Genomic DNA, 72089 nt, shown 5'->3' with positions numbered 1-72089 from the left:
ATTTACAGCTCTATTGTCCACTTGGGCACTACGTGAGCGATAACAATTGACAGCTGCACTTAGACTTTGTACAGCGCCTAGATGTACTCTATTCTATTCTTCTATATTGAACTGGTTGCTTGCGTGCTTCTTCCACTGTTCTACTCTATTAATGGTAGAATGAAGAGCACGAGGATGTTGATGGGTGGCTGTTGTTCCTTTTCCAGTCCGTTTGGGGGTCCATTATGAGTTGCAGTTCGCCGATGTCCAGGTATCCGGGTCCGTTTGAGCCGTAGGCTCAGAAGAGGGTCAATGTCAGCCACTCTCGGGGGAAGAGCAACTGACGAAAAATTGCAAGTGCCGGGGCTGGGAATCAAACCCATGACCATCCGCATATGAAGCGAACGTGTGACCAACTACGCCACGGGCCCCGGCATTTTTCATTATTATGACTCGAAAACGGACATCAAATTTGTTTAAAAACGTATTTTAATGAAAAAAAAAAACGATTTTAGGTAGGTATTTCATAAATCAGTCAATATCTCAAAAATAGTAGGCTTTGGAAATTTGACGTCTTCAGCAAACTTTTTCAGCATAAATAGCCGAACAACTTTGCCGAAGACACCATATCGCTAAAATGCAATTGTGGCCAAAATGGCTTATAGGATTTTTATGCGAATAACGTAAGAAAAATTACCTACCGCTCAGAATATCGACCATGTCCTCTGAATACACCAAATGAGTATCTCGACATCTCGACGAGCTAGAGGTTTTTTCCATGTAGTTTCAGTTCTGCCCCAGTGTGGGTCGTGCTCGCAATTCTACCATATGGATTCGTAGTTGCTAATCCGTGATTGACCTGTACAATTCAAATTGCACAAGGAACCAGTGTTCCACGGCACAAGAGGCATACACAGGACTGTCAGGATGGCCTCTATGGTCAAATGGCAGCGCGCGTGGGACAGTTCCACCAAAGGAAGGTGGACCTATAGGTTGATACCGAGGGTAGATAGTTGGATTAATAGGCGCCATGGGGAAGTCACATTCCACCTGACACAGGTCCTTACAGGTCATGGTTGCTTCCGACAGTATCTACACCGTTTCGGGCATGCGGATTCTCCCGAATGCCCAGTGTGCAATGGTTTAGAGGAAACGGCGGAACACGTTTTGTTCGTGTGCCCGCGTTTTCGCACAATGCGTGACCGCATGCTTGTCACATGCGGGGAGGACACAACTCCGGACAACTTGGTCCAGAGGATGTGTAGGGATGAGTTTGGCTGGAACGCCGTTTCAACGGCTATTACCCACATCGTCTGGGAGCTACAGAGGAGGTGGCGCGTGGACTCGGAGAATGGCTAGTCCAGATGCAGTACAAGAGGTGGTCCAGGGGTTCGAAGTCGGCTTCGTAGGTCATACCGGTGCCCTGCGGTCGAGATCGACCCTTACAGCGATTAAGTGGCCGCGGAGAGGAAGTCCCGGTAGCGGTGCTGTCGTGGCGTCAGTCTACTGGGTTGGATCTGAGCCCGCGGTTGGAAAGGGGTCCCCGGCAAGGGTCGGGGTAGGTGAGATCCTGCTGTCTGCAACCTACGGGTGCATCTGATAGGGCCTGAAGGGTAGTGATACCCTTCCTTACGGGCAGATCAGATCGGGTTGCACGTGGGCATCAGTTCTTGATGTCCGCTCAGCAGTAGGGCGCGGGCGGGGTTGACCCTGCCCGCCTTCCGAGGACAAAGGGAGTGGCGAGGACCACTCGGGAAACTGGCTAAGCGCCAGCATGCTACCGTGATGGACTCTCCAAAGCGAGTCATCGATGTTCGTTGCTGCAGGCTACGCAGCTAACCTTGTGGGTGCGATGTGCACTAGCCCCTCTCTGAAGCAATACCTTCTTGGTGGTTCCGGAGAGACGTAGGGTTTGGCGACCATAGGAATGGTTTAGTGGGTACGAGGAGAGAGTAGTCCTGGATTCTACTTTTGTTGTAGAAGACGGCCTGTCAGACCTACACTACCCTAACCTTCTGTTAGGGTGTCTGTTGAGCAGATTATCTCCCTATGGTTTAGAAGGAAAAAAAAAAAAGGAACCAGTGTGTATTTTACCGACCTCAATGTGCATCCTCAAGCATTCCAAGCTTTATCAAGTTAACAAAGGCGCCGGCCACGTCCTCCAGGTCATCGAAGAAAGGAAGGAACGTTAGGGTGACGGGCGTTGCTACTAAAGACCGGGATCGGCTTTGCGTCACCACGTCTGTCACGGGATGCAGTTTTTGTTAGTGGAAAAGGGGCAGATATTTCGTTACCAGGACTCACTTTGATAATTGATACGATTCATGCAAACTGCTTCCGCTACTTCAATGATGACGACCTAACAATGACGAAATTTTCAGGTTTAAATTATATCGCATATTTTCGTGAACGTGTCGACACCCAAGGTGAATTTCAATATGAGGTAATTCAATTGGCTTCTTTAACGGTGTTGAGATTATTAAATATTCTGAATCTGCATGTCAAACTGAGCCGAAATCCAAATTTTCATGAATTTTGGTGCCGGGGAACCTATTTAAAAATCAATTTGAAGTTTGTATGGGAGCGATTTGTCGAATCACCCCTCGTCGCAGTTTGTACTAGGCGGAGCTGTCAAACAGTTGCCCAGCTGTCAAAAATTGTTTGTAATTGTTTTTAGATACTAAAATAAAGTTCTAAATATCTGAAAAAAATTATAGGGGCTCAGAAAAAGGTGCTCTTTCGTATGAAATCAAAAAATCAATACATTTTTTAAAACTTAAAAACCCAATTGAGCCTTCCCGGGTAGAAGACAAGTACTGACGATCAAAACGTGATATTGCTCTGAATGAGATAAGAGATAAAAGTGCTGAAAATTATATCAAAAGTTTATTCTTGATCCATCTGACCAACAGCAAAATCTGACATTTGAAGATCAATCAAATAGCTCACTGCTATTGGTTAGATCTTACCAAGAGCTAAATGTGCTATGATGAGGATGTTCCAGGAGTAAATTTGAGACCTTGTTTTCAGTACTTTCACCTTTTATCTTAAACAAACCAATGTCACTATTTGATCTTCCTCCGTATCAAAACATGCTATTATTGAGCTTTTTTTCACCTGGGGATAGCCTAGTTTAAATTTAAATGTTTGCTTCTTCTTAGCACGCCAGTAGCAACAAATTCCAGCTACGCCTTTCCATCTATATATGTTAATCAGTCACAAAAGTAGCTAAACTCTGTCTTAAAACTTCTCTGATTAGGCACCGTTGGGAATACCTCTGAAGAAAAATTATCAACACGCTGTGCGCATCATATGCTCTTATCAGGGAACCGACTACGGAGCGGTATTTCAAGTTTAGTTCTGTACTGGTGCTGTAGAATAGCTGAAACGATCATGGATTTCTCGATGTTTGGTAGATATTAAATTGTCTAATAGGTTTAACGTTTTAACCCATTTTAATTTTTTGACAGTCAAGATTTGTTTGTTTACGTTGCTGCTTGAAGTTGTACACAGTGCGCCAGCAAGGGATTCGGACTGTCCCGATCAGCGCATCACGAAGAAAACTCATTTCCTACCTCACGAGAGTGATTGTAGTAAATACTATGTTTGCAACTGGAAAAAACCAATAGTAATGCAATGCTCGCCTTATACGTATTGGAGTCAAAAAGATTCAACTTGTGTCAGCAGCTGTCCAAGCGAAAGCTATCTGAATCCTGTATCACGGCCTCCAACTATTCAGCCGACAGTAGTCACCATAACTCCATACACAACACCTGAGTCGTCATTTGTACTACCTACTACGCATCGCATCATCCCTGTTCCTGTAACGGACGATCAAACCATTTGGGACGCAGATGATTTTTTCGCGACAGAAAGCACCATTTATGAGCATGACATCGATGTCCGTGTTACCACGTGAATAAATTGTGTTCAGTTTGGAATGCTTTGTTACAAAAGCAAATGCAGAATCAAAGTTAAATTCAAGGATGTTAGGATAATTTTAAGATATTAACCTATCGAAAGATACAGGAATATGTGCAGAAACGAATGGGGATTATGAAACGAATTCATATGCTGTTTACTTGAATGAAAACAATAAAATCACTTTTATGTTTTTGTTGTGTGTGGGTGTGTTTTTTTATAAAAGGTCCTGCATTCTTGTTTCTATGGGTTCTTGCTATCCTAATTTCGACTGTGATTTTTCATAAGGGCCTAACTGACTTGATCGATTTCTCTTCGTCGACTCTCTCTTTCGCTAATAACTTGATCAAAACCAACAAAATCATTTTTCTTTTTGTTTCTATAGCAAGTAGTAGCCATCTGCTTCGCATTTCAATAAAAAAATTGGGAAAACTCAATACACATTCTGTAATAACACAAAGAGAGGATCGATGAAGAGAAATTAAAAATGTTAGTTAGGCCCTAATGAAGAATCAGTGTCAATTTGTTTACTTATCTTTTCTTTATTCAGCATTTTTTTTAGTGTAGAATTAGCTCCTAAGTTAAAATACACATTAATACAAACAAAAAAAAGCATCTTTTTATATGTAAAATATATTAATGCAATATATAGACTGTATCAGAAATTACACTAGTTTACAGCATTTTTGAACTCGGTAAGCTGATGATCATTTTTGGTGTAGAATCATGCCCTGAGATTGAAAACGCGAAGGAAAAAAATTACAGTAGAGCGGAAATTTTTTCGACTTTTCAAACAAGGTTGATGATTTGAAATCAATTTTTGTTCTATTTTTAAGCAACGTCGCTCACTTCACACATCTCATTCTTCGTAATCAATGCTCCGATTAAGCTGAATTTTTTACTGTAACTTGGCTACATATGATATGTCAAATTAACGTTGATAAAGAATTTTACGATTGTTTTTTTCTTATTGAAAAAAAAAAAAAATACATTTCTTCATATACCTATTTTTGGAAATTTGGCTAAAATTTAAGGAGATCGTCCCTAAAACTCGCCAATATTTTGAATTTCATCAATCTGACGCAAAACCTGCATTCAGATGATCAAATGGTATTGTATTCAGCTTTTAATTTATGGAAAAAGATTTGAAATTGGTTGAACAAAACGCATAATATTTGAATTTTAGTAAATTCCTTATTTTTAAAAGTTGTAAAACTCGATATTGAGCTAAAACTCAAAAACTGCTCTACTTAAAAATTTTTAAAGCACGGTTTCGAAACCAGTGCTAAATTGTGCTTCAAAAATTTTGATCGTTGACAGAAGTTCACGACTTTCATTTTATTTTGTAAACTAGTGTTATAAAATACACTAACGATTGACTGCCATTTAATTTTGAGCACAATATCTAAAAACATTCTTCTAGCTATTAGAGTAAACATTCTAACGAAGCAAATAATACCAACTTTGATGATGTTTACTGTAAAAGTTAAGAAAAAGGGCTCTGTAAACTAGATGATTAAAATTTGAAGTTGCACAAAATGGTCAAAAAATGTAGCATAGTGGAGAAGAGAAAAGTCTCACAAATAAAATATTAAATTTCCAAACACAATTTATGTTACTGTTTTGATAAGAAATATCTCGCAGTGGCGTAGCTAGGGATTTGGGAGCCCGGTGCGCAACCAAATTTGTGGGTCCCATGAATATTACAGATATACATATTTTACAATGACAAATCTATTCTTCTAACTCTTAAATAAACGCGCCGTTGTATTTTGTACAAAACGTTGAAAACTGACTGACGGACGGTTAATTTTTTTTCTGTATTCCTTTATGAATTTCTTCGGGAATTTCTGCAAGGATACATCCCGGAGTTCCATCAATGAGCGTAAGATTTCTTCTAAGAATTATGTCGATTTTTTTTAACAATTTAGTTAGGAAATGCTTCAAGTAATTCTTTAGTAATTCTTTACCGTTTTCTTTGAAGAAATCCTCCTTGAATGAAGAGATGAACCAGCCAAGGGCTGAAAGTCTCTTAAATAAAGGCAAATCAAACAATCAATCCTTGAACAATAATTTGTCTTCATGAATCTCTCTAGTGATTATTGCAAGGGTGTCATTCAACATTTCTCTAAACACTCTTTCAGGTATTCTTACAGTGTTGTCTCCGAAGATGTTTTCAAAAGTACTTCAGAGTAGTTCAAAAGACTCTTGCAAAGGCTTCATCGAGTATTTCTCGAAATATTTGTTCAACTTATCAAAGAATTCAAAAATTCTAGAAAAAAATCACTACAAAAAATTCTCCAATGATTTTTTTTTTGTACCAGATATTTTTTCAAGAAATAACATCGGAATTCCGTCAGAGGAAGAGAAGTCCTTCTAGAATTTCTTCAAACATTCCTCCATAGTTTCTTTCAGGAGATCCTCCAAATATCCCTTAAATGATTTTTCCTCGGAAGTAAAGCATTTCTCCATTGATTTATCCAAGAATTTGTCTTGACATTTCCTCAAGCATTCACTACTCATCTTGATGATCCTTTGAAGTTTTTTTTTAAGAATTTATTCCAAGGACTCCTTTAGAAATTCCCCCAAGGTTTCTTTCGAGAAGTACTGCAACGTTCTTTTTTTGAAATTTTTTGCAAGGATTCTTCAAAGAGATTCTCTAAAATTGTATTAAGAGATTCATCCTAGAAATCCTCCAAGAAATTTTAAAATAATCCATGGATAATTCTTCTTCTGAAAATTTTCATAGCGACTTTTGATAAGACTCCTTAGAAATTCTTTCGAAAAGCCTTTTGAATAATCATTCTAAGTTGCCATCAAGCATCTCAGTCAAGCATTTCCTCAGGATTTATTATTGATTCCTCCAGAAATTCCTCCGAAAATTCGTTCAAAAAAATCTCTGGGAATTCCTGGTAGGGTCAACGTGCCTTAGCAATCTTATAATCCCAAATTCATCCTATTCGAAAACAAAGCGATTACCGCATCGATTGATTACGTAATTTTTGTTATCATTCGTGCCCACTTCTAACAAAAATACAAAAAAGCGCTTCATTCCTTTGTGATCAGAAGGATGATAAAAGGAGCGTATATGCTTAAATAGTAAGGGAACAGCTGCCTGATTAGATAAGATAAAATCAAATAATTTCTTCAGAAATTTCTCCAAGGATTCCTGTTTGCCAATTTCTTCGAGAATTCTTTAAGAATGCATAGAAGCATCATTTAAGTAATTAATGCAAGTTTAAGATTTCATATAGGATGCCCATCGAGAATTCTTCAGGAGTCGCTTCAAAAATTCATACGGGATTTTTTTATAAAGATTTCCTAAATATTTCTTCAGAAAAAAAATCTCGGATTTTTTTCAAAGATCTTGTTAGGAACCTCTGTGAAGGTTTCCTCAACCGGATAAAGCATTTTTTGCTTAATTTGTTCAATAATTTCTCCAAGAGCTTCACAGAGGATTACTTTTGGGCTTATTCCAGGGATTGATTTAGGAATTATACCAAGGATTTATTCAAAGTTCTAATGTAATTAATTCCACGAGGCCTTCAAAAATTCCTCTCAAACTTCCTTCAGGAATAAAATAATGTAAGAATTCTTTCGAGAATTCTCACAGAAATTCCCCCAAGAACAATGGCAAATAAAGAAACAAAAATTCTACTGGTATTCCATCCAACATTTTTTGTGATTTTTTTTAAGAAATGGTTTGTGAATTTCTTTATATTTTTGAGAATTCCTTAGGTAATTCTTTGAGATTTTTTCCGGCCGTTCCATTTTAAATGCTTGTTTCTTTTTTTAATTCACAAGAGTGAATGTCGAAAGGAACAATAGACGGGATTCCGTAAAAAATTAGCAAATGAAATTTTCAGAGGAATTATCAAAGGAATTTTCTGAGGAATTAACTGAGAAATTTTCTAAAATTGCCGCCTCAATTAACAAATTAACTAAGGAATTTTTAAAGTACCAACCGAATGAATTTCGAAAGGAACTATTAAAAGAATTGCAAAAGTAATTGTCAGGTATATTAGCAAAAAAGTAAATTGACTGAAAAATTTCTAAAGCTGTTGCCCAAAGAATTTCGAAAAGTAATGCCGTAGGTATTTAAAAAAATAAAAACTCAAATCAATTTCAAATATTATTGCCCAGAAATTTCCGAATGAGCTACCAAACCAAATTTCAAAGGAATTGCCAAAATAGTTTTCAAAAAAAAAAATGTCCAAGAACACCCCAAAAATAATCAAATCCAACAAAAACGGGTTTCCAAAGAATTTGCCAAAAAATCTTCACCAAAGGTAATATGAAAGATTTCCACGGGTTAGTTCACAGGAAATTCCCAAAATGCATTGTCAAATTAAGTTATTCCCAAAGTAATTACCAAAGGATTTTTCAAACGAATTTTCCGTAGAAAAAATATTCTGAAGAAGTTCGCAAAGCCATTGCTGAAGCATTGCCGAGAACTGATCAAAGAAGTTTCCAAAGGAATTGCCCAACAATTTCTCAAAAGAACTGCCGTAGAAATTTTCAATGAAAATTTTAACAGAGTTCCTAAAAAACATCTTGATAGTTTTTACCAAAGAAATTGCGAACTCAATAGATGAGACAATTTTCAAAAGAATTGCTAAAGATTTTTTTTAAATAATGAAGGATGAATTCAGAAAAAAATACTTAAGGAATTCGCAAACCAATTTCCGAAGGAAATTTTCAGAGTAACTGCCGAAGGAGTTTCCAAATAAATGTTCAAAGATATTCCCTAACGAATTGCTGCACGGATTTCCAAAGTAATTACTGAAAAAGATTCAAAAGAAATTTCCAAAGGAAAATTATAATGAAAAAATATAATAATTCATTCAAGATTTTTCACAGAAATTCCTACAAGAAATTTTGTTGGAATTTTTCCAATGAATTCTTTAGGCATTCTTCCAAGGTTTCCATCAATTGATACCATTAAAGATTTACTTAGTGGTAACACCAATTTCGTCCGGATTTTCTTCATCAAGCTTCTAAGAAATTTTTCTAAGGATTTCATCAAGCAACTGCTCCAAATGAGGAACTCCAAGAATTATTTCTTAGATTCTTTACGATTCATCTATGAAATACTACAAGGAGTTCTTTACAAACTCCTCCAATATTTGCTTCGAAAGTTGTTACAGCGATTGCTTCGGGAACTCCTCCAAGTGCTTCTGAAGAAATTTCTTCAGTAATATGTATTCCCAAGAATGCCATAAAAAGTTTCTTAAATATTTCAACAAAAGATTCCTTTGGGGCCACCCAACATGATCCCTTGAGCAAATTTCCCAGAGGAATCCTTTAGAAATTCTTTCAAGATTTGTTTTCAGAAATTTCAGCAAGATTTTTTTTTGTAATGCCTCAAATGGTTTTTCTTGATGTCCATTCAAGCATATCAAAGATTTCTTCAGAAATTCTTCCAATAACTGCTATCGTCCAAAGATTCCTTAGGCATTTTTGGCAATAACTCTTTCACGATTCGATCATGAATCCTTTAAGAAATTCCAGTGAAGACTTAATCTTTTTCTCCAAGGATTTTTCAAGCTACGTTACAAAGATTCATTCGGGGATTTCTCAAAGTTATCCTTCAGCGTGAACACATTCATCCCCTAAAGATTCCTGCACAAATTCCCTCAGGGGGTCTTAAAGAAATTCCCCCAAGGCTTGCAGCAGAAATTTCTCCACAGATATTCTTTTGCAAATCAACATCAACGAATTTGAGAGGAATTGTTTGAGGTTTATGCCATTGATTTCTTTGAAAAATAATCTAGGCATTTCATAATTCATTCTTTCAAAAATTCCCATAGCTTTTTATATTTCTTCAGGAATCCTTTATGTAACTCCTCATAGTACTTTTAATATTTTTACTACTACTTCATAGTACTGTAGTAATCCGTTATGTCAAGAATGTTATCAATGATACAAAATCAACCCAATGATTCTTTCCGCATACATCTTAGAATTCATCTAGAGTGTTCATCGAGGATTCCTTTAAAAATTCCTCCAAATCTTCCTGCAAGCATTTCTACAAGGATTCGTTCGGGAATTCCTCCGAAATTCCTTTAGAAAATCTCACAAGAATCCATTCAGGAGTATTTATAATTTATGAAACTGTCTATATTTTCTCTGTTTCCATGTTCTTTTATTACCGCTCTATTGTTTACTAGGACATTACGTGAATGGGGAAAACATTGACTGCTGTGTTTGTTTGTACCAAGTCTGAGAATAAGTTTCTTATATTTACGAATATGTACATTTATTTATTTGCATCACATCTAATTTAAAACAAAGTATAATCAACGATAGTACGCCACAATACTCTGGTATCAGAGGGCCGGCTCCAGAGGCACGTTATTCTCCATTTGGGACATTTGTACCATTACCATAGTAAAAGCCTATTTCACCATCTGCCTGAGGGAAAAGTGGCTTCTCTTTTGGGCTCTCTTCGCTATAACCCAGTACATTGAGAACCAATTGACTTGAAATTTTGTAAATGGGTACTATACCTATCTTACCGCTTTCCAAAATTTGTGTCAATTGGTTCAAAATTGACTGAGTTATAGTGGAAAGTGCTCAAATAGAAATCACTGCCCAAGAGGTTTGGTTCCCTACTTCGTCACCCTTGGGGATGGCTTAGTACAATACAATTTTGTTTGACGACATGACTCCAAACTATTCCAATATTGTTTGTACTGAGTGGCGAATGGGTGACAAAACGTCGAAAGACAAAACGTCGAATGCCATAACGTCGAATGCCAAAACGTCGAAAGGACAAAACGTCGAAGAGACAAAACGTCGAAAGGACAAAACGTCGAAAAGTGTGTAAGTGCGCAGTTCAGTGTGGATTTTTTTAGATTTTGTGTGAATTTAAATCGATCCTGTTGGTATCCTGAGAGGGGTGGCGATACAGTCGATCCACCAAGATGCCAGGATGATAAACTGATTAACTGGGATCCACGAACATTGTCTCGTTATCTCGGGACACTGCCCGAGCGCTGAAGGTCAGTGACTCATTTTGCACTCTATGATGTTTCAGACCAGAGTTGAAACCACCAGCTGAGTGAAGATTATTATGAGGATACTTAGCAGTGTTGTATTAGTACCATATCCTGTGAATATCGGACAAATTGCAGCGAAGGACAGCTATTTGAGGCACAAATTTGATTCTGAATGAGAAAGGCATTCCGTTTCACCCCTTACGTTGGAATGAAAAGTATCGGCAAGTCGTGCCGTAAACCAATCGCCCGATAATCCCCATCACCACCCTAAAAGTGCCAGAGATCCGGCCGACGATAGCTATAGGCCAGGTAGGTGCCACTGACAGTGTTCCACTCGCTGTGTTGCATATGAACGCGTTCAATTTGCGTTGAAGTTCTAATACGGCACACTGCGATCAAACATATTTGAACATTTTTCAGTTCAAAATTTGGAACTCACAGAATGCCAACATGGTACCCTGGTACCTGGTAAACTGAAATGGTCATGTTTCTGCCATTTTCCACCAATTCTAGCAATCTTGGGCTGATTCGATTCACTGAACCCACTCTCTACCGAGAGGGGGAACCGGTTCGATCACCGTGGATTGCGGAAAATCCGGATTTTGGTGCAGAATCTTAATGCCCGATGCCACAATGTCCCACTTCATTGTGGTGCATATTTTCGCGCAACAACGCATGTATGCAAATGCGTCACAAAGTATTAAATAGAGCAGGACCATGGTCAGGTCATGACGGACATAGGATTTGATGGCACATCCAAGCTCAGTTCATTTTTGGCTCGCGTTCAGTTCAAATACAACACTGGGTTCCAGTAGAAGAGACACCGGAAAAGTTAGCAATGGTTCTGAATGGATAAAGACAGTGCTAATATTCCCTACCCGCGAAGAACTGGTCAAGACACATGCCAACCCTAAGGTGTTGTTTCAGGGAGTCACAGGAAGGCACCCCTGTAAACTAGTTGGCTGGTACAAGTGAAAGAATGAGTATCCTTTGAAAGAATAAAGAACTCACTATTTGCTTGGATTACTCGTTTTCGACGTTTTGTCCTTTCGACGTTTTGTCCCTTTCGACGTTTTGGCATTCGACCTTTTGGCATTCGACGTTTTGGCATTCGACGTTTTGTCTTTCGACGTTTTGTCCCTAAGCCCTGAGTGGCACCCCAGGTGTGAATCTGAAGCTTTACCCAACACTTCGATATCGGAATAGCGAATGGGTGACAAAACGTCGAATGCCAAAACGTCGAATGCCAGAACGTCGAATGCCAAAACGTCGAAAGGACAAAACGTCGAAGGGACAAAACGTCGAAAAGTGTGTATGTGTTCACAGTTCAGCGCGCTTTTTTTTTTTTTAATTTTGTGTGAATTTAAATCGATCCTGTTGGTTGCCTGAGAGGGGTGGTGATACGATAGATCCACCAAGATGGCAGGATGACGAACTGATTAACGGGGACACACGAACATTGTCTCGTTATCTGGGGTCACTGCCCGAACGCTGAAGGTCAGTAATTAGTACATATCCTGACGATTAAGTAAAAAAAAATACTTTATTAAACCTTAACCTAATTGATTACACATGAATACTAATCTAACACAAGAATAATACTGACTCGATCACTGCAGAACGGTTCCTATTTAACCTAGAGATTGGAATGCATCCACCAGCTGTCTTCCTGGTACGATGTCTGGCGATTAATTATGTTATGGCTTTCTAATGAAGGCGACGAAGGTCTTCCTGGGAAAGCGTCTGGTATGCAGCTGCCAATGTTTGCAATTCCACTGATTGGGTTTATGACTCAGGCCGGTGGCTGGCACGTGTCGCAATGGTCCATAGTGTGTTGATCCTAGAGTTTGTTCAAGTGGCCGGGAAGCCTGGGCGTAACTCAGTGACTCATTTTGCACTCTATAATGCTTCAGTTGAAACCACTAGCTGAGTAAAGATTATTACGAGGATACTTAGCATTGATGTACTCGTACCATATTCTGTGAATACCGGATGAATTGCGGAGAAGGACAGCTAGTCAAAACCCCGCTATTTCAAGTAGAACTCCGGTTCTGAATGGGGAAGACATTCCCTCCCACCCCTTACGTTGGGATGGAAAGTACCGGCGAGTCGTGCCGTAACAAGGAACAATGCACCCGATTATCGCCATCGCCACCCAAAGGTGCCAGAGATCCGGCAGACGATAGCTAGAGGCTACCATCGAAGCTACCCTGAAGGAAGCTGTGACGTAATGCTGAAAATTTGTGGAAGGAAATTTGTGACAGTGTGCCACTCGCAGTGTTGCATTTGAACGCGATCAATTTGCGTTGAAGTTCAAAAACGGCGCGCTGCGATCAAACATATTTGAACATTGTTCAGTTCAAAATTTGATCAAGAATTGCACCCGCGATACATGGCACCCTGGTACCTGGGAAACTTAAATGGCCATGTGCCTGCCATTTTTTCACAAATTCTAACAATCTTGGGTTGATTCGATTCAGAAAGTCACCCTTTATTGAGAGGGGGAACCAGTTCGGTCACCGTGGATTACCGGAAAATCCGGCTTTCGGTGCAGAATCTTAATGCCCGATGCCAATATGTCTTACTTCATTGTGGCGCATTTTTCGCGCAACAACACATGTATGCAGAGCAGATGCGTCACAAAGTTCTAGGGCAGCACCTTGGTCAGGACGCACATAAGATTTGATGACACATCCAAGCTCAGTTCCTTTTTGGCTCGCGTTTAATTCAAATGCAACACTGGGTGCCAGTAGAAGGGGCCTCAAAGAAGTAAGAGAAGAAAAGCCGGGAAAGTTCGTGACGTGATGTGAGTTTTTTTTATATACGACAGTGCAAATATTCCCTACCTACGAAGAACTGGTCAAGGAACATGCCGACCCTGAGGTGTTGTTTCAGGGATCCTCAGGAAGGCTTCCCTCTGAACTAGTTTTCAGATACAAGTGAAAGAATGAGTATCCTTTAAAAGAATAAAGAACTCACTATTTGCTTCGATTACTCGTTTTCGACGTTTTCGACGTTTTGTCCTTTCGACGTTTTGTCCCTTTCGACGTTTTGGCATTCGACCTTTTGGCATTCGACGTTTTGGCATTCGACGTTTTGTCTTTCGACGTTTTGTCCCTAAGCCCGGAATAGCTGCACTAAGATTGCACTCCGTACATAAGAGCAAAGATTTCAGCCTGAAAAACAGTGCAGTGCAGTATCTACTTAGTGAGTAGGACTGATGTAGCCTTAGCTCACGAGAATAGACACCAGCACCTGCTCGACCTTCAAGAAGGGAGCCATCAGTGTAACATACGATGCCTTCTGAAATACTTCTAATCAGATGTCCACTCTTCCCGGGAAGAGAATTTCGTATAAATATCCTATATGGAAAATTACAAGCATTTGTAAGATCACTTGGAGCAAGGACAACTTTATCCCAATTCACCAAAAGTGGAAACAACGAGGGGTGTGTTAATTTGCGGTTCACAGGAGTTTCTTCTAGCAAACCGAGTACCGATAGGCGGTAAGTGCAAGAAAGTGATTGTTGTTTGAAATGAATGTGTAGTGGGGCAACGTCAAAGAGAACTACGAGCGCTGCTGTGGGAGTTGAAGAGAACGCTCCAGACATTTAATGGCACATCCTTTGGAGATGGTCTAATTTTGATTGAATCGTTCTCACTTCACATGAATATCTCGCCAAGAATTGGGAATATACCAAACTGCAAACTAGTATTTTTGCAAAACAAGTTTGAAAATTTAAGTATTTAATAATCAAATCCCTTCTGAAGCAAAATAGGATAATTCCCATCTACCTCAGGAGATTTGAAAGGAGCAAAGCTATTTAGTGCCCACTTGAATAAGCATTCCAAAACTTCCTCATCAGAGGAAGTGAAATCACCATTTGGCAAACGATGTTCGTTCACTCGCAATGGATTCACATGGATTCACATTTTGCATGAAATTGGAAACATTTGTACAAAGGTTTTTCAGCCGGGGCTCGTGACGTAGTGGCTACACGTTTGCTTCATAAGCAGATGGCCATGGGTTCGATCCCAACCCCGGCACTTTCGTCAGTTGCTTTTTCCTCCTGAGAGCAGCTGGCAATGACCCTCTTCTGAGCCCATGGCTCAAATGGACCCGGATATTTGGGCATCGGCGAATGGCAACTCATAATGGACCCCCAATCGAACTGGAAAAAGGAACAACCAACAGCCAACACAGTAACATACTCCTGCTCACCATTCTACCATGATAGGGTACAAAGTGAAAGCAGCGCAACGGCAACCAGTTCGATGAAGCATAATTGAAATAGAATACATTTAGGCGCTGTACAAATTGTAAGTGCAGTTTCCAATTGGAATCGCTCACGCAGTGCCCTAGAGGACAAAAGAGCTGTAAATTAGGTTAAGTGATTAAAGAAAAAAAAAGATATGTTTCTAGCCGGCGGCGAATTTTCTTGCAGGCCTTGCGACCCGACCTGAAAGCCTCCGAGGGAGCCGAACGTCGTTTGTTCCAACTCTTTCTACATTGGTTCCTGTGCTTCGCCAGATGAGAGTTCCACCAAGGGGTTCCTCTTGTAGTCTTCACAGACCGCAGGGGACAAGTTTCTTCAAAACTACTATGATAAAAGTCGTTGTATGTAGTATCAACGGCATCATATAACTAACTTGGAGTGTAAATAGGTGACGAGTATCCATGGAATTTGCCCGCAACCAACCGGGAATTCCTGAAACGCAATGTTTGCGAAGCAACATGCACATGTTCAAGAAAGATGTAGCTATATTCAGATTGTTATAGTTCATTCGGATTCAAAGAAAAGACACTATTTTAGGTTACAAATCGGAGGACATCCATTTTACTTCCTGATCTGGTAACAACTCACTCTCACTTTTACTCTACACACTCAGAAGGTATTCTGATATGTTGAGTATATTACACTCTGAAAGTACTTTACTCTAGTGACTAAATCTACTACACGGAAAAATATTATAACCCAAAGAATAAGTTTTAAAAACTCAAATTTGGCTAAACTGCTTAAAGATTTAACTCAAAGTTGGGTTGTTTTCTCCCTCGCCCCACCGCAATGTTGTCGAAAACAAAGAGAGAAGCACCGACGCATCCGCTGCTCTTCCGTGGAAGAAGCCAAATTTGGGTTTTCTTGTGTTAACCCAAATTTGCGTCATTTGAGGCCTCCGTTGGGTGAAAATAACTTACCACTGGGTTAATTTTTTTGCCGCTCTCAAACGAGAACTACTCACTCACCACTTTCGCTGTTTAACGCAAATTTGAGTAATTCCACGGAAGACCGGGATTGCGTCAAAACAACTTAAATTTGGGTTGATTTGTAGTTCCGTGTAGAGCAAAACGTTATATCTGACACTTCCTCTCTAGCAGATACCAGGAAGGTTGGGCGGTTGCCTATGTTAAGTTATGCAAGATCTGTACTACTTAAGTATTCCATCAAACTGGAGCCTCTCAAATTGATGTCTGAGCTGCCCCAGATTATATGGTGAGCGTTAGCATCACTGTCAACAATTAGCGGAAGGCCTTTCAAAGTGCAGTATGCGATGAATTGTTTGAATGCATCCGTAGAGGATGGTTCACCATGCGGTAAATAAACCGAACAATAAACGTATTTCCTGTTGAGGTTTCCAACGGATACATCGATTGCAATAGCACATACACTCTCGTTCAAAAGTTTGGGGTCACCCCCTCAAAAACATGTTATTTTTTTAGGCCCATATCTCCGCCAATTTGCGTCCGATTTCAAAACCCTAGGTTTCATTCAAAAGATAATAAGTCAAAGAAACTTTGAACATGATTTAAAAAAAACTTTTTTAAAAAGTTTTGTATGTAAACTTAACCCAAAGTTGCCAAATTTTCTAAAAAATGAATATAAACTTACGGCAGTGTCGCTGGAAGTTGGGTCGACCAAATTTTAAGAAGAGAGCAGTAATATGACCCATTTTCTATTAGCTTTCAACTGCTTTTTACAGAACTTAGCTAAAAAATCTCGAAAAAAAGTTATTAAGTAAATTAATCCTTGATGTCATCGACCTAAAGTTTGGGGTCACCCCGCAAAATGCTGTATCGGCCAAAATTTTGGGGTCACTATCGTAAAACATGGAAAAGTGATTTGTTGATATCTTTGTCATCTTTTATTCAATTTTAATTCTTCTTAGCTTATTTGAAACAAAATGAATGATACTTACTGCATAGACATAACCACACATATTTGTTGAAATTTACATACTAAAACTTAACGTAAAGTTGCCTCATTTTTTGAAGCGTGGTAAAATGTGCTAACTTTACATAACATTTTTATATACAAAAATCGTTAAATACGTTAAGTTGAAGACATCAAACGTAAATTTAGTTAATTATCTTTGAAATGAGCCAAAAATAATTAAAATTGAACTATAGATGACAAAGATATCACCAAATCACTTTTCCATGTTTTACGTAAGTGACCCCAAACTTTTGGCCGATATATCATATTGAAGGGTGATCCCAAACTTTTGGTCGATGACATCAAGGATTAATTTACTTAATAACTTTTTTTCTACATTTTTTAGCTAAGTTCTGTAAAAAGCAGTTGAATGCTAATAGAAAATGGGTCATATTACTGCTCTCATCTTAAAATTTGGTCGACCCAACTTCCAGCGACACTGCCGTAAGTTTATATTCATTTTTTAGGAAATTTGGCAACTTTGGGTTAAGTTTACATACAATTTTTTTTGAAAAAGTTTCTTTTAAATCATGTTCAAAGTTTCTTTGACTTATTATCTTTTGAATGAAACCTAGGGTTTTGGAATCGGACGCAAATTGGCGGAGATATGGGCCTAAAAAAATGACATGGTTTTGAGGGGGTGACCCCAAACTTTTGAACGGGAGTGTACGTCTCTGGTGGTTATAACGATTTTACATAAAAGAATTTTTTGCAGACAAAGTTGTACTACTGACAATAAAGTGGAATGGCGTACACGCTAACGCCGCTTAGTACTAAAGTGCATAATTTTCAGACTACACCAAAAATGTGTACCCCTTGCACATTCACAAAATCAGCTCCTGTGTCCGCAAAATCGTTAAATTCGCAATTTTTTTTGTACAGCAATCTAGCTAGGTTTACTAGTGACCTTGGAAAACAAAAAAAAATCGACATTTCGCATCTAGACGAGTATACGAGCTGTTTTTGAGAATGTGTAACTGTAACACATTTTTGTGTGGTCTGGAAATTATGCACTTATGAGTAGGGCTTACACATTTTAGTGCTGAACGGTTTTACTGTGTATATGAGGCAACAACCCCTCAAGCCAAAAAAAAAACCCAAACCCCAACAACAACAACAACAACGACAAAGTTGTAGGTAAGCGTCATATTGCAGACAACTTGTGATTTTAAAATGACTGAGAAATGTGTTGAAAGCGATGGAGGTCATTTTGTTACAGCGACCTCGATGTATCAATTTCAAACTGTATGATTCAGAGACGAATGTAGCAACGAATGCGTTGTTGACAAGCACACAAACTCGAGACTTGACACGTGAGTTTGCCATTTTATTTTTACTGAAAGTAGCAAACACCGAGCTCACAAGGTTTCCTAGAAAGAAATTCCCCTTACGGAAGTTAGGTTCTTGAACTCAGCTCTCGGCGATTTTCTCGAGATCCGCCCAATTTGTTGGTTTTGCGGATGACATGGATATTATTGAAACAACATTTGGAACGGTGGCAGAACTATATACCCACCTTAAACGTGAACGCGTAGAAAACGAAGTATTTGCTGGCAGGCGGAACCACAAACGCCAGGGCAAGCCGAGGCAGCACTGTTACAAAGACGGCGACACCTTCGAGGTTGTGGAGGACTTTGCCTATCTCGGGTCCTTGCTAACGGCAGACAACAACGTTTGCCGCTAAACACGAATAAGCCGCATCATCAGTGGAAGTTGGGCCTACTATGGGCTTCATAAGCACCTGCGATCAAATAAGACTCACCCTCGCATTAGATGTACCATGCACAACACGCTGATAAGACCGGTGATTCTCTACGGGCATGAGACTAAGACTATGCTCGACGAGAGCAAGCAAGCACTCAAAGTGTTGGAGCGGCGAGTGCTTAGGACCATCTTTACGATGCGAGACTTATGCAGAAAAACACCCTAACGAGGATGGACGTCCACTTCAGTAATCGGAAGAGACTTCATATAACGGATAGAATGGAACCCCTTGAATATTTATTTGTTCAATAGTTCATCATTTGGAATTTTTGAGTTCTCTTTGAAGTACACCTTGATTGACATGATTTGGATATAATTACAGACATACAGACGTAACTACTAGAGTGGGTCATCGTTTATATGGAAAAACGAAAAATTCAATGGTATACCATCAGATCAAAGCTTTTTTGATCCTATTTCAGGACACAAATAAGTGTGCAAAATTTGGTTATGTCTACGTTTTGCGCATCGCGTTTGAAGTTTGTATGGGATTTTACATGGAAAAACACACTTTTTTGCATTTCTCTCATGACAAGCTCGAATTTTTCTAAAACCATGTAACCGATAAAATGAAAACATAGCCTATGGTGTCCTGAACAACTTTGTCGAAGACCGCGAAGTGATCTGATGCTTATGAAAAAAGTTATAGCGTTGATATTGCTTGCCGAAACAGCATGATTTTGTTGCTATTGTTATTCCTTTACATGTTAAAACATAAAGACATGCATGAGGTTCGTTGGTTATAACTATTTTTACAAGCATCGGATCGCTTTGAGGTCTTTAACAAAGTTTTTCAGAACATCTAAGGCTATCATTTTACAGTATCGGTTAAAAAGTTTCATACAAACTTTTTCAACTTATGACCAAAATACAAATAAGTGTGTTTTCCCATACAATATCCCATACAAATTTCAATTGCAATGCACAAAATGTAGACGCAACCAATCGTGCTCAAATTTTGCACAGATACTCAGGACCCTAAATGGAACCAAAAAAGCTTTGATCTGAGAAAACGGTTCCGATGACCCACGCTAGTAACTACTCTATATAATGACAAAGCGTACTTCATACCATACGTTGATGCTTGTCACTGTTTTATTTTTCCTTATTGAATTAAGTTTAAGTTCGTGTCATACAAAACCTTAATCTTATGGTTTAAACATATGTTAAATAAATTTTCGAATTTCATTGCACACTATGTTTCATTCCTAATAAATCAAAAATAAATTGGGTAAACCTCAGCAACATTATAAAAATAATTTTTATTTTTATTGGAAGAAGTTTCGAATCCAGGGCTAATTCAACCCTTTTTTACATGGTATACTGGACAGATCAATTTCCTCAACACGGATTCCGGAGGAAATCAGTAAATTTCCGCTGAGTTGAAGTTCGGCGTATCACTTTCATTGTCATCGGACCACATCGCAGTACATTTGCGCGTCATTCGGCTAAAAATTGTATTCCTCTCACAAGTTTGTTCCGTAGCGACTCCTATCGTACACCTGTAGTATTTGGCGATGTCCGTTTCGTGCGGATGAAAATCATTGGCCAAGTGGAGTTGGGGACAGACGAAAGCGGAAGACGATGCAACTCGCAGCAGTAGTACAGTAGAAACGATAAGTATGACTGGAATTGAAGACATTGAGAGTGTTCCTCGTTTATCTAACCTTATGAATTTATATCTACCGTGCATTGTAAAACTATAGTTGAATACTGGTGCAAACGTAGGTACGAATAAAACAATCCAAGTGACTGACGAGTGAAAAGTCTTTACACTGAGCTTCATCGTTGCGATAAGAGATACGCTGTGTTAATCATTGTTGTTTTAAATTACTGGGGATTCCTACTGAGCATCAAGGGATGGCACGCATTTAATGAAGAAAATTTAGATCGCGGGAATTGACAATCATTTACGTAAAATCCAATCATTATAAACAGGCATATAAACGTCACACCACAGACAAACAGACGTAATATGTGCAAAATTCCCGTCGACCACACTTTAAACGATCATTTCAACTTTGCTAAAAATGTGTGGCCTTGACAACCAGAGGCGCGCGTGTTGTTTTTCGTCGCATTTGACATTAAATGCTAGCGCCTTCAGCTGGAGTTGTTGCACAACGCATTGCTTCGTAAAGCATCTTTACCAGGATTCCCACTAAAATGCCTTCCACGGTTCCTTCAGGTATCAGGTATCAGTAGGTCGGCTCCAGAGGCACGTTCTCCTCCATTTGGGAAATTTGTGCCATCGCCATGAACACGAGCCTATTCATCATTGACCTGACGGAGAAGGGAAGGAGAAAGGATAGGACAAAGGATAGGACAGGTAAGGGAATAGGATCGTCATACACGCAAAAGCGTACCGCAATGGGTTCACATAGCGTCCTCAAAAGGACACTGTAAAAACGCAAAGCGTACCACTATAGGTTCAAACAGCGAAACCATTTTTTTGTAAAATTTCATTCAAAAATGGTTTCCGAAAAAACGAAAAACATTTTCCACCACAAAAATATTCAGGAGATACCTTGATCCATACTCTACATGTGTACGAAAACCGATTTTGAAAATATTGTTTCGTTATTTAATGATAAATCAAAAACCAAAAAATGAGGAAATGCTTTCAGTTTCGCCTTAATAAGTGTTTTCCGAGTACTCGGAAACGCAGTTGTGCAAAAACTGGACAGTCACATATTAAATGATACGAAGTTCCATAATCGGGTTCACAGCTATCACAGGCAAATGAATCAGCTTGCTGAATATTCACCATGTGATAACTAAGACGGCAGAGGCCAGTCAATGCTTTGACCAGCATGCTGTAATTCTGCTTTGACAGATTTGTTAGATACTTTTTGCAACTTCTCATCGTAATAGGCCATTTTACCTCACGCAAATCTGCCAGGAAAAGGCCTACTTTCCCACACCAAATTAACAGTGCTGTAATGGTTCATTACAGCACTGATTTGCGTTGCGTAATGAACCATTACAGCACTGTTTTCAGTTTTGATCAACTTATTGATGCTTTCTGGACGAAGGTTTGAAAAATTGTGACAACTGTTCTGTATAACCTGCTACGGTCAGATTTCCTTAATTATGGCTATGAACATCAGTGTGAAACAGTTTTGTTAAAAACTATCCTCAAGTGGTATTTTATGAAGCTGCAAAAAACGTTGTACGCAACTCGGTGCAGAACTCGATTTTTACAGCACTCATCGTAATTATCCAACTCGGCAAGCCTCGTTGGATAAATGTACGACTCGTGCTGTAAAAATCATCATTCTGCACTTTGTTGCGTAAACTACTATTGCCACCCCTAGAGATGGCTCAGTACAATACAATTTTGTTTGACGACATGACTCCAAACTATTCCAGTATTGTTTGTGCTGAGTGGCAGCCCAGGTGTCCATCTGAAGCTTTACCCAACACTTGGATACCGGAATAGCTGGATCAGGGCCAATGAAGTTATGTGATGCTCCAGTGCGAGCTAATTCATCAGCCAATTCATTTCCAGCGATAGAAGAATGGCCAGGTACCCATACAAGGTGAACGGCGTTTGCTGAATTCATCTCCTCGATTTGAGTTTGTCAAGCGATAACTATCTTCGACCTGGAGTTGGTCGAAGCAAGTGCTTTAATAGCAGCCTGGCTATCTGAACAGAAGTATATTACTTTGCCTATTACGTGCTGTTGAAGTGCTGATTGCACTCCGCACATAAGAGCAAAGATTTCGGCCTGAAAGACGGTGCAGTGCATACCAAGAGAATAATACTGATACAGCCGTGGCTCACGAGAATGAACACCTGCTCCTGCTCGACCTTCGAGAAGGGAGCCATCAGTGTAACATACGATGCCGTCTGAAATATTTCTTTCCAGATATCCAGATGTCCACTCTTCCCATGAAGGGAATTTCGTTGAAAATGTCGTATATGGGAAATTACAAGCAATTGTAAGATCACTTGGAGCAAGGACAGTTTTGTCCCAATTCACCAAAAGTGGAAACAACGAGGTGTATGTTGACGTGCGGTTCACAGGAGTTTCCTGTAGTAGACCGTGCACCCGTAGTCGGTAAGTGCAAGAAAGTGCTTCTTGTTTGAGAGAACTTCGAGCGCTGCCGTGGGAGTTGAAGAGAACGCTCCAGACATCGCCATTAAGCACATCCTTTGGAGATGGCCTAACTTCGATTAAATCAAATTGCGCTTTGCATCAGGTCGAATACACATACCAACTAACAATGTTAGGCAAAACCATAAGTAGGAAAACCGCTATTATTGAGTTGCCTCATTGTATCTGTTACGAGATTCCACAAAAGCGATGGCAAGACTCCCCCTTGGGGGCATCCGCAAACACTCAATTTCCTAACCCCTGCTAGACGCAATGTCTAGAAGAGATATCGGTTTTTGAGCATTTGATGAATCCAATTGGAAATCATTGGAGATATACGATGACTCCGTGCGGCTTCCAATAATGCATCGAAAGGCACATTTTCAAAGGCACCCTCGATATCTAAGAAAACACCCAAACAAGATTGCTTTTGAGCGAATGCTTTCTCGATATCGTAAACAACGTTGTGTAAAAGAGTCACAGTGGACTTACCAGATTGGTAGGCATGTTGGTTCACATGAAGAGGCACGTGGGCCAGATGAACATCACGGATGTGATGATCCGCATTGTGGATTTTTCTAGGCATTCTAAGCATTTCCGAAGAAAATAGGTCAAACTGATACTGCCGCCACTCGCATAACAGTCCCATCTTTGCTAGGTTTCCTATTCATATCGGACTGTTTTGCAAATGGGGGCAGGATAGGTCTGAAGCTCTTTGCTTCTTCATACGAAGCACGAATAAACTTTACCGTAATATCTCCCCAGGATTTGGGAATATACCCTATAGCAAAATTGCAAACAAGTAGTTTTCTTCAAAACATGTTTGAAATAATCAAAACCCTTCTGAAGCAAAATAGGATAAATCCTATCTGCTCCAGGAGATTTGAAAGGAGCAAAGCTATTAAGTACCCATTCAATCGATTCTAAAGTTATGATGCTTCGAGCCGAAGCCAGAGAGCCATAACTAAAAGAAAAGGCATCAGGTTCATCCTAAGATGTAATGACCACACATCCGAGGTAGTGTGTACTGAATAAACATTCCTCATCAGAGTAGGTGAAATCACCATTTGGCAAATGAAGTTCGTTCACTTGAAAATCCTTAGGTTTTGCAAGCATTTTGTTCAACCGACTGACTTTATTCAAACTGGAAACATTTGTACAAAGGATTTTCCAGCCGGATCGTTCAGCAGACCGGAGAGCTTTCTTGTAAGCCTTACGAGCCGACCTGAAAGCCTCCGAGCCAGCCGAACGTCGTCTGTTCCAACTCTTTCTACATTGTATCCTGAGTTTCGCCAGATCAGAGTTAAACCAAGGAATTCCTCCTGTAGTCTTCACATACCGCAGGGGACAAGCTTCTTCAAAAGCTTCCATGATGAAAGTTGTTGTAGTATCAACGGCATCATCTAACTAACCTGAAATGTCAATAGATGGCGAGTATCCATGGAAATTAACCGCAATCAATCGGGGATTCCTGAAACGCAATGGTTGCGAAGCAACATGCACAATGTTCAAAAAGATGCAGCGATGATCAGATAAATATTTTTCATCTGGCACATGCCAATTGGTCAGCTCTTGACTAATTCTGCTAGAGCGAAGCGTTATGTCTAGGGACAATGGAAATTCGCGGCAAAATTTCTGAAATTTCACGGGTGACCTTTCTGAAAAGCTAAAAGATTCGCGAAATTTCGCGCTCCTACGTTTTTGACCGTTTAAATGTAAAAAAACGCAATGTTATTAGTGATAAGCCGGAAAATAATAAAAGTAGTAAAATTTCGCAAAAAAAACAGCCTAACTGTAAATCTGAATATCCATAATGCTCATGTGGACAGAGTTCTGAACGGTAAAAATCATGGAAAGATCCGAAAATTTGATTGAAAAACTTAAGATTTCACGAACATTTATAAGGTTTTTCGTCAATTTATGCAAATTTCGCGGTATTTCGCGGAATTTTCCAAATTTCGCGGCCGACACTAAATTTCGCGGATTTCGTGGCTTCCGCGAAATCGCGAATTTCCATTGTCCCTAGTTATGTCCAACACTTCCTCTCTAGCAGATACCACGAAGGTTGGGCGGTTGCCTATGCTAAGTAATCCAAGATCTGTAGGGGAGACTGGGGAGACTTGATCCCTTTTTCTTAATTTGCCTGTAACTATAAAGAAAAACACAAAACTAGATCCATTTTTCGTACAGAATGGCAGGTAAACATCAATTGCAAGTTTATACACAACAGGAGGACTTTAAATTATTGTTAAAGTTTTCAAAACTGTGTATTTATGGAGGCATGTCTTATGATGTATTTTTCAAAAATGGGTCAAAATTGATCCCCTTTTGAGCACATGGTTAATTTAAAGAGAAAATAATTCCAGAAGCTTCCTATTCATTTTCTTTCCAAGTTTTCTTGCATTTTTGATGCATACGCCCAAGTAACCAAAAGTTCAGATAAAAGGGTACTTTATAAGCTAAGCAGCTTGTTCGAGGTCGCTCATTAGCCTTCTAAGCAGCTTCATTTTTAAGTAATTTTGGAACTTTAAAGTTCACATAAGCATGCTGGATAGCCTTCTAAGCAGCTTCTGACAGAACTTTGTCAAAATTCATGCAGAAACAAAAATGTGTTTTTCGGAATCACACCCTGTTGGTGGGGGTTTGTGATTCACGTCTGGAAATTGCTTCTGATAATTATATTTTCACATATGTTGCTGCTATGTAGATTTGAACTGGATCCTCCTGCGTGATAGCCTGCCGACTTACCGCTGCGCTGCTGAAGACACTTGACAAAGTCAAGCTAACTTCACTACTGTACAAATGTGCAAAACTAGCTGCCGACAGAAAATCGATTCAAGTAAGACTTTACCTGCTGTCCACTCAATCGCAGCTGTAGTACTGTGGTAGAGCATAGGGCTCCAACGCAGCGACTATCGGTTCGAATCCGATGGGCGGCATTTTTTTTTTGCTCAAGCCTAGTATTCAATGATTTGATAAATTCATATTTGGCTTTTATTCGTGTACGCTTAAACAGTTGTTTTCTGTAAAAGAAATACATTTAATCTTCATTGAAACACAATGCTACTGAACTGAACTTCTATGAACTTGAAAGTTCCGACATAGCATCTTAAGCAGCTTTAAAGTTCCGCGAAGTTCAGATAAAGTTCCGAATGGAACTTTCAGGCTGCTTAAGAGGCTAACAATTAGCCTTGTCGGAACTTGTGATCGAAGTTCCAGCAAGGCTCATCGTTAGCCTCTTAAGCAGCCAGAAAGTTCCGTTTGGAACTTTATCTGAACTTCGCGGAACTTGAAAGTGCATTTTGTCATGGGAAGCGGAACTTTTGGTTACATGGGCGGTGTATTTGAAATAATAAGATTTCCTTAAATTGTTAAGGATATACCGTATCTTGAAAATGGGGAGACTTGATCCCCCTTTTTATGGTTTGTACTAAAATGATAATTATCTGACACGTTTTATCATTGAATATAATAGAATTCCGAGTAAATAGAGGCTTCCAAATAGAATTTTATTTTTCACATGCATAATGTGTGTGTCATCCTCGAGGGATCAAGTCTCCCCATGTCACTGTTGTATACACTAAGCTACAAAAATTGAAATATTTATATATTAGCCTTATTTGGATAAATACGTTTGATAGTACTTTATTTATACTATGTGCTGTAAAATTTTGACACGATTTGGTTCAATTTTCACAAAGTTATTGAGATTTTTCATAATCGCCTAAAAGATTTCTGGAAGACTGAAAACAAACCATCAGCCTTTAAAAAATAATGCAATACACAATTAAAATCAATTGTAGTCAAAACATTGTCGTCTGTCCAGATGTCGTTTTGGAAAAAATATGCTAGAAGAAAACTGTTTTTGATTCCGAGAAAATATGGGGGGAACAAGTCTCCCCAGGGATCAAGTCTCCTCAGTCTCCCCTACTACTTAAGTACTCCATCAAACTGGAGGCTCTCAAGTTAATGTCTGAGCTGCCTCAGATGATATGGTGAGCATTACCATCACTGCAAACAATTAGTGGATGGCCTTCTTTAGTGCAATATGCGATGACTTGTTTGAAAGCATCCGTAGGGGATGGCTCATCATGCGGTAAATACACAGAACAATAGACGTATAACCCGTTGAGGTTTCCAACAGATACATCAATTGTGATAGCACATACATCTGTGGTGGTTAGTTCAGAGACGAGTGTAGCAACTATTGCGTTGTTGACAAACACACAGTCCGTCATGTGCAAAACGAAAGCTACATCTGCACCACTGGAACGCGCTCCCGTGATGCTGCAGAGGATAGTGGGAACGTTGTTCCCGCACCACGAGGTAAGACCATCTCGGCCCGAGCGAGGTTCCACTAGCGACAAATGACGAGCTAGCCGCAATTCTTTATTACACCAACAAAGCTAGCCATGAAAATGTTTGACACTTCGCAGGTCATTTTGACAGACCACACACATGCACGAAAAAGACGGATGAAATATTCTACTTTATCGATCTTGTTGCCGTCCTTTTCATGCTCATGTTACATCTGTCAAAATGACCTGTGAATTGTCAGTCGTTTTGAGGTTAGGTTCGTTGGTGTAATAAAGAATTGCGAAATCACTTAAGCTGAACAAGGCCCCGGGCCCGGATGGCATTCCGACGGTGGATATCAAAGCGGCCATCGAGACTAGCTCTGACTACGCAGAGATGTCTAGTGTGGCTTCGTGGTCGTGCGGCTAAGGTCACCAAGCCTTTAGTCGCATCGTGCTAAGGAGCGCGGGTTCGATTCCCGCCGCAGCTGTCAGGAAAAGTTTTCGGCTGTGCCACTGGGCGTTGCATGCTAGTCCGTTGTCTAGTGTCGTGCTTACTTCAAAGAGCAAATAGCTCACTGGAAGCATTGAACGTGTCTGTCTTTTTTTTAAGATGTCTGGATAGAGGCGAGTTTCCGGATAGGTGGAAAAAGCAAAAATTGGTTCTATTGCCCAAGCACGGGAAGCCATCAGGCGACCCGTCGGCATATAGACCAATCTGCCTATTAGACACGGCCGGGAAACTCCTAGAGCGAATCATTCCGTCAAGGTTATTAGTCTACACCGAGAGGACGGACAACGCGGAGCTATCAGAAGCTAGTTTGGCTTTCGAAAGGGCAGATCAACAGTGGATGCCATTAGGTCAGTGACTGGAATGGCCGAAGTTGCGGTGCAGAAAAAGTGGAGAGGCATACGGTACTGCGCGATCGTCACGCTAGACGTAAGAAACGCCTTTAATAGTGTTAGCTGGGCTGCCATAGAGAGCGCCATATCTCGCTTAGGAGCCCCGGATAGCCTAAGGCGAATTCTGGAAAGCTACTGCCAGAACAGGGTGCTGATTTACGACACCGAGGAGGACCAAAAACAGTACAATGTCACCGCGGGGGTACCACAAGGTTCAATCTTGGGCCCGGTACTGTGGAACGTGGCATACGACGGCGTATTGAGGCTAGCACTACCACCGGGAGTAAAGTTGGTTGACTTTGTTGACGACATTACCCTAGTAAGTCGGTTGAAGAGGTCGAGTTGACGGCAGCGCATGTGATAGATATAATGGAAAGCTGGATGAAGTCGAGGCAACTGACACTCACACACCACTAGACGGAGGTGGTGGTGGTGAACAACCGAAAGTCTGCACAACAGGCAGTGGTCGGTCAGTGACCACTGGTCACCACGGCGGGTTCTCGATCGAGCCGAGTCGCTCACTGAAGCTTTTTGCGACAAGTTGAACTTCAGTAATCATGTCGAGTATGCCTGTAAGAGGGCGAGCGTGACAATTACCGCATTATCTAGGATGATGTCAAACAGTTCGGCAATTGTCTCGAGTAAGCGAAAGCTGCTCGTGTTAGTATTGGTGTCGTCCATACTACGGTATGGCGCCGCTGCATGGTCGAATGTGCTCAAAGTGAAGCGGAATGTAGAGAGACTAGAAAGCACACACAGGCTAATGCGCCTTAGGGTGCCCAGTGCATACCGGACCGTCCGAAAGACGCGGTATGCGTGCTAGCGGGCATGATGCCGATAGCACTAGTGCTGGCCGAGGATGTCGAGTGCTACGAAGAAAAAGGTACAAGAGGTACGCGACGAAACGGCAGAATTTCGTCCATGATGAAATGGCAGAGTCTGGGACTCTTCTACAAAGGGTGGGTGGACACACAGGCTCATACCGAACGTGTCCCGGTGGACGTGTAGTCATCATGGCGAAGTGAACTTTCAGCTGACACAATTCCTGTCAGGCCATGGGTGCTTTAGGTGGTACTTGCACAGGTTCGGGCATGCAGATTCGCCCTCATGTCCGAAGTGTGCAAATAGGGTGGAGACGGCGGAACACGTGCTCTTCGAATGCCCGCGCTTCGCGGAGCAGAGGTTGAGCATGTGGGAGGTATGTGGTAGGGATACTATGCCCGATAACATAGTAGAGAGGATGTGTACGGGGGTGGACGGGTGGAACGCCATGTCGGCCACGTTATCCACAATCGTGCTTCACCTTCAAGGAAATGGTGGGCCGAGCAACAGTCAGTCGAGTTGCCCCCCTAGAGAATAGCTATATGTGATAGCTGACGTTTGACAGTGAGAGTGCGCAAGTACGGCCCCCCTCTACGAAGTCATCACTAACGGGCGTACCGCGGAGGCAAGGTAAGGTAGTGGCAGAATGAGGTTTTTCTAAGGTGTTGCCATCCAACAGATATAATAAAATAAACAAATAAAAAGGCGGCGTACGACAGTATCGAACGCAGAGAGCTATAGAAAATCATGCACGAGAACAGTTTGTTCTACATCGCCCTGGAAGGTGTTATGCGAGGAGCCGAGCTTAACAGCCGAGACGCGATTTTCACGAGATCCGGCCAATTTGTTGGTTTTGCGGATGACATGGATATTATTGCTACAACATTTGTAACGGTGGCAGAACTGTACGTACACTCACCTTACCAGACGTCTCCACTAGACAGAAATGTCTTGCCATTTTGCTGGACAGATGTGTCATGACAGAAATGGTTTCTCGCTGTTTGCATGGAAAGCAGCGGTGTTTATCATTTCTGTTACGTTTTCTCTTTCTGGCAGCAAAATGGCAACACATTTCTGTCTAGTGGAGACGTGGGGATAAACGTGAACGCGTAGAAAACGAAGTACTTGCTGGCAGGCAGAACCACAAACGCCAGGGCGAGCCCAGGCAGCACTGTTACAATAGACGGCGATACCTTCGAGGCGGTGGAGGGCTTCGCCTATCTCGGGTACTTGCTAACGGCAGAAAACAACGTTAGCCGCTAAACACGAAAAAGGCGCATCAGCAGTGGAAGTTGGGCCTACTATGGGCTTCACAAGCACCTGCGATCGAAAAAGATTCACCCTCGCACTAGATGCAGCAGGTACAACACGATGATAAGACCGGTGATTCCCTACGGGCATGAGACTAGGACTATGCTCGAGGAGAACAAGCAAGCACTCAAAGTGTTCGTGCACATGAACATCTTTGGCGGCGTGCAGTAGAACGGTGTGTGAGCATCCGGAAGATGGCAAAATCTGGATGGATACGATGGACAGGCCATGTTGTGAGAATGCCGGACAACAACCCTATAAAGCTGGTGTTTGCATCCGGATGGTACAAGCAGCATGTAAGGTGGCCGGACTAGGTGCAGATCAATCTGGTCAATGTGGGACTTGGTCGAGGTTGGAGGAGTGCCGCTACGAACCAAGTGTTGTGGCGAAGAATGGTTGATTCAGGTCTATCAAAATAAAAATATTACTTAGCATTAAACGAATGAAGTACCAGAAAAAAACATCACGAATCAGTATTAGTAGAGCATCCAGAAACTGAGACTTGTGCAGAAAAACACCCCAACGAGCATAGACGTCCACTTCAGTAATCGGAAGAGACTTCATATAACGGATAGAATGGAACCCCTTGAATATTTATTTGTTCAATAGTTCATCATTTTGAATTTTTAAGTTCTCTTTAAAGTGCACCTTGATTGACATGATTTGAATATAATTACAGACAAACAGACGTATCACATTACAAACGGTTTGGCACATGCATTTAACGATCAACTAAAATTTCTATTGATTTCCGCGGTCCTTCCGCCGGAGGCGCTAGTGTTCGATCACTTCGACGTTTGCCAATGTACATCTTCCTGAATGATTCAAACGAAAAATATAGGCGATTTTTGTAGTAGTGCGCGTGTTAAACATACGTCAAATCGAAATCCATTATGGCCGACAGTGTCTCGCACGGTTCTACCAACAGGTAGCAGTGTGCTCCAGAAAAAGACACCGGACAAAAGTTTTTGATGGATTTTTTCTTAGAGTTACGTCTGTTTGTCTGTGATATCATACTTATAAAACAAGTCCCCGCATCCAAGGCCTCTCATATATTCCTTCACCCAAATATGGGCACATCCGTCCCGAAGGCTTCATCGGGCTCTGTAGATTCTTTTGTAGCATTTACCGTACGACCACTGGCAGTTGTAGTCCTTCGATTTACCACCATCGGTGTGGTGCTTCTCAGCGGTGGGCTGGTGGTGGTACTTGTGCCCTCCATCGGAATGCAGATACCCTTTTCATTCCACCGTAGACCTTTGGGGCAACTCAATTCCATGCGGCCTACTCCGGATATGCAAATGTAGATTTTGGTCTGATCGGGATGCGGTAGAAAGACTGGACTGTTGGGAGCAAGTTGGCCCGGACAGGACTCATTCGGTGGTGCTTGAGTTGGCGTTTGATGAGTTGGTGCTGCTGCTGTAGTTGTTGAAGATGAAGGACTTGCGTTGATATCAATGCAACCAGCGTCCCAAGGAAATTCACAGCTATTTGTCGATACACTCCAGTGATATCCGGAGATACAATGTAATTCCTTGGGACCTTTTGACGTACACATGTAGAACATGGAACAGTCTGGGTGTGGTAGATATACAGGTTTGTTCGGTGCAATTGTTGTTGGACAACCACTTCGTGGCATTTCTGGAGTTGTTGTCGAAGGTTTAGTTGTTGTCAACACTGGTGCAGGTGGAGGTGGAGGCGTGCGAATGAAAGAAGTTGGAATAACGCCCGTTGATCCAGGCCATTCGCAACGTTTCGTATTTTTATTCCAGTTATAACCTGAATCGCACACCATCTCTCGGGGTCCCGCAGCCGTACATAAATAAAACTTAGTGCAATCGTGGTGAGGTACATAAACTGGCCTGTGCAAATCTATCACTCTGGGACAGTTTGGGTTCCGATGATTTCCTACAACGACAGCAGTGTTGTGCACTAGTGGACGCCTACATTTCACATTTCTAGCATGATCACAGGTTTTTACAAAATCGTTCCATAAAGTTCCGGCCGGACAGTCATGCACCGTTGGTTGACCCCAATTGCAAACCACGAATTTTGCACAATTCGTTGGATGGGGGAAATGCGTAGTCCCACCGGAGGTACTGGCATCCTGGCAAATGGCATCAGTTGAACGACTGGTATAGATCAAAACGAGGAGCATAAATAGTTTCACTGGAATTGAATTAGATAAGTCTTTTTCACTATAGGACTGTTTAGTTAGTACTTACCTTCCATTTCCTAATGGAAAAGCAATTCATTACGCAGTAAAGAACATATCATAGTGTAATCTGATTACCGTTCATTGAATGTTTTGCATTTCGTGCTGATAAGAGTGATTAACACACTCGTAGGGAAGATCGGGGTATAATGCCCCCCCCAAGGATTGACTCGATTTTAGCCATGAAACGCACCATAATGTCCATTCTAGTTGCTGGCATCCTAAAGTTCAATATGTTTTGTTCCAATTATTGAAAACGTTAAAACAATAACATTGTAACGCAAAGCAAAGATAGCCGTACACCCTAGTACTTGGTACTCCGTGATTGACCAGAACAATCGAAGTTGTACAAAGAACCAATGAATCATTCTTGGGACCTCTTGGGACTAGCTACATACTCTCAATGTGCACAATTCGAGAGTTCAATATTTTGAAGTCAATAACGGCGCCGGCCACGTCCTTACGGTCATCGGGAAAGGGGAAAGAATGTTAGTTCGACGACCGTTGCTACTAGAAACCGTGGAATCTACAGCATCCCCACAGTTGTCTCGGGAAGGAGTATTTGTTAGTAGGGTACGGTAAGGTGTGGATCTTAGAGCCACCTTTGGTGTGTGATATGATCCACAAGTTATATGAAAATACACGATACGGTCTTCATCCCGATTATGATTTATTTGGTCGCGATAGTCAGGGTGATGCACACGATCGTTCAATATTAAGGACAGACTTGTTAGAATCCCAAAATGGCCGCCAATGGCTGACTTTGGTACCTACTCACGATTTCGAGGGCACAAATCTCTTTGTAAACAAAACCAGCGCACATGATCTTCTTATTTTAAGGTGAAACGGGACGCCGTGTTATTTTCCCTATCTTGCCTCTCTTTCTAACAATTTGCCTCGCGATTTCGAAGATGGTAATCTCGAGTTTTATCGCACTGAAGATGTTGAAAACCAATCAGCATATGCACTGCAAGTGAGCATACACAATGATAGGTTTTTGTTGCAAAATATGAAGTAGAATCTGAGATTACCATCTTAGTAGCCACAGAGCAATGGCGGATATTTCCTCGACCGTCCCGTCCGCCCTTAAGCAAATCACAAGTGAGCAAGAACAGAATAATAAAATGCACTGTTGTTCGAAGCTTGCTTCTTGAGATTTGTGCGTCTGAAGTTCTGATGCACTGTTGAAGCGGGATTTCATGACGTTTGTCCTTAAACGCGTCATCGCATTGATCGTTCACATAACCGTGAAAACCGACTTTCCCACGAAAGTTATCTCGCGCTCCTGATTCCAAGCGATTCCAAGCGATTCAATCTCAAAATTGAATCAGTTTTCCCATCTCTACTCACAATCAACGCATCAGTGTCCAAGTCTATGCCAATATATTACGTCCATATATAACGTACCATTTTTGTGGGGAGGGTGGAGTCTAGAATCATACTCATCTGGGATAAAACGGCACTTTTTTGAGCAAATATTCAATTTTGCGTGTAAACAAAGAGATTGCCATACCAAGATATGCAATTTTGTTCTTTTTTGACCACCAAAATTGTGAAATTTTTGCATTGTTACAACAAAATTGGCTAAAATCGTTTTTTAACTTAATTATTTTTTGATCTCGATTGGTGCGAAATATCCCATAAAAACTCTGCTTATCGGAGAGATATTGCGGTGGGTCGTTTTACCACAGTAAATTGTATAAGTGCAGTGTACGCTTGTTAAATAAATGAAAAAATAAAGATGCGTGACTTATTGTCCCCTGAAGATGCGAATGAATTTGTTTTCAAAAACAAAAGGTTGACATTCTGTACAAATTGCACAACAGCGATGTAGCCAAACAGCTGTAATACTTGATTTATTTGAGTAAAAACGAGTTGACTGTGTTCAAATCAAAACTCCTGACAAATTTTGTGTTGAACGCTGGTGGAATTATTAGAATCAATAGTCACGGGTACGGATATTCTGAACCGAGGGCAACGAGGGCCGCTCTCCAACGAGAGCCAACGGGAGCTGGCGGAAATTGTTGCAGAATATCATAACACCAGCCTCGCGGTGAAAAAAAGTTTTCCGAGAATATGGTGAAGCAATTTTTGCACAGTTTCTATGTGGTAAGTACGGTATTGAAATCAAGAGGTATTTCAGAGGGAGCTCTGCTGATGTTTACCTTTTCTTTGATGTTTTCAGTTATTTCCGAGCACGTAAAATGCTTAAGCCTTCAGTACACGCTTTGCCGATATGCGCAAATATTTGGCTATTTGTCGAATCAGACGATAGCAGACGTTGCCGTTTGGCTATTATTTGTCAATGGTCAGTACACGTGTGACAAACAACTGGCAAACTCTTATTTGCACATGTTTGCCACTCGAATATTTATCGGAGTTGCAAACATGACCAAATATTTGCTTTATTGACTTATTGTATGTTGCTTTCATAAAAAAAAACGCGCTGCCAACTTCCAGTCGGTATTTCTGAATCATCGCAACGAATCAAGCACCACCTCTGCTGCTGTTTATGTTAGCACAGAGAACAGACATCCAAGTCCGGTTCAGAAACTGTGTAAGGAGTTTAACGGTCATTTGAAATCAGCAACACAAGTGGCAATAGCGTGGCGCTGCAATCGGTTAATTTCCTATACTAATTGAATTCACCACTTGAAATGTTTCAATTCACCACTGACTGTGGCAATATGGTGTTTGGCGGCGTTAGTGATGTCATCGTGTATTGGTTTGCAACCTTACTCAAGTGAAGATGCAAATCCTTACACAACTTTCTGAATGAAATTTGTTCTAGCCTGGATGTCTGTTCTCTGTGATGTTAGTGAAGTCGGAGAAACGTCAGACTCCCGCCTGCTGATTGGCTGCGACGAATCTGGCGACGGTTTCATCCGCGACGGATTCAAATCGTCGCGTTCGATAAGGGGGGAAACTGTCAATACTTAGAAAGTGTTCAATTTGTAATATACCGTCTACCCCCGTTGGTTTGACCTCATCTAATCTGAACACTTTTTAATTTGACCCCCTCTAATCTGCACATCGTTCAAACTAAAAATGGTTCAAACGTCATTCTGCTCATGAAACGGAGTGAAACGGAACGCAGAATCAAAACAAAACAGCAAAAAGGGTTACCAGCAGTGTGTTTTTCGATGCTCACAGGGTTACTAGAAGTTCAAATCAAAAATGAACCCCATTGGTTTGCATGAGGTGTCGTTCATGCATGAGGTAGACGGTATGCAAATATTCGCCATGACAAAGTTAGGCAAGTTTTTTCACAACAATGTTATTGCACATTTATTTGGTCAGTACACACATGACAAATAAATTTGTCAAATTTCGCTAAATATTTGCACATATGGCAAAGCGTGTATTGAAGGCTTTACGCCCACAAAAACACGCCGAACAGACGAAACCACATAAATCCCAAGTAACACACTTGTCACAAAAAAGTCACGGCGGCGCAGCTTTTTGTTGCGCAGAAGTCACAGAGACTTATCTAACAAATAAATCTTACTTGCTAGAAATAAGTCACAGTGACTTCTGCGCAACAAAAAGCTGTGCCTCCTTGACTTTTCTGTGACAAGTGTGTTATTTGGGATAATATTAAGACTTTCAGACACATTGTATTCTTCTACATACACACCTATTTTGTACCACGAAGAGGAATATGGAAGAACCACGAAGGGAACATTTTTCTACAAAATCACAACTTTGAAACAAAAACTTCTGAAACGAGCTTTGAAGGACGAAGACTTTACTCATGGCAAGAAACTACAGATCGATCCTGTAGCAGAAGACGCTCTTCAATGGTTGGATCAGAACTCTCGTTCGTGGACAGTGGAGTGCATCTATCCGTCATCAGATGCCACAATTGTTGAATCCTGAAAACGTCGAAGATATACTCGCAAGACATCATTATTATTCGCATGAGACTGGATCACAACACACAGATGTAAGGGCTGCACAGAAGTCACAGTGACTTACAGCGCAACCCTTACCTGCGCTGCCGTGACTGTTTTGTGACCATGTGTGCTGCTTGGGCTACAACCAGTGAAGAGAATTGTCAGACAAAAGAGGCAATAAACAAGCAACAGAGAAGGCGTAACGATTACTCTTTATCCCTACTAGTAACAGATAAAAACACACGCAGAAAAATAATTTGTAAACACAATTAAATTCTAGTTCAAATCAACCAATTTATCAGTTTGTTATAGCGACAAACTGATTTCTAGTTTAAACTGAACTGTTCCATTGTTCGATAATACAAATATTTTCATTTGCCGAAATTTTTCACAGTTTGTTACAACAAACAGAGATTTGGTAGTTTCAACATAAAATAACAGATTGAGTTAAACGACTGCACTTTTGTCACTAACAAAACCGGGAAGTGATTGTGTTGGTGACGGCAGCTCCTGCGGCAGCTCGGAAATCTATTTTTAGACACTCGCTTGTCGATGGAAGCGAGAACGAATAAAAAAGGCAAAAAATCGAAACCGACCAACTTTTTTTGGATGCAGTCTTGAGTACCTGCGCGTTATCCATCACGGCCAAAACTGCACTTGGAAGTTGGAGTGATGGATTTGCTACACCTTCTTCGGTGTGGCGATGTTGGGGTAAGAATTTTGAAGATGTGTGAGTGCTTCCGGGCCATGTTTATGGTCCCCATTTTGTTGAAACAAATGCAGTTTTTAACGTTATATGGAATGATGGGAATTGGTTGTTTTGATCGATAAACTCTAAATAAGAACAAAGAAATCAAGGGGTTGGTCATTCAGCACACTTCATTTATGCCGTTATTTTTAAGCGTGTGCCAATGTGTGCCGAAACTGAGCCGGTTATTTTTCAGTGTGTGCCGAAGTGTGCCGGACGTGCCGAAGATGTGCCGGAGGTGTGCCCAGTGGAATTTTTCTTTGATTGTGATTTCGCTATTTAGAACCCTGTCTAATTTTGGTGAATATTGTTAATCTGATCAGTGTTTACCAACAAAATCCCGCCCAGAACATTTGTTTTCAATTCATATAAAAGGGTTTTTGCAATCGTAAGTATGTTGGCAGGTTGATTTCATACCGCAAAGTTGGATTTCATTGTTGTGCCCATGTGTGCCAGAAGTGTGCCGGGATGTGCCGACATGTGTGCCGGGCACAATGTGCCGAGTGACCGACCCCTTGGTAAATGCTCAGTTTGAAAATCAATCATGCGTTTTATTGTTTTAAACAAGCCTCATTTTGCTGCGTGCATGATCTCGATTTTTTTTTGTTGCAGTCAAAACGGAAGCTGAATTTGTTGCGTCCTTTTCAACTCGTGAATAATCAATAATAAGGTACTAACCTAAAGTCGAAAATGTTTGATGATAGAGCTTCACCAGAGCTGCAGTGTTTACCGACTCGAAGTTACCGTTCGAAAATCGCAATGCAAGGATTAAACATCTGTAAACTCGTGGTGTACAATGTTTATCCTATTATTTTTAAGTTGGGACAAACTTATGTCGCATTGGGTGGATTGTCGCAACAAATACAGGTTGCGACATTGTCATTATTGTTGCGCGATGGTTGAATTTTGATTCACTGGATACAACCATCTGATAAAGCAGCTAGCGCAACAACCGTTTCTTGTCGTCTGTTGAAAATTTCATCTCTTTTCTGTTGGTTATAGGGTTGGTTGTAGGGTTTCCAACCTTTTTCAGATGGTGACCCCCTTTGAGAGTTGTCAAAACATCTGAGGTCCAATAAAAAAATTTAGAAAAAATATGAATTAAACGAACGAAACCGATTTTTTTGGATACAGTGACGTAGCCAGAAATCTACTGTGGGAGGGATTTTCGGCGATCAATGATACGTTTTTTATTTATTCGACACTCACATTTCGTAAACAGTGATATCATGAATATTAAATTTGAGTCGCAGCTGAAAAATAGCGGCGCAGCCGAATTTTTTTTCTTCTGAAGGCGTTTTATACTGAAAATCAGGCTAAACATTTCTAAAGGTCCTAAGTGCAGATGAGAGGCTCTCTTTAAGTTTCCTCTCTTTCGATTATAACGTGCTTGTGTTTATAAATTTTGATTTACTTCTTGCGTCGGAAGGTAGATTCAGTAATCCTTTCCCGAGCTACATAACACAAATTGTCAAAACGTCTACAGTGACATCGTAATAATTTGAAGAGAATCGGAACAAAGAGAGCCTTTCTTTTGCAGATTGGACCTTTAGATATGTTGTACGCTTTATTTGTTCCTTAAATTGTAGATGTTAAGGGTGGCGATATACAAAATTAAGTATTGGTTTAATTTGCACAAAATAGAATAAAAGTTTAATAATTTTTGTGGTATCATCGCGCCCCCCCCCCCCCCCCTGGACTGGTTTCACGGGTCCCCAGGGGGCCGCGGACTAGCGGTTGGGAACCCGTGGTTTATAGCTTCGTCACAATCATCAACTGCTTCTGAGACAGGCAACAAATTGTCAGCGATGGGGACTTACAGCAACCTTAGAACATAAGTTTCCTGCATGCTCCACAATAAACGACTTGTGGCAAACAATAATTTCATATGTACATACATAGGGGCATAATGGACACCCTAAGCAAATGAGTATGTTAGGCCTGTATAACAGACAAAAACTTAACATATTATCAGTTGGCTTACAACTTTAACTTGTTTCCTACGTATTTCAATCATTTACAGCAGGTAGAATGTCATCATTGTAAAAGAAATAATGAATTGTAAACCGTGTGTTTTTTAGGGCTGACAAGAAAGGTACGGGGCAAAATGGACACCCATCGGGGCATAATGGATACCCCTGCATATTTTACGCTAATTCTTTGGTTACATCGACCAGTTAAGTAATTTGCCTACGGAGATCAATACCACATATATAGTACTCCATCTTAGAGGAGTTTACATAACATCAAAGTTAATTAAATAAGTTTTAGGCTAAAAATATTGGATTGATTTTGTTCAAACTCTCTAAAACGCCTAACAGTATGCAACGCGCGTACATCTATTCATAATTGCCAGTGTTCATTTCGCCCCGAAACGATTAAAACATTGAAATTGCTATTTTGAGTAAGTTCTGATCAAAAATATAATACTTCATCCATTGCTAAATCTGCGTATACATGTAGATAAGCTTACAATACACTTGTTTTTATGGTGGACATACTCAAACGCTCGAAGAAATCCACTATATGAAAAACATACTTCAATTTCTATGATATTTTGGTTATTTGGAAGGATTATAAATGGTACTATTGAAAAATAGAACAGTGACTTGTTCCTTTACACTTATGCATTAAAAGTTTTACATAAAAGTCCACGGTTTCGGCAAAAACAGGGGTGTCCATTTCGCCCCGGGTGTCCATTGTGCCGCTAATCCCCCTACTGTTGCTCAACCAAGTAATTAAACTTCTGAAAGTTGCATTATGATACGATAACTTGTAGTAGAACAATCAAAGCCAAAATTTTGAAGATCTGCATCAGATAGCTATATAATGCACAGTTTAGAACTTCCTGACCATGTTAGAAGTAATGAATCACTTCAAAATTATTTTATGATGTACATATTTGCAAACTGTAAATAAAACATTTTTAAGGCAAATGCAAGGGTGGAGATTTTTTACGTTAGCTCTATGTATAGTGTACCGTATTACCCCGCTGATACGACACCGACTGTTGTCCCATAACCGGGGTAAACTTTTAATTCGACAAACTGGTCACCCTACACCACCTTGCTCATTGAAATTTGGCAACTCTATTTTTGTTTTTGTTTTGATTTCCGGAGTTGTTATGAAACATAATTTCAACAGATATTGCAGTGGTGCGAATGAAAAGCTCGTTCTTTCTACGATTGCTGTCATTCTCAGTTCCTTCCGGATGGTCTCCAGGCGGTTTGGGTGTCGAATAACACCAACTCAGAACTTCCGGAATTGGCAGTTGCAACAGGAGCTGCTGCGCGTGCGAGTATAAGCGCAATATCAAACTGTTTTGTATTCACAGTGCACATCGCTGTGACATTTGAACACTTTTTAATTCGACATATGTCGAATAAGCGGGGTACGAATTAAAAAGTGTCGTATTAAAACGTGTCGAACCAGCGGGGTAAGGGGCTGTCCATTAATTACGTAAGGGTTTATGGGGGAGGGAGGGTTTGAGAAATCTTACGCGCCATACAAAAATATTTGGGTTCTCATACAAAAAATCTTACAAGGGGGAGAGGGGGTGTCGAAAAATTGCAAAAATCCCCTTACGTAATAAATGGACAGCCCCTAAGATGGTACACCCAGGGTGTTCAGGAGCCAATATTCAGTGGGAAAACAAATAGGGGATTTGACCCCATTCCCAGCACTACATGTAAACAAAATTGTTCATTAGGTTAGGTAATCAAAAGTTGAACCAAATTGCGGCTTTCCCAAGTAGCGCAAATTTTGAGTAATTTTTTCTTCCACATGGAAATAATTGACTACGGCAAATCTTATGTACATGAAAGCCACGGGTATAAGCTTTCTGCTATGTGATAAAAAGTTTGTATTTGCACCGAATTTTATTGAAAAAATCGATTATTCGTCTGCAATGATTTTAATCTTAATTTGAACTATCGTAATCATAATTTGAACCAATTTTAATCTTAATTTGAACAACTGGCGGAAGCAGCTTGAGCATCTCACACAACAGCCAATTTCGTGCTGAACAGTAGAAAAACACATGGATCTGCTAGTTATTTTTCATTAGGTAGTGGAATATCAACTAAGAATGTTCTAAACTCTTCAGGAACTTGGAAACTAAATTTGGAATTTTTCATCCCCCAAGAGTAAACAAAACAACCACTAGCGCAGTCTGCAGGCCAACACTGGAAGCTCACCCCCGTTTACTAGTTCAAATTTAGATTACAAATGGTTCAACTTAAGATAGCATTCTCCAAGTAAGAATTACTTAAATTTAATAATTTTATGACAAATAATGCGGAATATTATTCGGTTGGTCGATTCTACGATGAATAAGCTTTCATTTGACGTGCTCACATATTGCGTGTGATACAACGCATGAGCTGTACGAGTGCACCGAAAATGTGCTTTCTCTGGGGGGAAAGGGGTGAAATCACAATGATTTTTCAATCGCCTGTTTTCCATGACAAAAACGCTTTTTTCAATGCTTTTAAAGTCCATGCTATCAGGTTATATTACAGAAAGCTGTTTAACATCTTTTTTGGGACAATATTTGCCTAAAAATACGTCGTTTTATTGAATTTCGAAATGGTTCAAATTAAGATTACAATTTGACTAGTTCAAAGTTTGATTTCTTACCCTACCAAAATTCACAATGATGAAACGACCGTTTTCATCCACTTCTTCCATCTGAATCAAATACCTTATTGCTATAACTTGTTGTTAACAGTGAGTGTTGTAAAGATTTGCTGCCGGAAAGTTGGTTTTGAACGAGTTTATTGCACCTAGTCCAGCGCCAATTCCCGGCACCAGCGCCGAACTTCCAGCAAAATCACATGGGAAATCATTTCGGCACCCATCTTTGTGCTGACGAAGTGTACAATGGATCACTAAAATAACTAAAACGGCCACTATGAAATGAACAGATAGCGCTACCGTAGCCTTGTGTGTTTGACGTAACTCGACTGCTGTCATTATGTTACCGTCCATATACGGTGGCGCTTTTTGTTTTGATGCGGTGAATAGCGGAAAAGTCGGCTTCAATGATCCATTGTAATAATTGTTTTGAACCCTTGTGCGGCTTCAGAGTGAACGTGTAGCTCATTGACTGTGGATCCCGTTGCGGGAATGTTGCAGGAGATGATTGACTACCTACGGAAGTGCGTTTGGAAAATATGCGGCAAGTGATTTGTTTGATTTGTTTCGCTGTGAGGTGTCGGGAATGAATTAACTACATCGGCTGTTTTCCTACTCTCCGCATCGACCAATGTGGCGCTAGCTTCTATGCGCGAAAAATCGCTAAAAGTAAATCACAAAAATATTGTATGGCGAATAGCATCTAAAGGCAAATTCTTCAAAGTGGAACACATTATTCGAAAAAATATTTGGTAGTGGTTGTGCACAATGGTGACCACTATTAAGCCTACCAAATATTTTTTCGGGAAAAGCTTTGTCTTTCAAATAATTTAAGTTTAGATGCATTTCGCCATACAAAATTAAATTGATTTACTCCTGCTGATCAACTGTGGCCGCGCGCAAAGCGGGTAGTCCATTGACGCAAGTGCCCAAGGGTTCGTTCAAATATTACGTAACGCTAAGAGGATAGAGAGGGGTCTAGCGTAACACAGATTTCATACAAAATTCCAGAAATCCCCATATAAAATTTGTTACGTGGGGGAGGGAGGGCGTCTAAAATTGTGAAATTTTGCGTTACGTAATATTTGAATGAACCCCCCAAGTAGTTAGAAACCCTAGTTAAAATAAATATGTATATAACGACAAAGCGTACTTCATACCATACGTTGATGCTTCCCGAGCCGAGGAGAATACCAAGTTAATAACTACGAAATCACACAATCTGTTTTTATATCTTGTTTTGTTATTATTAAATTATTAAGGCAAAGCTTTTCCATAACACATTTTGTTGGACAATCTCATTTTGTTATAATCAAGCTATTGATATGCATTAACTAAATTACACATGAATTTTTTTTTATTGTACTATTGATCAACTTATCAGCAATAATACAACAGTAACAAATTTTGAAATCACAGCAACAATTCGACGATTATGACCTATCCCTTTGTGTTGTTCCATTTTTGTATTCAGGTTAGAAGGAAATTTCTGAACGACTCCTTTCAAGAATTCCTTAAATAATTTTCGGAGGAGCACTTGGAAGTTCTGGAGGAACCTTTCGATAAATCCCTGGAGAAGTCTTCAAGAGAACTCCTGGCGCAATTTTCTTAGAAATTCCGAAGGTAATTCTTCTGAGCAATTTTTAGAATTCTTGGCAAAATCTTTTGAAAAACACCTGGAGAAACATTCGGAAAAACTCCTGATGAAATCCTCAAAGAAATTTTCAGAGAAATTTTAAGTTGAACTTCAGGAGTAATGTTCACAGGAAATTCTGAAGAAATCCTTGAAGGGCTTCTATGCAGGATTCTGGAGGAATTTCTACAGGAGTCTTTGAAAATCCATGAAAAATTCCGTCGAAGAACTCTCGGAGAAATTTCTGGAATATTTTTGAAGTTATTTATGGAAAAGTTTATGATCAAATCTGTCGACGAATTTCTGGAAGAATTGTATGACAAAGTCACTTGACAAACACAAAAGAAGTTTTGACGGAATCCTTAGTGAAGTCCTCTATTTAGACTTTTATAAAAAAAAATATTGCAAACATTTCTAGTGAAAGTCCTGTAGGATTCATCAGAGGAAGTTCATAAGAAATAATAGCAAAATTTTTGGCGGAATCCTTGTAGAATCCAGGAGGAATATTCGACGTAATTCGAGAATCCAGGGAAAATCGGAGGAATTAAAACAAAATTTTCAGAAAAGTTGTAATAACTGTATAATATTTCCAATATCCCAAAAATTTTCTGCAGAACTGTTGAGCATTCTAAAAATTCTTCAGTTTCTAGGGTGCCTGTACCAGTTATCGCACTAGCTAAGGAAAACTATTTCTACAAAAATAACAAGAAACCCGACGAATGTCCAATATGTGTAGTTTCCATACTTTACAGGAAAAATGAACAAACTGAGCCAAAACTACTTAACGTATTTATTACGGCGTGTGCCAATGATAAGAACCATGTTACAGTTATGGACACATTTTCTTATTTCGGTTCCACTTCGCACTATTTGCATGCATTCCTTATGGGATTGGCCATAACTGGTACACTATGGCGAAATAGGGTGCAAGGAAGCCGAAATTATAAGGAAAATGATTTATTTCTATAACAATTTTAGCAAGTTGTGAAGTTCGAACGATTGCAATCATCTTTTGTGAGTGTGATCTTGTATCCACCCAATATTTCATATTGTTTTTCATCTTTAAACGTTGAAAATCAACTATAGCCAATTTGAGGTACTATAGTCATAACTGGTACACTGAGCCTACGCTAAAAAAAACAAAAGTCATAAATTGCTATCGACGATCAAACTTTTTCAAATACACGTTTAATTTCAAAACCGTGCTCCGAAAACAATTAAAGTAGAACAGTTTATGAATAACAGGTGGAGATCGAAGCTCATCGTATTTGATAATATAGAATATATTGCGATCTCAAATCTCTTAGAATGAATTAAATTAAATTCTTCTATCATTTGAGAATATTTCTTACGTCAGAGTCAGCAAGCCTCGTTGGATAAATGTACGACTCGTGCTGAAAAGATCAACTTTTCGCAACTCGTTACATAAATAACTATTTCGATAGTGTTTATAATTTTTTAATTTTTAATAGTTTTTTTTTGTTTGTTTCTTATTTATTTTTGTCCCCCCCTCGTACCTGATGAGAGGTCTCGGACATAAAAGAATAATATTTGCATCGGCCTAAGTATTATAACTTATTTAGTAACGAGTTTGATATCATAGCAAATTCTGCTCTCCGATTACTATCAATAACATATTAATATCAAAATTGGTTATGGAAATATTTTCCGAATTCACTGTTATTAAGTTGTTATTGAAACAAACAAAACAAGTTATTGAAATGATTTTCCAGGAACATTTTTTTTTGTTATGGAATTTGTTATTTTGCCGCTTATGACAGACGAGTTTATAACACAATAGGGTATGTGTACCGTTCCTTGGCCTAATATGCCAGCCGCCTTGACAATTTTGACCATAACTCGTGAAATTATAGCAGTTTAAATTATGTGTTCACTCTATCACACACTCTAGGCAGTGCATACTTCTTCAATTGGAAGTAAACAAGCGTAAATATTCAAGAATTTACTTAATTACGTTGAAAAGATTCGATGCGATGGTATGCAACGTTGGTCTACGGTACGAAAATTGGCCTATTAGTGGATACAACGTTGGCCTATTGTTTTCCAAACGCTAGAACCACTTATTCTATATTTTTTTTATATTTCTGCTGAAGTATTATCACTGTTTGTTCACCAATCTTGCTTTCAAATTACATTTTCGGAGCCAAATTTTCACATAACTATAAATAAATCACTTAAACTAAAGTTCTTTCTTTATTTAGTAACAATAACAATGCAACCACATTATTGTGTTATATTTTTACAGTCACCGCACACAAAATCTTTCTTTCCGTTCGTTCTTTCTGGTTCATTCGCAAGCAATGTGGTTGACGTCACTTTTTCGATATTGTTGACGTCATTTTATTGGTGGGCCAAGATTTGGGTACATGGTGAAAAAAATGTCCTCAATATTCGGCCCACATTTAATTTGTAAAATAGTAATTTTTCGTTGAAAACAAATATAGAAGATCAAAATAGCGTCTTTGACCGTCGCATAAAATGTTAAGTTATCAAAAAGTCAATTCGAAATGTTCCAGAATCAGGCCATTTATGATCATGTGTATAGACTACCCACTAAGCCGAAGAATCATGGCGTCTACAAAAGCTAAACAAAATGACATTTTCATTCAATTTTAATGCTCCAAAATGCTAAAATTGAAACGAAATGTTACATTTGTTTGGCGCATGGCTTTTCTGATCTCCAGTTATGCGTGTTTGTTTGAGTTTTTGGTTAACGTTAAGATAGGCCGAATGAGGGGACTATGCCAACGAAGCATCCCGATACCCTATGTTATGGTAATAACTTGAAAATAATCGATTTTATTATTCAGTTATTTTGCCCAAATAACACAGCTCCTTATGCTGTTGTTATTCCCTTCTGCTCGGGTTGTCACTGTTTTTTCCTTATTGAATTAAGTTCGTGTCATACAAAGCTTTATTCTTATGGTTTTAACATATATTTAAGAAATTTTCGAATTTCATTGCACACAATGTTTAAATTCTAATTAATCAAAAATACATTGGGTAAACCTCAGCAACACTATAAAAATAATTTTTATTTTTATTGAAAGAAGTTTTGAATCCAGGGCTAATTCGACCCTTTTTACATGGTAAACTGGACAGATCAATTTCCTCAACACGGATTCCGGAGGAAATCAGTAATTTTCCGCTAAGTTGAAGTTCGGCGCCACTTCAGTATCACTTTCATTGTCAGCGGACCACACCGCAGTACATCTGCGCGTCATTCGGCTAAAAATTGTATTGCTCTCACAAGTTTGTACCGTAGCGATTCCTCTCGTACAGTTGTAGTATTTGGCGATGTCCGTTTCGTGCGGATGAAAATCATTGGCCAAGTGGAGTTGGGGACAGACGAAAGCGGAAGACGATGCAACTCCCAGCAGTAGTACAGTAGAAACGATGAGTATGACTGGAATTGAAGACATTGAGAGTGTTCCTCGTTTATCTAACCTTATGAATTTATATCTACCGTGCATTGTAAAACTATAGTTGAATACTGTTGCAAACGAAGGTACGCATAAAACAATCCAAGTGACTGACGAGTGAAAAGTCTTTACACTGAGCTTCATCGTTGCGATAAGAGATACGCTGTGTTAATCATTGTTGTTTTAAATTACTGGGGATTCCTACTGAGCATCAAGGGATGGCATGCATTTAATGAAGAAAATTTACATCGCGGGAATGGCCAATCATTTACGTAAAAGGCAATCATTATAAACAGGCATATAAACGTCACACCACAGAAAAACAGACGTAATATTTGCAGAATTCTTGTCGACCACACTTTAAACGATCATTTTAACTTTGCTAAAAATATGCGGCCTTGACAACCAGCGGCGCACATGTCGTTTTTCGTCGCATTTGACGTTACACACTAGCAGTGAACCGTGTAGTACATTTTTTTCATTATCGTCACAATTGGTGATTTGATGTTGCATGAAGAAGAAAAAGAAGAACGATGATGTTTTGAAAAATCCCTATCCCTATAACACAGGGGAAGATTTTAAAATGCCTATATAAAATCTAAAACAAAATCTAATTAAAAACGGTTTGATGCACGGTGCTAGACTACATATTGAACGTGTAAATTTAAATTTAACATTTTTTTTCTTGATAAGGTACTTAATTTGTAGTCCGTCCTAAGTCTAACATCATCGCTCTTCTTCTTCTTCTTCTTCTTCATGCAACATCAAATCACCAATGCCTTTACCGTTATGACTAATGTTGCATACTACCGTCACACACTACATTCGTGCTGCCGTCGATGCATGAATGTCGTTTCCCATGAATGTAGCATATGGCACCATTATTGTAAGGTATGCACACAGCAAAATCTAGCCACCGCATTTTGGATAGAAATTTCTCTATTTTCAACGAATCGTGGCAATCTCTGGCGCAAATGAAAGCTTATTGTGTAAGGATTCGAAAAATATTTACTTCGGGATATATTTTGACATTGTGTTTAAAATAGAGTCAAGGGAACAAGAAGTCCTCGAAAAGTTTTTGCACAAACGTGCTGAAAATCTGACAATGTACATTAAAGCGACCGTCCCCGCAGACCTAAGTTAGCTTTCAAGTATTCGGTTCTATACATCATTACAACCTGGAAAGGTTGCAGATCAACTTAAGAGCAAGAAAAAATCGAAGTTTGGCAAGAAATACATAGTTTGGTCAACAATATGAATTTGTGGTTTGAAAAACCGAACTTTTAGAAATACATGTACAGCAAATCATCTTTTTCACTACGAGAAATGTCGGGAAAAATGGCTGGCACCCCTTATTCAAAAGCTTAGATATTGTGTATTGATTTGAATTGATTTTTGTCCCCTGTTTTTGGCGGAGAATGCTTGCGTTTGTATGCAGAAAACTATGTAGAAATTGTACTGCATTTTTCCAAAAAACGTAAAATCTCATGCACTTCAAAACTCAACCCAATTGAAAAATATTTAGTAACCGTGAATTGGAACCTTCAAAAAATGTCAAGAACGACAGCTTTCATCGAAATATAAGATTGATTTTGACACAAAGGTGGTAAAAATCTCTTGGCATGCGGTCGAAGGTACTGTGCAAAACTTTACGGAAGGACTCAAGCTCAAAATTCGAGATGACGGATATAACAAGTCAAATCAGCAATGTCTTGATGTTGATTTAAAGTAAATTAATGCTTTTTACGATGAATTGCTTTTGGTTTGGGAACAAGTTGAAATGAATTATTACTGCTTGATTTTCTTTGGCCAGATTTTGCTGTGCGCATACCTTAACACAAATCAAGATGATGGGAGTAGTGACAGTTTTGCAATGTAGGGCTGGAGTTCCAGTGGTTCCGAAAACTGAGTAAGGAGTCAAGGGGTTTCAGGGGGGGTGGTTTAGTTTAGGAAGATTTCGGAGGATTTTTAGGGAGTTTCAGAGTATTTTCAGCGGATTTCAAAGACATTACGAAGGCGTTACATGGCGTTTTGGGGGTTTCCGAGAGTCGCATGTGCGTTACATGGAGTCCGAGGGGATTTTGGAGGCGTTACATGGCATTTTCGGGGGTTTCGGAAGGTCTGAGGTGCGTCACATGGGGTTTCTGAGGGTTTAAGGTAGATTTCGGAGACATTTCAAAAAGCTTCAGAGCATTTTCGGCGGATTTCAGAAACGTTACGGAAGCGTTACATGGCGTTTTCAAGGGTTTCGGAAGATCTGAGGTGCGTTACATGAGGTTTCTGTGGATTTTGGGGGCGTTTCGGAGGCATTCCAAGAAGCTTCAGAGCATTTTCGGCGGATTTAGAAACGTTACGGAGGCGTTACATGGCGTTTTCGGGGGTTTCGGAGGGTCTGAGGTGCGTTAAATGGGCTTTCCGGAGGTTTTAGGGGGATTTCGAAGGCATTCCAATAAGCTTCAGAGCATTTTCAGCGGGTTTCAGAGTTTTTACGGAGGCGTTACATGGCGTTTTCGGGGGTTTCGGAAGGTCTGAGTTGCGTGACATGGGGTTTCTGGGCGTTTTAGGGGGATTTCGGAGGAATTCCAAGACGCTTCAGAGCATTTTCAGCGGATTTCAGAAACGTTACGGAGGCGTTACATGGCGTTTTCGGGGGTTTCAAAGGGTCTGAGGTGCGTTAAATGGGCTTTCCGGGGGTTTTAGGGGGATTTCGAAGGCATTCCAAGAAGCTTCTTAGCATTTCAGCAGGTTTCAGAACCGTTACGGAGGCGTTACGTGGCGTTTTCGGGGGTTTCGGAGGGTCTGAGGTGCGTTAAGTGGGTTTTCCGGATGTTTCAGCGGTTTTTTGGAGGCATTCCAAGACGCTTCAGAGCATTTTCAGCGGGATTCAGAGTTTTTACGGAGGCGTTACATGGCGTTTTCGGGGGGTTTCAGAAGGTCTGAGAGCCATGAATGTTTTTTCTGGTCATGCATGAAAGTTTTTGTTGCATGATAGTCAAGATCGTACACCCACGATTATCATGTAAACTACAGTTGCACAGTACATTTTGGATCACTGCACACTAGCGCCTTCAGCTGGAGTTGTAGCTCAACGCATTGTCTCGTGAAGCATCTTTCTGGTGATATCGTGAACGATGATTTTTAAGACAATTGTTCTTAGTGTTAGGTTTGTTTGTCTTTGGTCTCATACTGCCTACTCTCCACATGTGTAACCTTTTTTATTGCGCATTTCCCACCCCACTGGACATCTTTCGCAGTTAGTATAAGTGCGGGATCGTGCATAAAACTGCGATTTTGCATCGAATCGTGCCGGTGGTGTCTACTGCGCACTTATTGAGCATCTTGTAATACATGAGTGCGCAGAAGACAGCAACGCAATACGTTGCAAAACAAAAAGAACTTTGATTGGTATAGATATAGAGCCTTCATTTTGGAAATATCAATAATATGATACAGACATCAGATTTTTTTTGCAAAAGTAAAGATAGCGTGTTAATATTTTAATTTTTTTTTTGAAAACGTCATTATAAGAAAACTTGACGAACAAAATATGGTTATATCAGCTCAATTTCGATAGATATGGGCCTTTGTTTGTGAACGATTCCTTCAAATCAGGTTTTTGTTGTAACTTTTTCCAGACACTTTTGAGAATTTTCAAATGTTCTACAAAGTTATGAATCATGAGATACGTGTTTGTTCTGAAGACGGCAACAGTAGCTTCAATATTTTTGCAGATATTTAAATATTTATGCTGAAAAATAGCCACTGTAACATGACTTACCTTACCGGTCAGTTTAAGGCCACCCCGGCCTCTGCTGTACATAGTAGCCGCCTCCATTCCACTCGGTCCATGGCTGTTTGTCTCCAGTTCCGCACTCTGCATAGGGTCCGCAGATCGTCCTCCACTTGGTCGACCCACCTAGCTCGCTGCGCTCCACGCCCCCCCCCCTATGACCACGTGGTTTATGGACAGCCCCCAATGCGCCTCTGAATTTCTCTGCTGGTGTCGTTGTCGTCGGTCACCAGTGAGCCCAAGTACACGAATTCTTCAACCGCCTCGATTTCATCACCGTCGATATGAATTCGGGGTGGCGGGCGCGGTGATTCCTCCCTGGAACCCTTTGCCATCATGAACTTTGTCTTCGACACATTAATGACTAATCCGATTCGCCTGGCTTCACTCTTTAGTCGGATGTACGTTTCCGCCATCGTCTCAAATTTACGAGCAATAATATCAATATCATCGGCGAAACCATGCAGCTGAACGGACTTCGTGAAAATCGTCCCACTCGTGTTTATCCCCGCTCTCCGTATTACACCCTCCAAAGCAATGTTGAACAGCAAGCACGAAAGACCATCACCTTGCCGTAACCCTCTGCGAGATTCGAAGGGACTCGAGAGTGTCCCTGATACTCGAACTACGCACATCACTCGATCCATCGTCGCCTTGATCAATCGTATCAGTTTATCCGGGAATCCGTATTCGTGCATAATCTGCCATAGCTGTTCTCGATCGATTGTATCATACGCCGATTTGAAATCGATGAACAAGTGATGTGTGGGCACGTTGTATTCGCGGCATTTCTGCAACACCTGGCGGATGGCGAACATCTGGTCCGTTGTAGCGCGTTCACCCATAAATTCAGCCTGATATTGCCCCACGAACTCTCTTGCAATCGGTGATAGACGGCGGCATAAAATTTAAGAGAGTATCTTGTAGGCAGCGCTCAGTAGTGTGATCGCGCGGTAGTTCCCGCAATCCAACTTGTCGCCCTTTTTGTAGATGGGACACACGATACCTTCCATCCATTCCTCCGGTAATACTTCCTCTCTCAAATCTTGGTAATGACCCAGTGTAGTGCTCTAACCAGTGCTTCTCCACCGTATTTTAGAAGCTCGCTTGGTAGTTGAACTGCTCCAGCGGCTTTGTTGTTTTTCAACCGGCCAACCTCCTCCTCAATCTCTTGAAGGTCAGGGGCCAGAAGTCTTTCGTCCTGTGCACATACTCCTAGATCCTCCTCCACGCCACTGTAACATTGACAGAGGCAAAATGGGGTAAGACTTTTCTATTAAATACGAAACAGGGCCCATATAGCCGAGGCGGTAAACGCACGGGTATTCAGCATGACCATGCTGAGGGTGACGGGTTCGATTCCCGTTCGGTCCAGGATCTTTTCGTAAAGGAAATTTCCTTGACTTCCTTGGGCATAGAGTATCATCGTGTCTGCCACACGATATACACATGCAAAATGGTCATTGGCAGAGGAAGCTCTCAGTTAATAACTGTGGAAGTGCTCATAGAACACTAAGCTGAAAAGCAGGCTTTGTCCCAGTGAGGACGTTACGCCAAGAAGAGGAGGACGAAACAAGTTTATGATAGGTGTTAATTTTGTTGCAACTCATGCTGGAATTTAGCATCCTTGATATTTTGCCGTCTTTGAATAAAACATGTATTTTATTATATGCAATAACTTTGTAACTTTGGAAACTCCAAAAAAAAATGTCTAGAAAAAGTTGCAAAAAAGACCCATATTTTCCAAAATGGAGCAGATATAACAAAAGCTAGTTCAAAAAGTTTTCTTATATGGATATTTTCTACAACTTTCCTGTAGACATTCACATATGGTGACAACTGAATTTTCATCACACCACAAGGTGCATTGATCACAAAAGTAATACTTTCAAGAGATGGCCTCTCCAAATAAATCTTACATTGTTTTTCAAAAGAGTTCCTGGAGAAATTTCTAAAGAAATCCCAGGAAGATTTTCCGACAGAAATTGTGAAACTTCTGAAGGAATCCCTAGTGGAATTTCTGGATGAATTGGAAATTGCTGGGAAATTTCTGGTGAAATTCTTAGAAAAAAAAATGCCAAAGAGTAAGTCTTTTGTACTGAAGATTTGAAGGATCTTTTGAAACATTTTCTAAAAAAACTCTGGAATAGTTTCTGAAGGCATCGTTAAAAGTCGTATTAAAGGAATAACTGTAGAAATTTTTGAATAAATGTTTACAGAAATTTCTGAAAGAATCTTTGCTCAAATGCATGGATAGTTTTTGGAAATAAATGGAGGAATTTCAGAAGTAAGTTATGCAATGGAAAGAATTCTTTGTGGAATTTGAAGAACAGGAGGAATTTCTTAAGAAATGCTTGAAGAAAATTTCCGAATGAATCCATGGAGCATTTTTTTTTGAAAGAATTCGTGAGAGAATTTTCGGTCGAACACTCGAACAATTTTCCGAAAGATTTTTGTTAGATTTTCCAAGGGAATCACCAATACATTTTGATCACGAATACTTAGAGAAAACCTTGGACAAATTTCTTAAACAATCTCTGAAATAATTTGTGGAAAATCATTGAGAAATGTGTGGCCAGAAACAAACTATAACATGATGATTTTAAATATTTGGGAAGTTTTCTTCGGAGACCGTCGTAATAAAGTTGAAAACTCTGGGTTCGCCAACCTTCATTAAACTTTTATTTAACATCGTTTGACCGAGCAGATAGCGGTACAAACCTACACTACTCGTTTAGAAATATCGTTCAGCAAATACAGCACAACCAGTAATCACGCTCTGTCAAGTGCTTGTCACGATTCTCTTGAATTTCCGAAGGAACCCTTTGAGCTATTTCAGAAGGGATTCCTGCAGGAATTTTTGAAGCAATTCGTGAAGAAATTCCAGAGTGATTCTCTGGAGACATTTTTTCCGAATGAAATTCTGAACTTTTTAAATTTCTTGGGCCATTTATGCAAAAAACGTTATCGTGTAAGTCAATTGCTTAAGGACAAACGTCTTGAAATCCTGCTTCAACAGTGCATAAGAACTTCAAACGCAAAAATCTCAAGAAGCCAGCTTCAAACAACAGTGCGTTTTATTATTCTGTTCTTGCTCACTTGTAATAAGCTTAAAATGAGAAGCTCAGGTGTGTTGGTTTTGTTTACGAAGAGATTTGTGCCCTCGAAATCGTAAGTAGGTGCCAAAGTCGGCCATTGTCACGGCCATTTTGGGATTCTAACAAGCCCTTAAAATCAAACTTTCATGTTATTCTTTATTTATTATATTACAGGGACATCTGTGGTGTATTCGTCTTCAACTTCCATGGGGTTTCCTATCCTGTTACTCTGTTCGAATTGAATCGTCGCTTCTGTAGTGGATCTTGGCATTATAGGCGTCTCACTCATTCTCGTGGTTGGTAAAGTTGGCGGCACTACATGAGAGGATCTCGTTCCAGCTGCTGGGCCTCTTCTTCTACAGCTACGTCGAGTGAGCCATGGTCTGTCGCATCTATTGGCCTCAATACTCCAGTGGAATCTATCGGTGCATTGCTTTTCCACGGCACCGTTCACCGTGCAGATGTAATATTTGTCACAATCATGATGAGGTAAATATACCGGAGGGCACAAAACAAACGGTTCGGGACATTCTGTGGTTACTTTCGTAGATGGCTTTTTTTGAATTTCTATAGGTGGATACATTTGCGTAGAACAATTAATAGGCACCACTGAACCAGATGCAGGGCATTTTTCCATCAGGGTGCAACTGTATATCACCATAGCAAATATTGTTGTTAAATCTGCAAAGATTTTTTTTTATATATAAGCGATGAGAGCAGTTCTTACGCACCTTTCATTATGAGCCGAAAACAACTAATCAACCCCACGACCTCCAACTGAGAATTAACAAATGTAATGAAGAGCTGCGAACAGAATGAAGCTAAAGAAGAAAAGGCCAATATTACCGCGAGCTATGGTGTTTTCGGGGATTACCCAGCGTCTCACAACACACACGAGTGAACCATGCTTGAAACGATAAGGTCAATATGTTAACTGAGCTCCAGCTCAAAATGAGTATTGATCACCTATGAGCTTAGCGTTACTGAGTCGAACTATACATGGTTTTATATATTTGACGAAATGTGAAAGGTTGGTTGTCGTTAGTTTGTTCATCTTATCATCACAATACATTTCTTTTAATTTACAGCAAGTTTTCCACTTCTTTTGGAATTATTGGTATTACCATCCTCATCCAACTGACTGCAGCAAATATGTGTTACAAGATTTGTGCCGAGGCAAGTCCGTGCACTAGGGAGGGGTTTTGAGTAATAAATCCCTGCCATTGCTGATATTCCATACACTAGGACACCCTACGCTTTTTGCCAAAATTTGGAAAAACCCCTCCCTTGGCGCCTTCTTTTTGCACGGACCTGCTCGATGATCTGGTTATACATAGCAAATAAATTTCTCGAGCACCTTCCCAGCCATGTCGATCAAGCATATTGCTCTATATGCCGACCGGTCTCCGAGTGGTTTCCCCACCTTGGCACTAGTACCAGGCTCTGCCGCTTCCAAACCTCTGGGAAAACTCCTTCGTCCAGGCATTTCTGCATAGCAGACCTGGACACCTCGGGAGCCTTTGCAAAAGCTACTTGTAAGACTACTCTGTAGGACCCTCATCTCTCGCCTTGGCCATCACGATGCTGTATGCATTACCCTACGGATTCGCATTAGCACTCTGACAGAGACCTTAACCCTTTGAAGCCGGAATTTTTCCAAGCGTTATTATGGAATTTTTTCTACGTATTTCTCTGGTTTTGGTGCTCAATAGCATAAAAAAGGTAGAATATTATGCAGAATATTTTTTCCGGACATCCTAGGTCATCCAAACTGTTCTTGAGTTTAGATCCTAAAGTCTACGAGTGTAACGGTAACTTCTGTCATTATATAAAGTTTTCATTTGTAATCTATCATGTCCAGTAAGTCTTCTGAAAGTTCATCCTTACCTTACCGGTCAGGCTAAGGCCGGGGTGGCCTCTGCTGTACATAGTAGCCGCCTCCATTCCACTCGGTCCATGGCTGTTTGTCTCCAGTTCCGCACTCTGCGTAGGGTCCGCAGATCGTCCTCCACTTGGTCGACCCACCTAGCTCGCTGCGCTCCACGTCTTCTTGTACCGGTCGGATGACTCTCGAGAACCATTTTAGTCGGGTTGCTATCCGACATCCTGATGACGTGACCCGCCCACCGTAGCCTCCCGATTTTCGCGGTATGGACGATGGTTGGTTCTCCCAGCAGCTGATGCAGCTCGTGGTTCATTCGCCTTCTCCAAGTCCCGTCTTCCATCTGCACTCCGCCGTAGATGGTACGCAACACCTTCCGTTCGAAAACTCCAAGGGCGCGTTGGTCCTCTGCACGTAGGGTCCATGTTTCGTGCCCATAGAGGACGACCGGTCTAATCAACGTTTTGTAGATGGTTAACTTCGTGTTACGGCGAACTTTATTCGATCGAAGAGTTCTGCGGAGTCCAAAGTAGGCACGATTTCCTGCCACAATGCGCCTCTGAATTTCTCTGCTGGTGTCGTTGTCGTCGGTCACCAGTGAGCCCAAGTACACGAATTCTTCAACCGCCTCGATTTCATCACCGTCGATATGAATTCGGGGTGGCGGGCGCGATGATTCCTCCCTGGAGCCCTTTGCCATCATGTACTTTGTCTTCGACACATTAATGACTAATCCGATTCGCCTGGCTTCACTCTTTAGTCGGATGTACGTTTCCGCCATCGTCTCAAATTTACGAGCAATAATATCAATATCATCGGCGAAACCATGCAGCTGAACGGACTTCGTGAAAATCGTCCCACTCGTGTTTATCCCCGCTCTTCTTATTACACCCTCCTAAGCAATGTTGAACAGCAAGCACGAAAGACCATCACCTTGCCGTAACCCTCTGCGAGATTCGAAGAGACTCGAGAGTGTCCCTGATACTCGAACTACGCACATCACTCGATCCATCGTCGCCTTGATCAACCGTATCAGTTTATCCGGGAATCCGTATTCGTGCATAATCTGCCATAGCTGTTCTCGATCGATTGTATCATACGCCGATTTGAAATCGATGAACAAGTGATGTGTGGGCACGTTGTATTCGCGGCATTTCTGCAACACCTGGCGGATGGCGAACAACTGGTCCGTTGTAGCGCGTTCACCCATGAATCCAGCCTGATATTGCCCCACGAACTCTCTTGCAATCGGTGATAGACGGCGGCATAAAATTTGGGAGAGTATCTTGTAGGCAGCGCTCAGTAGTGTGATCGCGCGGTAGTTTCCGCAATCCAACTTGTCGCCCTTTTTGTAGATGGGACACACGATACCTTCCATCCATTCCTCCGGTAATACTTCCTCCTCCCAAATCTTGGTAATGACCCAGTGTAGTGCTCTCACCAGTGCTTCTCCACCGTATTTTAGAAGCTCGCTTGGTAGCTGATCTGCTCCAGCGGCTTTGTTGTTTTTCAACCGGCCAACCTCCTCCTCAATCTCTTGAAGGTCAGGGGCCGGAAGTCTTTCGTCCTGTGCACATGCTCCTAGATCTGTTACCACGCCACCTTCGGTACTTGCAACGTCGCCATTGAGGTGCTCATCGTAATGCTGCCGCCACCTCTCGACCACCTCACGCTCGCTCGTGAGAATATTCCCGTGATTATCTCGGCACATGTCGGCTTGTGGCACAAAGCCTCTGCGCGAGCGGTTCAGCTTCTCGTAGAACTTTCGTGTGTCCTTAGCGCGGTACAGCTCTTCCATCGCTTCGCGATCTCGTTCTTCCTGCTGGCGCTTCTTCATCCGGAAGACTGAGTTCTGCCTGTTCCGCGCCTGTTTGTAACGTGCCTCATTCGCTCTCGTACGGTGTTGCAGCATTCTCGCCCATGCTGCATTCTTCTCGTTTTTCAACTGTTCACATTCGCCGTCGTACCAGTCGTTTCTGTGATTCGGAGTCACGAAGCCTAGTGCTGTAGCCGAGGTACTACCTGTGGGGTATGAACAAAGCTGAGTAGCATTCCCCATGCGTGTATTTCCCCTAGCAAGCATCAGTGACAGCCAGCACCATGTCGGGGTCGTCGTCAGTGTGATGCTGCCTCATTGACGAGTGGACTGTTGGCGGAGCAAGACGCCATCACCGTGAGGTTCCGTATTATGCCAAGTGATTCTACTGCAGTTTGCTAAGATGGCTGGGAACGGATTACTCCAGTGAGTTGCCCAGTATTCACACTACCTATGGCGGATCGGATGTCCCTCCAGCCATCTTCAAGTGTAGCTGCGCCAAGCTGCTCTTCCGTTGGTAGGGCCACTGCTAACTGCTGCGCGTAGTCTTGAGCCACTTCTACGTTACGAAGTTGCTCGATGTTGAGCCGCGGCGTTCGACTTCGACGCGTGGTGATAACTGTCGAAAGTTTTGAGCGCATGCATACAGCGACTAAGTAGTGATCCGAATCTATATTCGCACTGCGGTATGTGCGGACGTTGGTTATATCCGAGAAGAATTTACCGTCGATTAGAACGTGGTCGATTTGGTTTTCTGTTTGGTGGTCGGGTGATCTCCAGGTGGCTTTGTGGATATCTTTGCGGGGAAAGAAGGTGCTTCGGACTACCATACCACGGGAGGCTGCAAAGTTTACGCATCGCTGGCCGTTATCATTCGATACGGCGTGCAGGCTGTTTCGCCCGATTACCGGTCTGTACATTTCCTCCCTTCCTACCTGCGCGTTCATGTCGCCGACAACGATTTTCACGTCACGCGGCGAGCAACCATCGTATGTTTGCTCTAACTGCGCGTAGAACGCTTCTTTCTCGACATCGGGTCTCCCTTCGTGTGGGCAGTGGACGTTGATGATGCTGTAGTTGAAGAAACGGCCCTTAACTCTCAACATGCACATCCTTGCGTTGATCGGCTGCCACCCGATCACACGATGTCGCATATTGCCCAACACTATAAATCCTGTTCCCAGTTCATTGGTGGTGCCACAGCTTTGGTAGAAGGTAGCCGCTCGATGCCCGCTTTTCCACACTTTCTGTCCAGTCCAACAAAGTTCCTGCAACGCCACGATGTCGAAGTTGCGGGGATGTAGTTCGTCGTAGATTATCCTGTCACATCCTGCGAAACCTAGTGACTTGCAATTCCATGTTCCAAGTTTCCAATCGTAGTCCTTATTTCGTCGCGTGGGTCTTTGCCGATTGTATCGAGTCGTATTTTCTCCTATGTTATTCGCAATGGGGATTTTTACGGGTGGCTTATTGGGCCTACGCCAACGCTCCTGTCTCGCCGGAGGGCCATCGTGCCAGTTCTGTTTAACGTCCCAACCAACACTGGGACGACCACGCTGATGGGGCTACCACCTTGGATCTAGCTGGGCGTGGTGCAGCGTTTCTTACTCAGCCGCTGGATGCCAGAACAGACGCTGTTTGAGCCGCACCTCCTTGGTGAACAGACACTCGGATCGTACCTCCTCAATCTAGCTGAAGTCAGAAGGACAACAGTGCCCAGGCTGCGCTACCAGCTAAGCACACAACTCTTAGCTGGCGGTCTTTGTCATCGTTTGACCCGTGGAAGCATGAGGTAGGAACTTGTGAGGACCAGAGCTATATTGGACGCTCTCCTTATCGACTCACCGTTTTGCAGCCCAACTGAAAGTTCAACTGAGAGTATAAGATCAGTCGAGTTATGCTAGGTCATCTAAACTGTTCTTGAGTTTAGATCCGAAAGTCTACGGGTGTAACGGTAACTTCTTTCATTATACAAAGCTACCCAAGTAACCAGTAAGCATTTAAAATAGCATTCCTTCAGCATTATAGTAGCCTTTACGACAAGGCGTTTAATGCTAAATAGCCGTATATGCGCCTATAGTGCTACCTCACAGCAAGTTTTGGCAAAATAACGGGCTGTCTTAGTGCTATCCCTTCAGGAACGCCGTGACGAAATGTCAAAGAAGCGTAACGCCTCGTCGAGCAAAAAAAAAAAAACCAAAAAAAGATTGACGTCTGCTTCTCGTTCTCTCAGCCTGCTCCCCCGCTTAATCGTCCTTCCATATTCCAGCCGGTGCTAGGTGGTACTTTTTTGCTGATTTTTGTAGTGATGTAGGTTTGAACTTACGATCCGGAGATTGATTAATCATATCTGCTTCGGATTCTGTTGCTCCTGATCCACGATGCGAAAGCTGTCCCGGTGGCGTGCGTTGATTTAATCGCCAATATAAATAATGATTCGATAACAGCTTCAGATTCAACATCCAAAACTTGTTTTCATTGAGATATTTCATTGTGGTAGAGCATTACGATCCCTTCTTTTTAATATCTGTGGAATAAGATTGTTTCTTCCCTCTTTCAAACAATCCTATGATCCATCAAAGCATCCACCTATTCGGCACATATTTTCCGACGAAATGATAAATAACTGGTGATTTTTTGATGGACAAGTTCCCAATCCAATCCAGCTGCAGTAATGTTTTCTTTGATGCTTTTGGATGAGTAGGGGAAAATGAAGAAACAAATAAGATACACAAATTTGTAAACAGAAGCATAGGCTCTGTAAGAGAGAGACAAAATGTGTTGCCAAATGCGTAACATATCTCCCAACCTTTTTGCTCCTAGCATTTAAAGAGCAGTTGAAAAGCATTCTGTAAGCTCCCAAGTGAAACCACTTCAAGCAGTTGAAATGCTAATTAACAGCCGAAAGCTTTTGAGCAGCACAACTTATGCTAACTCAAGGCAGCTATGCATTCGAACTGCTGATACACGGCTTATTCAAATGCTTAGTGGTTACCTGGGTATGATTTGTGATCTATCATGTCCAGTAAGTCTTCTGAAAGTTCAATAGAGAGTATCAGATTAGTCGAGATATCCTTGGTCATCCAAACTGTTCTTGAGTGTAGATCCTATAGTATACGGGTGTAACGGTAACTTCTTTCAGTATACAAAGCTCCGATTGATAATCTATCATGTCCAGTAAGTCTTCCGAAAGCTCAATAGACATCATAAGATCAGCTGGGGCCATCCAAACTATTTTGGTGTTTATTATCTAGCATCTACTGCAATTGAAGCTTCTGTTTTGGCTATAAAGAATTATGTTGTATAATATATTATACTTACTGGAGCTCACAGAATACAACAAGAGACTATGACATAGTAGCACCTCGGGAAAATCAGAGTCGTATACACTGTCCTACAATATAGTACATTAAGTCCACGTAATAAAACCTTATTTCTGCTGTTTCGAGTTACACAAAATTACCAACCGTTATGATTGTGTTTAATTTATTTATTAAGCGTTAAAAAGAATTAATTTAAAAATTATAATCCGGTTGCTTCAGTTGCTCCAGGTTATACTGAGGCGGCTGTTAGTACCGTACATCGTTTATCACAGAGAGGTTTTGACGCATTATTAACATCACCGGGTAGTGGTAACCAGGCCGGTGCCACGCGGAGATAGGAATCGGAGTTGCATGGGAGAAGGCTGAAGGGCTTTCCAAGACGTCTAAGTCGTATTGGCAGCCTTTACCGTGATTATATCTCTTAGAAGCTCGATAGAATCATGAGCAGAGAATCATGTCTGTTAACCAACAGAGAATGTATGCAATAAAGATAGAGCATGGAATCATTTGGGCACGAAGTCGTACTTTGGGAACTTTCTGTTAAAAATTAGTCAATCTCATAGCATATTACCTATTGACTTGATTTTTTTATCCATGGCTGGATAACGTACACAGTTAAAAAATGTTACAGCATGTAACCTGTAACAAAAGAATTTTCGATTTTACCTGACGAAATGGTTCAGTGTACATTGTTGATTATTGAACGTTTTTCAACCCATTGTAAAAATCATTTACCATAATTGTAGACTTGAAGCTCTGAACTCCAATTTATTGACCGAGCACCAAACCATGAACTTGTCCAAATTTGCTGATGTGGAATGTGGAATTATCATGAAGTAACCCTTGAGAATTTAGAGAATTTAGAGGTTTATAGATCCTATTTAGTAGTATAACGTTACTATCTAAAACAAAATCACCGCGATTGATTATGAAACTTTACTCAGTATGTCGGATATAGTTGATGTTACGAGTTTGGCTGACCTGAAATATTTCCATAGTGTCTCTAAATAACTTTTAAGATTTCAAGAGCTTCACGGATCTCGGCTGATTATGCTATGCTATTATTTCTGGCGAAATCACAAAGTTTTTCTTGTAGATTTGAAAGACTCCATTTTAGAACAGTTTTCTCGACTCTGAATGTCCTAAAGGTTAATAATAAAAAGTAGCCTTTAGATTGGTTCAGTAACCACATATAAATATGCAACGTTACTTAGTATTGCAGATATGGCTGTTGTTACGAATATAAACCTGAAGTTCTGGCTGACCTGAAATATCTCTAAAGTGTCTCTAAATGACATTTGAGATTTTAAGAGCTTCTGGGATCTCAGCAAATTATAAAATTCTATTGTTTGTGGTGAAAACACTTAAAGACATTCTTGTAGATTTGAAGAACTTCATTATAGAACAATTTGGACGACCGTGAATATCCCAAAGGGTTATAATAAACAAGAAGACTTGATATTGCTCCGGTAATTACGGTTGATTATGCATCGTTACTCAGTTTGATAGCTATGGCTACTGTTACGAGTTCTGAACTCCAAGGTAGTTTGGCTGACCTGAAATATCCCTATAGTGTCTTTAAATGAGATTTGAGATTTCAAGAGCGTCACGGATCCCAGCAGATTATGCAATACTATTATTTATGACGAAAACACATATAATTATTCTAGTAGATTTGAAGGACTTCATTATAGAACATTTTGGACGACCGTGAATATTCTAAAGAAGTAAAATAAGCTAGTAGACTTCAGATTGCTCTAGTAACTGCGGCTAATTATGCAGCGTAACTCAGTATAACAGATATGGCTATTGCTACGAGTGTAGACCTGAAGTTCTGAACTCCAAGGTAGTTTGGCTGACCTGGAATATCCCCATAGTACATCTAAATGACATTGTAGATGTCAAGAGCTTCACGGATTACGCAATGCTATTATTTGTGGCGAAAATACATAAAACTATTGTTGTAGATTTGAAGGACTTCACTCTAGGACAATTTGGAACACCTAGAACATCCCAGAATATAAAACATCTCTTGATATTCTTAACCAAGGGTTAATGAATACATATTAACGTAACCCATATCCAAGTTCAGCTTTTAGAACAACTGGTATATCAATTATTTCGTTTTTTCCAAATTTCATAGTGTTCAGGATGTTCTAGGTTGTCAATGAAGTCTGAAATACAAATATTCCCATTTTTCCTTAATAGAGGACTCGATTTGCAACAATTTGCCGAAGACAGTATTCTGTTCTGCTGAATGGGTGAATTTATACAGTCGTTTCTATGTTGGGGTCATACATGACCCCTCCGGCCGCAAAGGGTTAAAACCAAAGACCTTTATTTGCCCTCACCCCAGTGTTCAGCGTGATTTAGGAAGCGGCGAACATAACTTGCCGTTCATTTGCATTTGCCTAGCTCGTAGGCAGGCGCGGCACAGGTCTGCAATCGCTTGAGTCCACCAGTAAACCGGTGGTCTCTACTAGGTGGACTTAACTAGGCATGGTCCCATCGCACACTGTTTCCAAAGCCCCAATTTCGTGATAGAAATTTTTTTGGGCATGGAGATCTGATTTTATAGGTTGTGTCTTCGGAGAAGTTGTTTGGTATATCAGAGCCCTCATCAATTTGATTAACCAAATGCATTTCCCTTGCTTTTTTGACGAAGACTTGCAGAAAATCTCCACCTAAAACATTTTTACTGACAAGGTATAAAAGAGTGTAAATAGTGGGCCGGTGGCAGCGAGTGTTATCCTCCTTTCATTGTGAGCCACAACTAACTAATCAACCCTATAGAGCTCCAACTCAGAATCAACAAAAAAAGTGAAACGAACAGAACGAAACCAAAGAAGATGAAGAATTTTCGGCGATTTCTCAGCATCTCACAGGGGGAAATCATGACTGAAGCGATAAGGGCAACATGTAAACAGAGCAATAATTCAAGATGAGCATTGATCAATTATAAACTTAGCCATCATCAACTGAGTCAAATTCTATGCAGTTCATATTTTTTTGACTATGGAAGGTTGGTAGCCGTAGGCTTGTTCTTATTATCATTAAACTATATTTTCTACTTTTAGTAAGATTCGTACCTCTTTTGGCATTATTGGTGTCCAGCAGTCTCGCGCAATTCAGCCACTTGAAAATTCCTTACCATGCTCATCCAACCGATTGCAGCAAATATGTGTTACGAGATTGGGGCGTAGAAAGGATATTCAATTGTCAGACAGGTTTGCATTGGAATGATGCCAAAAAGACATGTGATGATCCCGGAAGATCTGGCTGTGCAGCAAAACTGGATGCATTGGTTGTTTTATCAGAACATTTTTACATAAAATGTCCATATGTCAGTATAGTGCACAAAGATAAATCGAAATTTTACATGTGTACGGGTTCAGAGCTTTTGGAGTTCAGCTGTGATCCTGATTGTTTCTTTAACATTCATTCAATGAGATGCGAGTGTTACAGCGTTCCCGATGTCCCGGCTGCTCCAACAACGCAAGAGTATGTGAGTTCAACTGAGGCCTCTACAACGGTTGTGGCGGCTACAAGCCCTGCGATAACAACAACACATAAGACCACAGAATAGTATATGTTTAGTACTAATTTAAGCTTAGCTAAAAAGGAAGACATTAAAATAAAAAAAATAAAATGCATTTGTTTTTAGAATAATTAATAATCAAGACGGTCGAAAATCAATCAACATCTGGACCATTTCCACAAAAATAGTCATAACTCAGGAACGGAGAAAAAACACATCTTGAAAATTTTACAGAATATAGCTTAATTCCCTTCCAAAAACATATTTTTTAGAATTTTTCCGGACTTTGAAAATAGTTTTTCCGACTTTTCCAACTGATTTTCTTCACCAGTGGAAAATATTGTGGAAAACAATCTTCTTCTTGTTTTTTTTTGGATTGCTGATAAAATTTTGCTTACGATTGCACAAAAAAAACACTGTGTCTACGATTCTTCGTTCTTAAGTTAAAAAAAAAACGGTTCAGAGGCACATCTGGGGAATTAACACAAAATTGGGCATAACTCAGGAACGAAGAAAAACCACATTTTGAAAATTTTACAGAATATCTATATATTATAGGGTAAGAAATCAAGCTTTGAACTAGTCAAATTGTAATCTTAATTTGAACCATTTCAAAATTCATTAAAACGACGTACTATTCTGGCAAATATTGTCCCGAAAAAGATGTTAAACAGTTTTCCGTAATATAACCTGATAACATGGGCTTTAAAAGCATTGAAAAAAAGCGTTTTTGTCATGGAAAACAGGCAATTGAAAAATCACTGTGATTTCACCAATTTCCCCCAAGAGAAAGCACATTATCGGTGCACTCGTACAGCTCATGCATTGTATCACACGCAATAAGTGAATACGTCAAATGAAAGCTTATTTATCGTAGAATCGACCAACCGAATAATATTCCGCATAATTTGTCATAAAATTATCAAATTTAAGTGATTCTTACTTGGATAATGTTATCTTAAGTTGAACCATTTGTAATCTAAATTTGAACTAGTAAACGGGGGTGAGCTTCTAGTGTTGGCCGGTAGATTGCGCTAGTGGTTGCTTTGTTTACTCTTGGGGGATGAAAAAATCCAAATTTAGTTTCCAAATTCCTAAAGAATTTCGAACATTCTGAGTTGAGATTCCACTGCCTAATGAAAAATAGGTATGAGAATTAGCAGATTCATGTGATTTTTCATTGTTTAGCATGGAATTGGCTGTTTTGTGAGTTGCTCGAGCAGCTGCCGCCAGTAGTTTAAATTAAGATTAAAATTGGTTCAAATTATGATTACGATGGTTCAAATTAAGATTAAAATCATTGTTGATGAAAAATCAAATATTTCAATGAAATTCGGTGCAAATAGAAACTTTTCACCATTTAACAGAAAGCTTATACCCGTGGCTTTCATGTACATACGATTTTGCCGTAGTAAATTATTTCCATGTGAGAGAAAAAATTACTTAAAATTTGCACTGCTTCAGAAAGCCGCAATTTGGTTCAAATTTTGATTACCTACCCTATATATAAAAATGAATTTCTGTCTGTCTGTCTGTCTGTCTGACCGTTATGCATACGGAAACTACTGGACCGATCGATGTGAAATTTTGTGAGGGCCGGGGAAGGTTCTTAGCTTGGTGCGAAACCTCTCCGGTCTCTGGAACGGGGGCACCCATACAGATGACTTCGCGGGGGATGTCTCTATAGAGCTGCATACCAGAAAACACAGTAGGCAGGCTGAACGACGTTTGCCGGGAAAGCTAGTAGCTTGTAAAATTTCCTTTCGAAAACATTTTTTTTGTGAATTTTTCCAGACTTCGAAAATAGTTTTTCCGACTTTTTCAATCGATTTTCCTCAACAGTGGAAACGTTTTTGGAACACAATTGCTGAGAAATTTTGCTTATGACTTCACAATAAAATTGTGTCTACGATGATTTGTTCTTGAGTTATGATTTTTTAAAGTAGGTGGTGTTTGTGCAAAATGATTGTTTTCCACTGGAGTGTTTCGGAAAATTAGGCGACCTTGATGTTTTTCAATTATGTTTTCGTTCATGCATATATGAACCCTACCTGTGAAAAAAAAATCATTAAATTCTGAGAACCTTCGTACAAATTTGTCTGATAATAAAAAAATCCCCCCAAGCAAGAGAACTGCAGGAAGAAACGATTTTTTTTACCCTGTCTGTTTTGAAGCAGATGGTCAAACAATTAGCTTATTTCATTCAATCTGAAGAAATATATTATGAATGAGTCTTAGTATGTTGTTCAAATACATTTATAATATGAGTTATTCGAAAAGAACGTCTAAAGTGTGAAACAAGTAGTTCATGCTAGAAATTTGTCCTATTGCCTAAAATTTTTGGCTTCCAATGCATGTTATTTCAGCTAGAATACAGTTTAGAAGTTATTTGGAGCTATTAGCAGACGTAATAGTAGTAAACACTGTAATTTATGCAAGTGATACTATCATATTTCATCAAAACAGTACTGAAATACGCGTTTTTTATTAGAGTTTGCGGCATTTTCTTTTTGTTAAAATCTTTGTTCTTGGTAGATTTTCAACCTGCACTCGTCATGATACTTTTATTAAAATCTTTTGAAACACTTACGATGAAAAAAAAAACTATAATAACATATTTATATGAAATGTATGTAAAATAAGTGTGGCAAAACTTCCGAGAACGATCAAATTTATCATTTATAGGGTGTCCCAGAAAGTATGGGCACAACTTTGTATAGCGAAAATGCAATCATTTTCTTATCAAACAACAATTTGTATATGTTTGTATTTTTATTTAAAGTATTTTAATTCATACCTGTAAAAAGTTCATACATTAAAAAGGGTTTATGTATGCAGAATGTTTAAAATGAAAAAAAAAAACATCTTCTAAAACATCTGCACAAACTACTTTTTTACGAAAATAAAAAAGAAAATCGCGTTAAGTACTGTTGCTTTGAATTCCACTAAGAATTTGCATCCTTTGACAGATACGTATTTCGACCTCAACTGTAAGGTCGTCTTCAGTGTCTTGTACTTGACTTGACTCAAGTCGACTCAAGTCGAGTCGAGTCAAGTACAAGACACTGAAGACGACCTTACAGTTGAGGTCGAAATACGTATCTGTCAAAGGATGCAATTTCTTAGTGGAATTCAAAGGAACAGTACTTAAGGCGAAACTGGAAGCATTTTCTCATTTTTTCGGTTTTTGATTTTTTATTAAATAACTAAACAATATTTTCCAAATCGGTTTTCGTACACATGTAGAGAATGGATCAAGGTATCTTCTGAATTTTTTTGAGGTGGAAAATGTTTTCCATTTTTGCAGAAACCATTTTTTTGTGAAATTTCGTTCAAAAATGGTTTCTGCAAAAACGAAAAACATTTTCCACTACAAAAAAAAAATCAGAAGATACCTTGATCCATACTCTACATGTGCACGAAAACCGATTTTGAAAATATTGCTTCGTTATTTAATAAAAAATCAAAAACCAAAAAGTGAGGAAATGCTTCCAGTTTCGCCTTAACGCGATTTTCTTTTTATTTACAGATATTCCCCTAACAAGCCCAGGTTAATCATCATCATACTTTTTTACGGTTTTGCTAAATATCCAAATTCGAAACATTTTTTTTTCAAATTGTTTTCACATGATATATTCAAAAACATGTTTTCTCAGATGGCTGATTGATTTTTTTTTATAAAAATATGTTTTGCCTGTGCGTACGGGCATTTCAGAATTTTGAGAAAACTGAAAAATTCGCCTTTTCTATTTCTGGTTAAGGCATGCCCACAGACATTCGAGTTTTCAAACATGTTTTAACGAGAATAAACATGCCCGTGTAGCTGCCGGCTTAGAATAGCACTACGGACCACCTGTTCCGGTGGTAAAAGTCCACCAAACAGGTAACCCCAATCCAAGGTGTCAGGCGACCCGTGCTGAGGGATGAATGGTTGAGGGGGTTTAAAATATGCTCGATCTTTAACGGAGCCCGTAGCGTGGGTAGATCGCCTTTTTGGGTTGCGTTGCGGTGAAAGATCTACCAAACCGAACCCAAGTCCTAACTGCTTCCAACTAGTGGAACAGCATAACTTAGTAATCAAAGGAAAACACTTCGGTCCTTATTACATTTTACACCTTGTTGAAAGTGATAGGTCTCGGTTTTAGGTGTGGCCGAGATAGACCTTGAAACAGGGACAAATGGATTAGTATTCCTAATCTTTTATTCGGTGTTCACTAGTTGAAACAGTAAGGACTAGGGTTACGATGCGTGGTCAATATCGGTATCATTTCTTGACTTTATCGTTAGGGGATCCGATTTTGACTGAAAAAGGAGCGTGTTCAAAGCGGAACCTATCAATCAGAATCCTCCCTTGCGATCAAGTTGAAAATGACTACTGTAATAAAACCGAATACTTTATAACTACTCAATGGTAATAAAGTAATACGACATGCACTATACAAATGACACGGGATATACCACAATAGATCAAATATTGGTCGCAGTGGTTTATGTTCCGAACAGAGAAAAAAAACGAGAATAAAAATAATTCAATCTGCACTTTATGAAGCTGGAGCATTTATATTACTAATAGTAAAATTAAAATGTAATTTTCTGCATGTTGTGATATATATTCAGTAGCTTGTTTTCAACTATTTGAAAAACGGGTTTTCAAAAATATCGATTTTTTTGTTTCAATTCATTTTTCTGGTTCAAATGTAAATGTTTGCAATTCAAACTAAGGGTTGTATAATAGATATGCATGTAGAAATACACGGATATATTTTTGCAATTTTTATCGATTTTAATGTCATGCGTAGAAAACAATTTGTTAAGCGATGTTTTTGAAAAATATAGCAATTTGTGCAGAAGCTTCAAAAGGTCTTTTAGGAAATGTTCTACCGCATTCAAACGAAGTGCTAAATGCAACTTTCAATAATTGGCAATTGATGTTAATATATTAAGGCAGGATATGTGTGAAAATCAAGTTTGTTCATGTATTCATTCTCAAATGGCAGAGCTGCAAAGTTGTGCCCATACTTTCTGGGACACCCTATACCAGTCGATCTATAATGTAAGTCACCATAGAAAATGATTGTATTGGATATACAGGGGATGGCCAAAATGTTTGGGATAGGTAACTTTTTTCTCCCGCAAAAAAATCAACATGCTGTAACTTTTCATAGAGTGCATCAAAAATTCTCAAATTTAGACTGTTTATCAACCTTGTTTGGTACAAATTTGTGCTCGATAGGTAAATCTTTCGCGAATTTAGAATCGTTCTCGTAAAACACTATTATTTACATACATACATACATACATTTATTTGTTCAACATCATTAAGACAAGACATAATCAACAATAGTACGCCACAATACTCGGTTTGTGGCTGCCGCTCTCCATCCTCGGTCGCGCCCAATGCTCGCCAAGTCACGCTCCACATGGTCCGCCCATCGTGCTCTCTGCGCTCCACGCCTTCTTGTGCCAATCGGATCAGTTGCAAACACCAGCTTTGCAGGGTTGTTGTCCGGCATTCTTGCAACATGCCCTGCCCATCGTATCCTTCCGGCTTTGGCCACCTTCTGGATGCTGGGTTCGCCGTAAAGTGCAGTGAGATCGTGGTCCATTCTTCTCCGCCACACACCGTTCTCTTGCACACCGCCGAAGATCGTCCTTAGCACGCGTCGCTCGAAAACTCCGAGTGCTTGTAGGTCCTCCTCGAGCATGGTCCATGTCTCGTGCCCGTAGAGGATCACCAGTCTTATTAGCGTTATACACATGGTGCATTTGGTGCGTGGGTGAATCTTTTTCGACCGCAGTTTCTTCTGGAGCCCGTAGTAGGCCCGACTTCCGCTGATAATGCGTTTCAGGTAGATGTACAGCTCTGCCACCGTTTCAAATGTTCTGGCAATAATGCCCATGTCGTCCGCAAAGCACACAACTTGACCGGATTTTGTGAAAATCGTTCCCCGGCTGCTGAGCCCGGCTCGTCGCATCACACCTTCCAGAGCGATGTTGAAGAGTAGGCATGAGAGTCCGTCACCTTGTCGCAGTCCCTGGCGAGATTCGAATGAATCGGATAGTTCACCCCAAACCATTACGCAGTTTTGCACACCGTCCATCGTTGCTTTAATCAGTCTAGTCAGCCTCCCAGGAAAGCCGTTTTCGTCCATGATTCTCCATAGCTCTGCGCGGTCGATACTGTCGTATGCCGCTTTGAAGTCGATGAACAGGTGATGCGTTGGGACCTGATACTCACGGCATTTCTGAAGGATTTGCCGTACGGTAAAGATCTGGTCCGTTGTCGACCGGCCGTCGATGAAGCCGGCTTGATAACTTCCCACAAATTCATTTGTTTCAGGTGACAGGCGACGGAAGATGATCTGCGATAGCACTTTGTAGGCAGCATTCAAAATAGTGATCGCCCTGAAGTTCTCACATTCCAAATGGGCGCCTTTCTTGTGAATGGGGCAGATTACCCCTTCCTTCCACTCCTCCGGTAGCTGTTCGGTTTCCCAGATCCTGACTATCAGCCGATGCAGACAGGTGGCCAACTTTTCTGGGCCCATCTTGATGAGTTCAGCTGCGATACCATCCTTACCAGCTGCTTTGTTGGTTTTGAGATGGTGAATGGCATCCTTAACTTCCCTCAGCGTGGGAGTTGGTTCATTTCCATCCTCTGCTGCACTGGCGTCGTCGTTTCTTCCGTTGCCGTGAGCTCCCGTGTCTACGTTCTCCACGCCGTTCAGGTGCTGGTCGAAGTGCTGCTTCCACCTTTCGATCACCTCACGTCCGTCCGTCAGGAGGCCTCCATCTTTATCCCTGCATATTTTGGCTCGCGGCACGAATCCGTTGCGGGATGCGTTGAGCTTCTGATAGAACTGCCGTGTTTCTTGGGAACGGCACAGCAGTTCCATTTCTTCACACTCCGCTTCTTCCAGGCGGCGCTTTTTCTCCCGAAAGAGGCGGGTCTGCTATTTCCGCTTCTGTTTGTAACGTTCCACGTTCTGTCGAGTCGCTTGCTGCAGCATTACCGCCCTCGCTGCGTTCTTCTCCTCCAAAACCGTTCTGCACTCTTCGTCGAACCATTCGTTCCGTCGATTCCGTTCCACGTACCCGATGGTGCTCTCGGCTGCGTCGTTGATGGCTGCTTTCATTGTACTCCAGCAGTCCTCTAGAAGGGCCTCGTCGAGCTCGCCCTCGTCTGGCAACGCGACTTCGAGATTCTGCGCGTATGCTGAGGCGACATCCGATTGCTTCAGTCGCTCTAGGTTGTACCGTGGCGGTCTAGGTTTTTTTTTTTAAAATACCTATGTTTTAATAGTTTGTGAAACATTTACATATTGTAAGTGTACGTTCAAAATGTTTTTCAATTCGGTTCACTTGTTTCCGAGATATGACAGCTCAAAAATGAGTTGGCTAAAAAATAGTGTTTTACCCGTACGGTTCTAACTTTTCGAAACATTATTCAATCGAGCCCAAACTTGTACCAATGATGCATATATAATGTTGAACTTTTTTGTGAGAGAAAAAAAAAGTTAAGTCGGGACCCGTGACGCAGTGGTCCACACGTTCGCTTCATAAGCGGATGGTCATGGGTTCGAACCCGGCCCCGGCACTTGCAATTTTTCGTCAGTTGCTCTTCCCCCCGACAGCAGCTGACACCTGACCCTCTTCGCAGCATATAGCACTAACGGACCCGGAATTTGGAAATCGGCGAACCGCAACTCATAATGGACGACCCCCAATTGGACTGGAAAAGGAACAGCAGCCTCACATCAGTATCATC

General features: G+C 40.5%; 1 protein-coding gene and 4 long non-coding RNA genes across 5 annotated transcripts; 1 reads left to right on the top strand and 4 right to left on the bottom strand.

Annotated features, from left to right (window-relative positions):
* Positions 1 to 3062: 3062 nt before the first annotated feature.
* Positions 3063 to 4102, top strand: LOC109415753 (uncharacterized). The gene is made up of 2 exons (XR_009997256.1): positions 3063 to 3391; positions 3450 to 4102. It is a non-coding gene; the product is annotated as an uncharacterized LOC109415753 (long non-coding RNA).
* A 16017-nt stretch (positions 4103 to 20119) lies between these two features.
* LOC109428165 (uncharacterized) lies at positions 20120 to 22185 on the bottom strand. Its single transcript, XR_002134399.3, has 2 exons — positions 20563 to 22185; positions 20120 to 20502 (listed from the first exon to the last, which is right to left on the bottom strand). It is a non-coding gene; the product is annotated as an uncharacterized LOC109428165 (long non-coding RNA).
* An 8691-nt stretch (positions 22186 to 30876) lies between these two features.
* Positions 30877 to 32634, bottom strand: LOC109415764 (probable chitinase 10). Its single transcript, XM_019689700.3, has 2 exons — positions 32530 to 32634; positions 30877 to 32473 (listed from the first exon to the last, which is right to left on the bottom strand). Exons 1-2 carry the CDS (start codon positions 32534 to 32536, stop codon positions 31365 to 31367), a joined length of 1116 nt encoding a protein of 371 aa, XP_019545245.3. The 5' UTR covers positions 32537 to 32634; the 3' UTR covers positions 30877 to 31364.
* Positions 32635 to 46456: 13822 nt separating this feature from the next.
* Positions 46457 to 47258, bottom strand: LOC109415765 (uncharacterized). The gene is made up of 2 exons (XR_002131450.3): positions 46919 to 47258; positions 46457 to 46858 (listed from the first exon to the last, which is right to left on the bottom strand). It is a non-coding gene; the product is annotated as an uncharacterized LOC109415765 (long non-coding RNA).
* A 6633-nt stretch (positions 47259 to 53891) lies between these two features.
* Positions 53892 to 55351, bottom strand: LOC134287372 (uncharacterized). The gene is made up of 2 exons (XR_009997254.1): positions 54494 to 55351; positions 53892 to 54443 (listed from the first exon to the last, which is right to left on the bottom strand). It is a non-coding gene; the product is annotated as an uncharacterized LOC134287372 (long non-coding RNA).
* Between the last annotated feature and the right edge of the window lie 16738 nt (positions 55352 to 72089).

Source organism: Aedes albopictus, chromosome 2, assembly GCF_035046485.1.
Source record: "Aedes albopictus strain Foshan chromosome 2, AalbF5, whole genome shotgun sequence".
Classification (NCBI taxonomy): domain Eukaryota; kingdom Metazoa; phylum Arthropoda; class Insecta; order Diptera; family Culicidae; genus Aedes; species Aedes albopictus.
The sequence above is the reverse complement of the archived record's forward strand: the minus strand, read 5'-3'. Positions and strand labels throughout refer to the sequence as shown.